General features: G+C 47.2%; 3 protein-coding genes, 1 long non-coding RNA gene and 2 other non-coding genes across 6 annotated transcripts; 3 read left to right on the top strand and 3 right to left on the bottom strand.

Annotated features, from left to right (window-relative positions):
- Positions 1-11,555: 11,555 nt before the first annotated feature.
- On the bottom strand, positions 11,556-12,778 carry LOC119368506 (auxin-induced protein X10A-like). The gene has a single exon (XM_037633745.1). The coding sequence runs from the start codon at positions 12,709-12,711 to the stop codon at positions 12,286-12,288; it is 426 nt and encodes a 141-aa protein (XP_037489642.1). The 5' UTR covers positions 12,712-12,778; the 3' UTR covers positions 11,556-12,285.
- A 5,294-nt stretch (positions 12,779-18,072) lies between these two features.
- On the top strand, positions 18,073-18,144 carry TRNAH-GUG. Its single transcript has one exon. It is a non-coding gene; the product is annotated as a tRNA-His (tRNA).
- Positions 18,145-42,836: 24,692 nt separating this feature from the next.
- On the bottom strand, positions 42,837-47,150 carry LOC119365939. The gene is made up of 4 exons (XR_005175828.1): positions 46,869-47,150; positions 44,364-44,441; positions 44,120-44,198; positions 42,837-43,308 (listed from the first exon to the last, which is right to left on the bottom strand). It is a non-coding gene; the product is annotated as an uncharacterized LOC119365939 (long non-coding RNA).
- LOC119365938 lies at positions 43,374-46,755 on the top strand. The gene is made up of 5 exons (XM_037631587.1): positions 43,374-44,012; positions 44,096-44,564; positions 45,427-45,494; positions 45,586-45,808; positions 45,923-46,755. The coding sequence occupies exons 1-5, from the start codon at positions 43,659-43,661 to the stop codon at positions 46,420-46,422; spliced, it is 1,614 nt and encodes a 537-aa protein (XP_037487484.1). The 5' UTR covers positions 43,374-43,658; the 3' UTR covers positions 46,423-46,755.
- A 5,206-nt stretch (positions 47,151-52,356) lies between the features above and the next one.
- On the bottom strand, positions 52,357-53,169 carry LOC119368505 (auxin-responsive protein SAUR21-like). Its single transcript, XM_037633744.1, has one exon. The coding sequence runs from the start codon at positions 53,073-53,075 to the stop codon at positions 52,701-52,703; it is 375 nt and encodes a 124-aa protein (XP_037489641.1). The 5' UTR covers positions 53,076-53,169; the 3' UTR covers positions 52,357-52,700.
- Positions 53,170-58,343: 5,174 nt separating this feature from the next.
- TRNAH-GUG lies at positions 58,344-58,415 on the top strand. The gene has a single exon. It is a non-coding gene; the product is annotated as a tRNA-His (tRNA).
- Positions 58,416-72,089: the final 13,674 nt, after the last annotated feature.

Genomic DNA, 72,089 nt, shown 5'->3' with positions numbered 1-72,089 from the left:
CTTAGAGCCTCCACCAGCCAAACATGCATGTAGTGATAGCTATTATTCATCATTATCCTATGGTGTGAATTTGCGAGTACATTCAATGTACTGACCTACATGGCTGCAACATCTCATGTTGCAGGATTTCTTACGATGAGTAAGTGATACGTTAGGGTTACGATTTCTACACTCAACCTTGTCGTTGCTGTTGATGGGAATCCACAACCTTGTTGTTTCTTCCACTTTATGGATTGAGGTAATAGTATTTATGTTACTTTTACATGTGGTTGCACTCTGTTATAAATCCTCGAGTACTGTGTGTGTCAGCATACCGATCGAGGGATGACACTTGAGCACAAAGACTTGATCCATTTGGGTCGGGTCGCTCCAGTAATACTGTTCTGGAAGTCGTGTTACTAGACCATGGTGAACCTACGAACTATGAGGTAGCAATGATGAGCCTAGATTCTGCGAAATGGCTTCAGGCCATGAAATCTGAGATGGGATCCATGTATGAGAACAAAGTGTGGACTTTGGTAGACTTGCCCGATGATCGGCAAGCCATAGAAAATAAATGGATCTTCAATAAGAAGACCGACGTAGATGGTAATGTCACTGTCTACAAAGCTTGACTTGTTGCGAATGGTTTTCGACAAGTTCAAGGAGTTGACTACGATGAGACTTTCTCACCCGTAGTGATGCTTAAGTCTGTCCGAATAATGTTAGCAATTGCCGCATTTTATGATTATGAAATTTGGCAGATGGATGTCAAAACTGCATTCCAGAATTAATTTCTGGAAGAAGAGTTGTATATGATGCAACCATAAGGTTTTGTCGGTCCAAAGGGTGCTAACAAAGTATGCAAGCTCTAGCGATCCATTTATGGACTGGTGCAAGCCTCTCGGAGTTGGAATATATGCTTTGATATAGTGATCAAAGCATTTGGTTTTATACAGCCTTTTGGAGAAGCCTGTATTTACAAGAAAGTGAGTGGGAGCTCTGTAGCATTTCTAATATTATATGTGGATGACATATTGTTGATTGGAAATGATATAGAATTTCTGCATAGCATAAAGGTATACCTGAATAAGAGTTTTTCCATGAAAGACCTCGCTGAAGATGCTTACATATTGGGCATCAAGATCTATAGAGATAGATCATGACACTTAATTGGACTTTCACAAAGCACATACCTTGATAAAGTTTTGAAGAAGTTCAAAGTGGATCAGTCAAAGAAAGGGTTCTTGCCTGTGTTACAAGGTGTGAAGTTGAGTCAGACTCAATGCCCGACCACTGCAGAAGATAGAAAGAAAATGAAAGTCATTCCCTATGCTTCAGCCATAGGTTCTATCATGTATGCAATGTTGTGTACCAGACCTGATGTGTGCCTTGCTATAAGCATAGCAGGGAGGTAAAAGTAATCCAGGAGTGGAGCACTGGACAGTGATACGTCTCCAACGTATCTATAGTTTATGAATCATTCATGCTATTATATTATCTGTTTTGGATGATTATGGGATTTATTATACACTTATATATTATTTTTGGGACTAACCTATTAACCAGAGGCTCAGCCCAAATTGCTGTTTTCTTGCCTATTTCAGTGTTTCGAAGAAAAGGAATATCAAATGGAGTCCAAACGGAATGAAACCTTCGGGAGAGTTATTTTTGGAACGGAAGCAATCCAGGAGACTTGGAGTAGACGTCAGGGAAGCTTCAAGGAAGCCACGAGGCAGGGAGGCGCGCCCTACCCTCCTAGGCGCACCCCCACCCTCGTGGGCCGCTCGTGGCTCCCCTGACCGACTTCTTTCGCCTATATATGTCCATATACCCTAAAACCTCTCAAGAGCACAATAGATCGAGAGTTCCGCCGTCGCAAGCCTCTGTAGCCACCAAAAACATCTCGGGAACCCGTTCCGGCACCCTGCCGGAGGGGGGATCCCTCACCGGTGGCCATCTTCATCATCCCGGCGCTCTCCATGATGAGGATGGAGTAGTTCACCCTCGGGGCTGAGGGTATGTACCAGTAGCTATGTGTTTGATCTCTCTCTCTCTCTCGTGTTCTTGATTTGGCACGATCTTGATGTACCGCGAGCTTTGCTATTATAGTTGGATCTTATGATGTTTCTCCCCCTCTACTCTCTTGTAATGAATTGAGTTTTCCCTTTCAACTTATCTTATCGGATTGAGTCTTTAAGGATTTGAGAACACTTGATGTATGTATTGCATGTGCTTATCTGTGGTGACAATGGGATATTCACATGATCTACTTGATGTATGTTTTGGTGATCAACTTGCTGGTTCAGTGACCTTGTGAACTTATGAACTTATGCATAGGTGTTGGCACACATTTTCGTCTTGACTCTTCGGTAGAAACTTTGGGGCACTCTTTGAAGTACTTTGTGTTGGTTGAATAGATGAATCTGAGATTGTGTGATGCGTATCGTATAATCATGCCCACGGATACTTGAGGTGACATTGGAGTATCTAGGTGACATTAGGGTTTTGGTTGATTTGTGTCTTAAGGTGTTATCCTAGTATGAACTCTATGATATATCGAACGGAAAGAATAGCTTCATGTTATTTTACTACGGACTCTTGAATAGATTGATCAGAAAGGATAACTTTGAGGTGGTTTCGTACCCTACCATAATCTCTTCGTTTGTTCTCCGCTATTAGTGACTTTGGAGTGACTCTTTGTTGCATGTTAAGGGATAGTTATATGATCCAGTTATGTTATTATTGTTGAGAGAACTTGCACTAGTGAAAGTATGAACCTTAGGCCTTGTTTCCTACCATTGCAATACCGTTTACGCTCACTTTTATCATTAGTTACCTTGCTGTTTTTATATTTCCAGATTAAAAATACTCATACCTACCATCCATATTGCACTTTTATCACCATCTCTTCACCGAACTAGTGCACCTATATAATTTACCATTGTATTGGGTGTGTTGCGACACAAGAGACTCTTTGTTATTTGGTTGCAGGGTTGTTTGAGAGAGACCATATTCATCCTACGCCTCCCACGGATTGATAAACCTTAGGTAATCCACTTGAGGGAAATTTGCTACTGTCCTACAAACCTCTGCACTTGGAGGCCCAACAACGTCTACAAGAAGAAGGTTGTGTAGTAGACATCAGACAGCGGTCAAAAATATCCTGAAATACCTGAAAAGGACTAAGGATATGTTTCTCGTTTATGGAGGTGAAAAAGAGCTCGTCGTAAACGGTTACGTCGATGCAAGCTTTGACACTGATCCGGATGACTCTAAGTCACAAACCGGATACGTATTTTTATTGAATGGAGGAGCTGTCAATTGGTGCAGTTTCAAGCAAAGCGTCGTGGCGGGATCTATGTGTGAAGCGGAGTACATTGCTGATTCAGATGCAACAAATGAAGGAGTCTGGATGAAGGAGTTCATATCCGATTTAGGTGTCATACCTATTGCATCGGGTCCAATGAAAATCTTTTGTGACAATATTGGTGAAATTGCCTTGGCAAAGGAATCCAGATTTCACAAGAGAACCAAGCACATCAAGAGACGCTTCAATTCCATTCATCATCAAGTATCAGAAGGGGACATAGAGATTTGCAAGATACATACGAATCTGAATGTTGCAGACCCGTTGACTAAGCCTCTTCCACGAGCAAAACATGATCAACACCAAAGCTCTGTGGGTGTTAGAATCATTACTATGTAATCTAGATTATTAACTCTAGTGCAAGTCGAAGACTGAAGTAAATATACCCTAGAGGAAATAATAAAGTTATTATTTGTTTCCTTATTTCATGATTAAAATGTTTATTATTCATGCTAGAATTGTATTAACCGGAAACTTAGTACATGTGTGAATACATAGACAAAACATATTGTCCCTAGTATAACTCTACTAGACTAGCTCGTTAATCAAAGATGGTTAAGTTTCCTAACCATAGACATGTGTTGTCATTTGATGAACGGGATCACATCATTAGGAGAATGATGTGGTGGACATGACCCATCCATTAGCTTAGCATTATGATTGTTACAGTTTCATTGCTACTGCTTTATTCATGACTTATACATGTTCCTCAGACTGTGAGATTATGCAACTCCCGAATACCAGAGGAAGACCTTGTGTGCTATCAAACATCACAACATAAATGGGTGATTATAAATATGCTCTACAGGTGTCTCCGAAGGTGTTTGTTGGGTTGGCATAGATCGAGATTAAGATTTGTCACTCCGTGTTTCGGAGAGGTATCTCTGGGCACTCTCAGTAATGCTCATCACTATAAGCCTTGCAAGCATAGTAAGTAATGAGTTAGTTGCGGGATGAAGTATTACGGAACGAGTAAAGAGACTTGCCGGTAACGAGATTGAACTAGGTATGATGATACCGACGATCGAATCTCGGGCAAGTAACATACCAATGACAAAGGGAACAATGTATGTTGTTATGCGGTTTGACCGATAAAGATCTTCATAGAATATGTAGGAGCCAATATGAACATCTAGGTTCCGCTATTGGTTATTGACCGGAGGTGTGTCTCGGTCATGTCTACATAGTTCTCAAACCCGTAAGGTCCGCACGCTTAACGTTCAATGATGATATGTATTAAGAGTTATGTGTTTTTGATGACACAAGTTTGTTTGGAGTCCTGGATGATATCACAGACGTGACGAGGAGTCTTGAAATGGTCGAGACATAAAGATTGATATATTGGACGGCTATATTCGGACATCGAAAGTGTTCCGGAGAAGTTTCAGATAAAACCGGAGTGCCGGAGGGTTACCGGAACTCCCCGGGGGAACTGATGGGCCTAGATGGGCCTTAGTGGAGAGAGAGGAGGGCCTCAGGAGGGCTAGCCGCGCCCCCCTTGAGTCCTAATAGGACAAGGGAAGGGGGGCGGCGCCCCCCTTTCCTACTCCCTCTCCCTCTCCTTTCTTCCCCCTCTCTCCCTCTTGGTGGAATCCTACTAGGACTAGTAGTCCTAGTAGGACTCCCCTTGTGGGGCACGCCCTAGGAGGGCCGGCTGGCCTCCCTCTTTCTCCTTTATATACGGGGAAGGGGAAAACCTAGAAGACACAGGTTTCTCTCCCAACCGTGTGTGGTGCCCCCTCCGCAGTTACACACCTCGATCATACCATCGTAGTGCTTAGGCAAAGCCCTGCGTCAGTAGCATCATCATCACCGTCGCCACGCCATCGTGCTGACGGAACTCACCCTCGTCCTCAAATGGATCAAGAGCACGAGGGACGTCATCGAGCTAAACGTGTGTTGAACGCGGAGGTGTCGTACGTTCAGTACTTGGATCGGTTGGATCGCGAAGACATTCTACATCAACCGCGTTATTGAAATGCTTCCGCTTTCGGTCTACGAGGGTACGTGGACACACTCTCCCCTCTCGTTGCTATGCATTACCTAGATAGATCTTGCGTGATCATAGGATTTTTTTGAAATTACCGCGTTACCTTACAAACAGTTCAAAGAATTTCACTAGAAGCGGAACTGCCCCAAATACTTGGCGGATAAGAAGGATGGCAAAGTGAACAAAGGTGTACTTGATATACATGTTATTGATGTGTACCTTACTAGTATTCTTCGTAGCCCCTGGGTATTTGATACTAGTTCAGTTGCTAAGATTAGTAACTCAAAACAAGAGTTGCAGAATAAACAGAGACTAGATAAGGGTGAGGTGACGATGTGTATTGGAAATGATTCCAAGGTTGATACGATAATGATCGCACACTCGCTCTACCTTAGGGATTAGTGTTGAACCTAAATAAATGTTATTTGGTGTTTTCGTTGAGCATGAATATGATTTGATCATGTTTATTGCAATACGGTTATTCAGTTAAGTCAGAGAATAATTGTTGTTCTCTTTACATGAATAAAACCTTCTATTGTCATACACCCAATGTAAATGGTTTATTAGGTCTCGATCATAGTGATACACATATTCATAATATTGATGCCAAAAGATGCAAAGATGATAATGGTAGTGCAACATACTTATGGCACTGTTGTTTAGGTCATATTAGTGTAAAGCGCATGCAGAAACTCCATGCATATGGACTTTTGGAATCACTTGATTATGAATCGTTTGATGCTTGTGAACCATGTCTCATGGGCAAGATGACTAAAACTCCGTTCTCCAGAACAATGGAGCGAGCTAATGACTTACTGGAAATAATACATACCAATTTATGCGGTCCAATGAGTGTTGAGGCACGCCGCATGTATCGTTATTTTCTGACCTTCACAAATGATTTGAGTAGGTATGGGTATATCTACTTGATGAAAGACAAGTCTAAAACATTTGTAAAGTTCAAAGAATTTCAGAGTAAAGTGGAGAATCATCGTAACAAGAAAATAAAGATTCTACAATCTGATCATGGAGGCGAATATTTGAGTTATGAGTTGGGCCTTCATTTAAAACAATGTGGAATTGTTTCAGAACTCACACCACCTCGAACACCACAGTGCAATGGTGTTTCCGAACATCGTAACCGCACTTTATTAGATATGGTGCATTCTATGATGTCTCTTACCAATTTACCACTATCATTTTGGGGTTATGCATTAGAGACAGCCGTATTCATGTTAACTAGGGCACCATCTAAATCCGTTGATACGACACCATATTAACTGTGGTTTGGTAAGAAACCTAAGCTGTCATTTCTTAAAGTTTGGGGTTGTGACACTTATGCCAAAAAGGCTTCAGCCTGTTAAGCTCGAACCCAAATTGGAGAAGTGTGTCTTCATAGGATACCCTAAGGAAACAATTGGGTACACCTTCTACTACAAATCCGAAGGCAAGATATTTGTTGCTAAGAATGGATCCTTTCTAGAGAAGGAGTTTCTCTCAAAAGAAGTGAGTGGGAGGAAAGTAGAACTAGATGATGTAGTTGTACCTTCTCTCGAATTGGAAAGTGTCACATCAGAGAAATTCGTTCCCATGATGCCTACACAATTAGAGAGGAAGCAAATGATAATGATCATGAAACTTTAGATCAAGTTGCTACTGAACCTCGTAGGTCAACCAGAGCAAGATCCGCACCAGAGTGGTACGGTAATCCTATCCTAGAAGTCATGTTACTAGACCAAGGCGAACCTATGAACTATAAAGAAGCTATGATGAGCCTAGATTTCAATAAATGCCTCCAGGACATGAAATTTGAGATAGGATCCATGTATGAGAACAAAGTGTGCACTTTGGTGGACATGCCCGATGATCGGCAAGCCATAGAAAATAAATGGGTCTTCAAGAAGAAGACTGACGCTGATGGTAATGTTACTGTCTACAAAGCTCGACTTGTCACAAAAGGTTTTCAACAAGTTCAAGGAGTTGAAGACTATAAGACTTTCTCGCCCGTAGCGATGCTTAAGTTAGTCTGAATCATGTTAGCAATTTCCGCAGTTTATGATTATGAAATCTGGCAAATAGATGTCAAAACTGCATTCCTTAATGATATCGTAAAGAAGAGTTGTATATGATGCAACCAGAAGGTTTTGTCAATCCTAAAGGTGCTAACAGAAGTGTGCAAGCTCCAGCAATTCATCTATGGACTGGTGCAAGCATCTCGGAGTTGAAATATACGCTTTGATGAGGTGATCAAAGCATACGATTTTTTGCAGACTTACGATGAAGCCTGTATTTACAAGAAAGTGAGTGGAAGCTCTATAGCATTTCTGATATTTTATGTGGATGACATATTGTTGATTGGAAATGATATAGAATTTCTGGATAGCATAAAAGGATACTCAAATAAGGATTTTTCCATGAAAGACCTCGGTTAAGCTGCTTACATATTGGGTATCAAGATCTATAGGGATAGATCAAGATTCTTAATAGGACTTCCACAAAGTACATACCTTGGCAAAGTTTTGAAGAAGTCCAAAATGGAGCAGTCAAAGAAAGGGTTCGTTTTCCTGTGTTGCAAGGTGTGAAGTTGAGTAAGACTCAAAGCCCGACCACGGCAGAAGATAGAGTGAGAATGAAAGTCATTCCCTATGCCTCGGCCATAGGTTCTATAAAGTATGCCATGTTGTGTAGCAGACCTATTGTGTGCCTTGCCATGAGTTTGACAAGGGGGTACAGTATTGATCCAGGAGTGAACCACTAGACATCGGTCAAAATTATCCTTAGGTACCTAGAGAGGACTAAGGATATGTTTCTCGATTGTGGAGATGATAAAGAGTTCGTCATAAAGAGTTATGTTGATGCAAGCTTTAACACCAATCTGGATGACTCCGAGTCTCATTCTGGATGCGTATTGAAAGTGAAAGAAATTAGCTAGAGTAGCTTCATGCAGAGCATTGTAGACATAGAAATTTGCAAAATACATACGGATCTGAATGTGGCAAACCCGTTGACTAAAGCCTCTCTCACAAGCAAAACATGATCACACCTTAGTACTCTTTGGGTGTTAATCACATGGTGATGTGAACTAGATTATTGACTCTAGTAAACTCTTTGGGTTTTAGTCACATGGAGATATGAACTATGGATATTGATCACATGGCGATGTGAACTAGATTATTGACTCTAGTGCAAGTGGGGACTGAAGGAATTATGCCCTAGAGGCAATAATAAAGTTTTTATTTTATATTTCCTTATTCATGATAAAAGGTTTGTTATTCATGCTAGAATTGTATTGATCGGAAACCTAAATACATGTGTGAATACATAAACAAATGATGTGTCCCTAGTGAGCCTCTACTAGACTAGCTCGTTGATCAAAGATGGTTAAGGTATCCTAACCATGGACATGTGTTGTGATTTGATAATGGGATCACATCATTAGGAGAATGATGTGATGGACAAGACCCATAGCTTATGATCGTTAGGTTTGTTGTTATTGCTTTCTTCATGTCAAATACATATTCCTTCGACTATGAGATTATGCAACTCCCGAATACGGGGGGAATACCTTGTGTGCTATCAAATGTCACAACATAACTGGGTGATCATAGAGATGCTCTTCAGGTATCTCTAAAGGTGTTAGTTGAGTTGGCATAGATCGAGATTAAGATTTGTCACTCCGAGTATTGGAGAGGTATCTCTGGGCCCTCTCGGTAATACACATCATAATCTTGCAACCAAATGGCTAAGGAGTTAGTTACGAGGTCATGTATTACGGAACAAGTAAAGAGACTTGCCGGTAATGAGATTGAACTAGGTATAGAGATACCGACGATCGAATCTCGGGCAAGTAACATACCGATGGACAAAGGGAATTACGTGTGTTGTCATAACGGTTCGACCGATAAAGATGTTCGTAGAATATGTAGGAGCCAATATGGGCATCCAGGTTCTGCTATTGGTTATTGACCGGAGAGATGTCTTGGTCATGTCTACATAGTTCTTGAACCCGTAGGGTCTACACGGTTAACATTCGTTGATGATATAGTGTTATATGAGTTATATGGTTTGGTGACCGAATGTTGTTCGGAGTCCCAGATGAGATCACATACATGACGAGGAGTCTCAAAATTTTCGAGAGGTAAAGATTGATATATAGGACGATGGTATTCAGACACCGGAAGGGATTCAGGATGCACCGGGTAGCCATCAGGTCACCGGAAGGGGTTCCTAACAACCCCCGGTAGGTATATGGGCTTATTGGGCCAAGGGAGTGACAGACCAGCCCACAGGGGGCTGGTGCGGCCCTTTCCCTGGCCGGCCAGCCCTAGGGAAGGAAAGGGGGGAGGGCTAGCCCCTCCTGCCTTTCCCTCTCACGGGAGAAAGGAAAGGGGGGGCACCTCCCTCCCCTGCCTTTCTCCCGCACCTATATAAGGAAAGGGGGCGCCACTTGAGGAGGACCCCAAGTAGGATTCGGCCTACTTGGAGCGCCCTCCTGGCTGCTCCCTCTACCCCCAACTATATATATGTGGGAGGGGGCGCCTAGCAAGAACACAACATTGTCTTAGCCGTGTGCGGCGCCCCCTCCATGGTTTACACCCCCGGTCATATTATCGTAGTGCTTAGGCGAAGCCCTGCAGAGATCACTTCACCATCACCGCCACCACACCGTCATGCTGTCGGAACTCATCCACTACCTCGCCATCTTGTTGGATCATGAAGGCGCGGACGTCACCGAGCTGAACGTGTGCTGGACGCGGAGGTGTCGTACGTTCGGTACTAGATCGGTTGTATCGTGAAGAAAGTTCGACTACATCAACCGCGTTGTGAAACGCTTTCGCTACGGTCTATGAGGGTATGTAGATACACTCTTCCCCCTCGTTGCTATGCATCTCCATGGATAGATCTTGCGTGTGCATAGATTTTTTTGCTTTCCATGCAACGTTCCCCAACCACAAACTCCAGAACTGACACCCCACACGATTATGACGTCGAAGGAGGAAATCAGAACTGTCAGCCTCCAACCATAAACCAAGCATAAGATGGGCCATCTTCCAGCTGGAGGGTGGGCCTCTCTATCCGGAAACATAAAATACTTATTGAAGAAATGGATATAAATATAGACGTAGTTTAGTTGTAAATCTGCAACAAGTAATTTCTGATGAAAGTAGTATTACATTTAGAAACAGAGATGCTCCAGTCATACTAGTGTGACACTTGTGAGCCTTGAAGCTAAATATATTGACCGATTGACCATAGCCACGCTTTGACGAGGTCAAGAGTTTTGAAAAACGCACGTCCACTGTAACACGTGAAAATGGCTGGCTAGCGGATATCAAGTGTTTTGAATTAAGGATTTGTCATACTTGGTGTAGTTATTAGCACGAGCGAATCCGGACTTAAAATTATCCGGTGTCCATATAGAAGAACACATGCCTACATATCAAATAAATGGCCTGCACACTAATCTAATAAGTAAGTGCAAATTGCACCCGGTGCGAGTGACACCGGGTAGCTGTACGTAGCTCCGCACCTGGTTATTAGTGTACCCCACTAGTGTGTTTTTGAGGTTTTTTCTTATGGTACAAAGATAGATGCTTATATACACTTATCCCTGTGAACGCACGAACGCACGATATATCAATATGAGTAACTATGAGAGATTGAGCCGGCAGATAGAGACACGTTGCTTCCCATGAAAGGATAATCGTTAAATTTTGAAATAAATCTAGAAAAATGCAAACATACACGTCATGTCCACGGCTTTAAACCGGGTGGTATGTTCGAGAACGACAACAAGGAACATGGTCAATTGAGTTATGCCCGGTTATCTTCAAGGTTTTGATAGCATGGTGAATGCAGTATTTCCGTATATTGGTCACTTGACACAGTATTATTACAAGCTTTTGAATGGTACTACCAGTAATATCGTTACAAGGTTTTTTAAAGCGAGACCATGACTTTCCATTTCATTAACCAAACCAATGTCTCTATGTTAAGCTAAAGGTAATGATTAATTTTTGAAAAGACAAGTGGTAACTAATAATAGAAATCAGGAGAGAGCTCTCTTTATATAAAAAATGATTAATTTTCGCAAAAAAAGGCTAGTGGTGACGTCAAGACAAGTTTGGCCATCAACATGATGAACGCATGAATGAATCACAAACGACGACCAACTGCATGTACAACAAGAACAATCAATTACCTCACAAAAAATCAAGAACAATCAATCAATCTTTATTCTCCCTCTGTTCAGTTTTGTAAGTGCGTTTAAGATAACTAAAATTAAACTGTTTAAAATGATGTCTTAAATGTCTAAAACGTCTTACAAAAATAAACGGAGGGACTAGTTTACTCGTATGCGTGGGCAAGGAGTTGCATAGACGAGTAGAATACTTACAGAGAAAACAATCCCAAACAATTGTCGCCTTCTTTGATCCGGGATCGTTCGTTCAAAAAGCAAATAGAGGTGGGTCCCATGGGGTCCACGAAAGCACATGGGGTGGTGCATGGCGGAAGGATGATGCAGTCCTTGGCGGCGACATCTTCCGCGCGGCTCGCACGCCCGCCTCTGCGGAGGCCGCTCCTAAACGCCCCGCAAGTTCGCCGCCGGATCCGCAGCAGCTGCTCGCTCCGTTGCGAGGACCGCCAGCAAGGCGGTGGCGCAGACGCCACGCAACCGCACGCGCGGCGCCCTCGCCCGTTCACGGTGGTCGTGGGGCACCGCCATTACGCCGGGCTTTGGAGCACCGATATGTCATCGCTTGTTGCGTGCGCGGGCTCGGCCAGTCAGTCTTGTAGGCTGCGGCAGGCATGCGAGATGTTTTCACCTTTTCGGCGTGGAACAAAACAGCTGCCGTCGTCGCCGGAACCAAATCACCGCGGGTAGCTTCGATGCATGGGAACACAGCGTACTGAAGGGCCTACGCACGCGGCTTCGATCGAGCGATCACCACACGAGCTTCTCCACCGCCATCCCCTGTAGCAGCGGCCGCGCCGCGACTTCGCGGCTGGTGACGACCGGCATGCGGCAGCAGACCGAGCGGCTGCGGCGGAGGAGGCGGTCCTCGGAGGACACGAAGCGGAGGACGTCGAGGAAGCGGTCCTCGTCGCAGCAGGGGAGCGCGACGGGGCCGGGGGTGGACGGGAAGCCGTACTCCTCCTCCGACTGCAGGAGCAGCTCCCGGAACACGGGGTGGTTGAGGTGCGCCGCGCGCACCAAGAACCGCCGCGACGCGCCGCCCACGCACACCGCGACGTGCCCCGACGGCACCGGCGCCGGCGCCGCCGTTGGCGCCGCTGCGGCACGGGACCGCCACCGCCTTAGCGTCTGCTGGAGGCGGACGATGCTATGGATCTTGCCGCATTTGGCCATCGCTCCCTTCTCGCCGGCTGAGGGTGCTCTGCTTTCCGTATGTCGAGGGCGCGGCCGGAAGGTGTTGGCCTGAGGATGCTCTGCTTTCCGAGGGGAGCGCGGCGTGGTTCCAGTTTTTATAGGGCGGATGGTAGGGTGTTGGGTTCGTCCAGTTGGCCGATGTGACATTATTCTGCTGCTTTACATTTATTTTCTTGAGTTATGATGATGAATTTCTTCCTATGTTTGGTTTATCGCATGTGCAAAAGATTAGAATCTAAATCAAGAGCATGTGCTAAGAAATGTTGTGCCTGGCAACATTTCCTCCTCGTGGAAACCATTTGCCTCATTCCCATCTTCCGGTATATTTATTTTGTGTGTGTGTATGACATGCAGCATGAGTCGCTCTGCAGATGCTTGAAACACCCGTGTTTGCTAAATGTTACCCGCCTGAATTTTTTTTCACGCATCAGTTGATTTTGGCTCATGCGCGCCTGAAGACGGGGACGGCGTGAGGAGCACCTGCCACAGCGAGGCCGAGCCATGCACGAGCGAGAGCGAGTCCGAAACATGAAGGAGTGGGTCAGGAGGCGAGGGGTCGCCGGAGTTTCTGTAGGTTTGGGAGTTTAGAGGGATGGTCGCGGCGGTAGCAAGCAAAGGCGGTTGGGGGAAGTTGGGGAGAGGGCGGGGCGGCGAGGCGGCTCGTTGTAGCGCCTACCGGCTGCAGGAAGTAGGCAACTGGGGCGGGGTAGATGGGCTGTTACTGGAGAAAGATAAACCTTGCACGATATGTTTTCGGTCATTAGATGAAGATCTAATGTTCCTGATAAAAGAATGACTAATGCTAATGAAACTTTAAGGCAAACCACATATAGTCAATCCTTGAAACCCTAGATACATATTCCGCGTATACTTTGCGCAAAACACGGTTTGTACACACAAAAACGGTACTAAAATGATCGCCACAAAAGAGACATTCTATTTTTTGGGGCGTAGTTCATTTTAACTGGTGCTTCTAAATTGTACAAAATTAGCGGTCTAAAATACCTATTCGGCCGATCGACTAGAAATTCGGCCGGTCACGTGCACACGCGCCACGTGCCATGGGCCCCACACTGTAGAAACTGTGATATCCTTCCTTGTCTTTCTTCCAAATCTCATCGAACGGCCCTATGCGAGCGCATCCAATGGTGTGCGTGCGACCGGCCGAACTGTTGCACTGGTCGGCCGTCGCCTAGGGCATACCAAAGTGGAAAGCAAGCCACCGCCGTGCCGCCACACAGCTGGCGGTCGCCGCGGGGCAAAGGCATTTCCAAGTCAAACTGACTGTTCAACTCCACATGTAAGGAGAGTTGTGAGGTAAGGGCATCTTCAGCCGTTGGCCCCCAAGGGGGCGTCTAAAAGCGCCGCCTGGGGGTGAGCCGGCGCAAAAAATGGTCCTGGGGGCGATTCGGTCCCCAGCCGTCGGCCCCCAGGCGCGTATAAAAAAAAAGAACGGCCGTTCGGCGAAGTTATGATAGAAAGTAGTTAAATTTCGGCTAAACATGGCAAATTTCGAAATTCACGCATTTTCGTTACATTAACCTAATCTAAAAAAGAAAGGGGCTGAAGTCGTCGCCGCCATCGTCGTCGTCGGCCTTCTCCTCCTTGACGCGGGCGCCCCTGCTGGACCCGGCGTCACCATGGCGGGCTGGCGGCGGCGCGTCATCGTCGCCGTCGTCGTCGTCGCTGTCGCGTAGGACGACGACCCCGTCTTCATCACGGCCGCGTCGGCGCTCCTCGAAGTGGCGCAGGGCGGCGCGCTGGTGCTCCTTCACCTTCTCCCGGCGCGCCTTCTCCATCGCAATGGAGTCCTGGCGCGCCCATTCTAGGGCCGCGTCATCGTCGTCGAACTCCGCCTTCACCGGCGCCAGCCCCGGCTCCGTCTTGGGCTTGACGAAGCGCGGAGGAGCCGACGAGGAGGAGGCGCGCCGGCCGCCCTCGTTGATGACGATGCCGGCGCTGCGAGCGCGCCGGCCGAGCGGCGACTCCGCCGCGGGCTCGGCCTTGACGCCGAGCAGGGCCGGAGTGCCGGAGGAGTGCGATGAGGATCGGGAGGAGGAAGAGGAGGAGGAGGACCCGAACCTCCTTGGCGCCCATGGCCCGACGCGTCGGTGCTGCGCCGGGGGGTACGACAACGGCGGGTCGTTGCCGCCCTCGAGGTACGTGAGCACGCCCTCGAGTGTGCGGCCGGGGACGCCCCAATAGAGGTGGCGCCCCTCGCTGTTCTGCCGGCCGCCGACCACCGGTGCGCCATTGGTGGACGCCAATCGCTGCTGCTGGCCGCGCTCGAAATACGCCGCCCAGGCCGCGTGGTTGTCGGCGGCGTACTGGGGGAGGGAGAGTTGGGCGTCGGTGAGGGACGCGCGCACGATCTCGACCTCCTCGGCGAAGTACTTCGGCTTCGCCACGGCGTCGGGCAACGGGGGAATGGGCACTCCCCCGACGCTGAGTCTCCACCCCGTCGCCCCGGCGCGCATGTCCGGCGGCGCCGGGATGTTCGCCTGGAACAGGAGCCAGGACTCCTGTTCGCGGAGCGAACGGCGGCTGAAGCCGTTGGCCGCCGCCTCGTCTCCGGGGAAGCGTTCTGCCATGGCGACGGCGGGGCTGGGCGGGGCTGGGCGGCGGCGCTCGGGAGAGGCCGGGAGAGGGAGGGGCTTGACGGCGGCGGGGGCGGGGCTGGTGTGGGCACAGACGAGTGCAGGGCGCCGGCTTTTATAGCCGGGCCGCGCCCGTGTGTACGCGTGCGAGGGAGGAGAGGCGTCGGCGCGCCGCCCCGTGAAGCGCCGCCCGTGAGGAATCAATGGCAAGGCTGACCAGCGGCAGCCTTGCCATTGATCCCCGCGGGAACCGAGGCCGTTGGGAGGAGACGAGGCGGCGAGTCACTGACGCGGCTGGCCCGCGTCTTTTTCGCGCCAAAACAGCTCGCCCCGGCGCCCCCGGGCGCCCCCCAGCGCGTCGGGGTTGGGCTGGGTCCGCCAGCGCTGTTTTCGCCCAAGCCGGCAAAAATCGGGCTTCTGGGGCACAACTGGGCCGTTTTTTCGGCGCCGGCGCGAAAAAATCGTCTGGGGAGACCTTCCTGGTGGCGCGGCTGGAGATGCCCTAAAGCTAAGCGGTTTGCTATCCGGCGACGAGGCGCTGTGTGCTCGTCCATGTGACCCGGCGCTGTCTGCAGCAGGGCGGGGCGGGTAGTCTATCTTCGTCTGATCCTCCGCACTGTTTATGCTGCGCGCGCGATAGATACGTACGTATACGGTATATCCTTGCAGGAGTTGTAGCTTTCCGTCATCATCCAGGCCACGTACGAACGCGTCCACTGGTGCTAGCTTGCACTCTTGCAGTGACAGTTGGCACTGGTAGCTATGGTCGATTCTCCTGGCATTGCCCAACCCCAATCCTGCCGTGATATCGGTTAACTACTGTCCTTGAAACGCACGAGCCTTCAGTCGTGTATATTTGGCCGGACCACCACCAAATGTCCTGGCGGTAGCACCGGGTGACCGTGTCCGTGAGCGCCTCGTCGCGTCGTTGCCGGTGAAACGGTCGCCGGCGCCCGCACACTCCGCCACCCGATACACCACACTATTCGGTACGAATATGACGCGGCGCCTGCCTCTGCCCAAGCGCAGTCGGACGCCCTGCCCCGGCGCCCGGCACATGGTCGGACGGATCGAGCGGGCGGGCGTGCGTGATTCAGGGTGACGCCCTCGTGCCCCAGCACCACCCATGTGCCGCCGCTAGCCGTGGTGGGCGCCTCGGGGCGGCGGAGGAAGGGCAATGTGTGCTTGCCAAGTCCACATCTCCCGTTGCCACTGCCACCCTACGACCAAACTTAACCGTTCCTCTGAGTCACCGAAACAGGGAAGCTGGTATATGCCTGTACTGTACTGCACACGTTTTCATCATCACATGATTAGTGAAGCCAACGGTCGCTTTCGCGTCGTGCACCAGATCGTACCCACCTCCATCTCGCGGATACCACCGCAACAGAGGAAAAGTTCACCCTTTTTTTTGCATAACTGAATCTGCAGCCATTGTGTTGTCCTGTACGTACACGAATACTCTACATATAAAGCAGCGCAGTGGCACCCGATCATTAATTCAACAGCTAGCTTGGTACGTGCGTGCGTGGACGCGTCGATCGGGACAACATCTCAGTTACCGGCCGTGGACATACGTACGCGCGTGTCAAGCGCGAACATACTCGTGTTGGTAGACGCCACACACGGTTCCAAATTCGAACGGCCCAACGATTCGGCTGTGCCTCACGGAGTCACTTCAGTACAGCAGACAGTCATTTCTCCGGACACGGCCCGAGACGAACATTTCCACCAGTTGGTTGGTGCACCGATAAACAATTTCTGGATGGAGCGAGAAGAAGAAGACGACCATCACCAGCGTGTCAAGCTGCAGCTGGACGCACACCGATTGAAGGAAAGCGACTGACAACCTCAGCTCAGCCCACGGTTCACGAGTCTTTCCGGTCTCTCCTCCCCGGAGTTCCGGCGGGCGAGCCACATGCGTATGCATGCATGCATGCACGGCAGTCCGTCAAACCGGGGACGTGCAACCATGATTCCAGGAGGACTACCTGCTCTGCATGTGCATGTGCCGAGCCATGACATTGTCTTCAGATTTCTTTTTCTTTTTTGGTTAGCTGTTACGGCCCGGCCCGGCCCGGCCGGGGCTGGTTATTAGACGATGACTCCATTTCTTTCGCATCCTAACCAACTGCCTAGCGTCCTCCACTAGAGTTTTTTTTTTTGACAGAATCCCCCACTAGAGTTAGTGCTAAGCACTGTCGTCAACCAAGTGATGATGATAAAGAGAGGTGCACGTACGGCCAGCGAACTAAAGGACCACGGCATGTAACGGAGCTAAACATATTAATACGAAACAGTTAGGTGTTTTCACGGGTGCATGTCTTCGTGTTGCAAATGATCAAAATCCTTTTGCTCTGCCTAAAAAAGAAATTCCTTTCGTCTGGAAAAACCTGAGAATATCAGTGGATTTATCTTCTAGTGTATCCATCAATTCTAGAGTGTGCTCAGAATGCTCGCTCTTGGGTGTTTTCCGCGCTCGTGTGTGCATCAACATTGAATCCCCTATAGAAGATGTTACAATAACCGCTCATAGGGTAAATTTGACTGAATGTGCAGCTTGGAGTACGGCCATTTTTTCTTAAATGCTTTTCACCCATAAATTTTCTTCTTCTTTCAGTCGAGGCGTACAAAAACAACTACGTACAGCTTGGTAAAAGCCAAGCAGGAACCGAACGGAGTGACATCAGATAGCTTACTACTATTAGACCTTAAAGCTAAAATTTTATAAATAGACAAAAAGGTGGCTGTAGTTTAGTGGTGAGAATTCCACGTTGTGGCCGTGGAGACCTGGGCTCGAATCCCAGCAGCCACACTATACTTTTTTTTTGAAGAAAATGGAAAAGAACTGATATTTCTGTCTTAACAACAACCTCTGCTGTTCTGTCCGATTTATACGACACGTGACCTACAGAAGAGATGGGCCAAAAGAGAGAGAATCAAAATTTGACGTGTCTGCCACCGCATCAGCATATTTGTCATGTCCACTTCTTTTTTTGCCTCTTGTCTGAAGGGTCATTTTCTCAGATCAGGCCTGTGATTCAGCCAACATTGCCGGCTACAGATCAAACAAAAAGGAGATATATCCTGCAGGCATAAAATACTTTACTAGTACACACATTTTGGTTTACATCTGCTTCCAAACTTCATTTTCTCATATCATTACCCATGGATCTGACATAAAGCGCCGAAACAATAAGAAAAGAGGATAAAGAACCGGGAGTGCGTGCAACAAAAAGCTGGGGCAGGGCCCTTTGCTGTCTGCATCTTTTTTATGTTTCTGCCAGCGAATCATGGAAAAAAGGAACAAAAACAGAAACAAATAGAGGTAATATCATCATAAGTCACAGAACTTGCGCTCAACCTTCAATTTGACGCTAAAGTTTAAAAATACGGATTTGTGGTCATTTAACTTGTGTTCTTGTACAAATACAGTAACTTTGCTCGTATTCAGACGTATCCCGCGCTTATGTGACACCACATGACGACGATGTGGCTATGGCCCACTGTCAGTGACTAGAACTACTCTGTATGATGTGCGCATTTTTTTGTGCATAATCACCCTTTGTATTTAATTAAACATAAACCATCAATAACACATGTGGGTCCACACATTTTTTCATAATCACCCTCACTCTATATTTAATTAAGCAGAAGCCCCTCAATAACACGAGTGTGTCCTACTTATCGGGTGGTGGGAGGAATGAAGATAAAAACATGGCGTTGGGGGATTCGAAATCCCGACCTCGTATACAATGCACGCACTAGGAAACCACTACACCGACTACATACTCATAAATATTTAGAGATACAGTTGATTTTATATTGTACGTAGTTTTTTCTAGATTCCTTTTTTCTCTTGCCTTTTTTGGCCAAAAAATTGGCGTCAAAATTTATGATGTTTCTTTTTTCTTTTTTTGAGGGGAATATATATATATAATGTTTAACCCATAACGTACAAAACTTTTCTGTGAGCCATTTTTTTTTGTTCCCTGTTTTTCCAGAAGGGGTTGGAAAATCCGGGTTTCAAAATATCTCTACAATACCAGTTTTTTGCCTAGTTTTTGAAATGGATTTTGATTTCATTTTTTTAACATCTAAATATATTTAGTTTGATCCACCGCAAAAAAGAAATAGTTTGACAAGCAGTTTAAATAAGTTATCGGAAATTCGATCCGGGAGAGCACGAGTAGTTGTCATGGCAAAATTATAAAATTAAGTGTTCATTGTGGGCCCACCCCTAAATTACCCGTTAGACATATGGGCTTATTTATCGCCTTTTTGTGTATTGTTAAATAATATTTAGTTCAAGATGTTCAACTTGAATCGGCGGTGGTGTAATGGTTGTACGCCTACCTGTTTTAGTAACAAGTCTTGGGTTTGAACCTCATTGTCCCATTTTTTTTCATTATATTTGAGGCCTTTTGTGCACAATTAAATAAATTGCGAGTTTTTTTTATAAAAAAAATCATGCATGCTAGAGTCTCCCAACCCCGTGTGTACTTCAGCCATGGACAAGTGGGCCTCCGTCAAGCTGGAGCGCCATATGAGCAGGACATACGGCTAGATCACAAATTCGTATTTTCAAAGTTTTAGCATCAAACTGAACATCAGACGCAAGTTATATAACTGATGAGGATATGTACCTAGGGTAGGGTTATAGACCTATCTAGAATACCATGCCCAAGGACATCCTTAGACGAAGCTACCTTCCAGTCGACCAAGAGAGACTCCACTCGACCGGCTGGAAGACACTCGACAAACCTGAAGACACTCGACCATTAAGACCCACTCGACCATCAGGAGTTCAGGATCTACTCTGCATCCAAACGGTCTGTAATTAAGTAGTCTTAATGGTCATGATAACACTTTAAGTAGGGCGTTACCAGTAACTCCCGGCCTTAATGTACTTTAATCCTTTGCTACATGGGATGGCTGGGGTCCTGGCGTCCTCTATATAAGCCACCCCCTCCACTGGTAGAAGGGCTGGCATCCCTGTAACTCATATACACAGAAATCAGTTGACCGCCTCCGGGCTCCGAGACATAGGGATGTTACTTCCTCTGAGAAGGGCCTGAACTCGCTAAACACTCGTGTGTACAACTACTCCATAGCTAGGATCTTGCCTCTCCATACCTACATCCCATTCTACTATCACACTTAGAACCACGACAGTTGGCGCCCACCGTGGGGCAGGTGTCTTAGCGACTTTTTTGGAGAACTTGCAATTTGTCCGATCGCCTTCATCATGGTTTCCGGCGGAGCTCTGGTCGAGGGCCGCGAGATCCGTCTCGGTGCGCTCGCTTTCATCGCCGACGACTCCGCTTGGCTCCAGGAGGCACCACTCGACGTCGACGCGCTCCCCGTCCGCGGGGCGACGCACTTTCGGGCGTGTGTCCGCGGCGTCTTGCTGCGGCAGCCGTCAACCCCATACCGGTCGACTCCTGCGTCGTCCTTCCTCCCTGTCTCCCGCCAGCGCAAGCGCTCCGGTTGGTCGAGGCTCCAGCGATGGGTGAGACACGCAGTGGCTCGCCAATCGGCCGCCAATTGAGCCCGACGAATCTCTCTACGGCCTGTTCGACCTGTCGACTGGCTCCGTAGAGACTGCATCCGAGTGCGATAGTAGTGATCCAGCGGCGGAGGTCCTAATGGTCAACGGGCCTCGTAGTCCTCCCGGTTTCCCCCGCGACGACGGGATGGACGACGGGGGCGACCCCGCTCAAGCCCATGAAGAGTATCAGCCCGAGCCACTCACTTCTCAGCAGAGGGAAGAACTTCACCGCCGGAACATGGATGCCCTGCATACTCCCATTACAGGAGAAACTCCTGAGGCTCGTGCCCCGGGAGAGGCGCGTTTAGCCAACCTGGCTGAACGCACTCGACTGGAGAACCTCCAGCGAGCACTCGACGAGCATGCGCGTCAACGAGTGACCAACTCCAACCGACGTCAACTTTTTCCGCAACCGACTCAGGTATATCGAACCCCAATTCAGAATTGGCAGCTGCAGCCCGCATAGCGGAGTCAATTCAGCCCTCTCAGTCAGAGGCTGGAAGAGGCTTGATGCAGATTAGAGATTTGCTCCGGGCGGCAGGAGATCAGAATTCAGCTGTGTCACAGTCGCGTAACAGGATTCACAGTCGATTCGTCGCTGTGAATATTGTTCAATCGGCTCACAGTCCAAGGTCGCCTCCGAGGCACATGGGACGTGAAGGCCAGCGGGACCACTATGATGATCGATTTGATGGTGATGACGGGCGTCGAGTGCTCACTCCTCCTCCGAGAAGTGGGTCTAACGCCCATCGGCAGCAAGATGACAGACGTCAGCTCAGTGTTGGGCGGAGAGCTCCAGTCGACCCCAGAGAGCCAGGCTTTGACGCTAGATCCATCATCGTGCAAGGTTTGGTCGACCGAAACAGAGCTATTAGAGGTGGTCATGACAGAGATATGCCCACAAGCAGCCGAGTCCACGTTTCAGGTCCAGAATGTTTTAGCAGAGCGATCAGAGCCGCAGTGATACCTCCCGACTTCAGGTTGGCAACTGGGGTGAGTAAGTTCACCGGAGAGTCTAAGCCTGAAACTTGGCTCGAAGACTACCGAGTGGCTGTTCAGATTGGTGGCGGTAATGATGAGGTGGCCATGAAACATTTGCCACTTATGCTAGAGGGTTCGGCCAGGGCATGGTTGAATCAATTAGCTCCTAGCAGCATTTACACCTGGGAAGATCTTTCTCAAGTGTTCGTCAGGACGTTTGAGGGAACTTGCAAGCGACCTGCCGGATTGACTGAGCTGCAAGTTTGTGTTCAAAAGTCGAGTGAAACACTGAGGGATTACATCCAGAGGTGGATCACTTTGCATCATACTGTAGAGAATGTGTCAGACCATCAAGTTGTTTGCGCCTTCAAGGATGGCGTCAAGAACAGAGAGTTGAGCCTGAAATTTGGTCGAACTGGAGACATGACCCTGAGTCGGATGATGGAAATAGCCACCAAGTACGCCAACAGCGAAGAAGAGGACCGACTCCGGAGCGGCAAGTACAAGCCGAGTCAGTCGGATAAAGGGAACTCCAGTCGGAAGCAAAAGCGGAAAGCCGAGCCAGCAGCTCCTGGAGAGGCTCTGGCCGTGACTCAGGGCAAATTCAAAGGGAAGCCCAAAGGATCTTGGAACCCTAAGAAGGTAAAAGATAAGGAAGCTAAGGATGTGATGGATCTACTGTGTCATATCCACACGAAGAAAGACGAAGAGGGTAACTTCATCTACCCAAAGCATACCACTCGCCAGTGCCGGCTCTTAATCCAGCAGTTTCAAGGGAAACAACCGAAAGATAAAGAGAAGGAGTCGGACAAGGCTGAGGACAAGGAGGACAGTGATGGAGAGTACCCTCATGTCAACTCCACTCTGATGATTTTTGCTGATGTAGAGAGCAAAAGTCGACTGGAAGTGATCAACCGCGAGGTCAATATGGTCGCACCGATGACACCAAACTATCTGAGATGGTCGCAAAATCCCATTATTTTCGACCAGTCTGACCATCCTACTCACATTGCCACCCCTGGGAGGCAAGCGCTGGTGGTCGACCCGGTCGTCGAAGGCACTTGATTGACTAAGGTATTGATGGATGGCGGCAGCGGGTTGAATATACTGTATGCAGAGACGCTCAAGGGAATGGGCATTCCGATGTCCAGACTCAGTTCCAGCAACATGAGTTTTCACGGAGTCATCCCAGGAAAGAAGGTCGAGTCACTCGGCCAAATAGCTCTGGATGTGGTGTTCGGCGACTCGAAACATTTCCGCAAAGAGAAGCTGACATTTAAAGTCGTGGATTTCCAGAGCGCCTACCACGCCATTTTGGGAAGACCAGCCTACGCCCGCTTCATGGCTCGACCATGCTATGTGTACCTCAAGTTAAAGATGCCTGGCCCCAAAGGCGTGATCACCGTCACTGGCAACCGGAAGAAAGCGGAAGAGTGTTTTCAGAAAGGCTCAAAGATTGCGGATGACCAGATAACAGTGGTAGAGCTAGAGCGATACAAGAAGAATGCAGATCCGAGTGATTTACTGCGGGCCAAGAAGCCCGCCACAGAGTCAGCATTTCAGTCGTCCGGTGAGACGAAGCCAGTTCATATTCACCCGACTGACCCCAATGCAGCTCCGACCCATATTTCCACAACACTCGACTCTAAATAGGAAGAAGCGCTCATCCAGTTCCTCCGTGAGAACTGGGACATCTTCGCATGGAAGCCAGCTGACATGCCGGGTGTTCCCAGGGGACTGGCTGAGCATCGCCTTAGAGTCGATTCAAAGGCAAAACCTGTTAAGGAACATCTTCGACGGTCCGCCGTTCAGAAGAAAAAAGCCATTGGCGAGGAGGTGGCTCGACTCCTTGCAGCAGAGTTCATCCGAGAGATATACCACTCCGAGTGGCTCGCCAATGTCGTCATGGTTCCCAAAAAGGACAATTCCCTTCGTATGTGCATTGATTTCAAACATATCAATCGGTCCTGCCCGAAAGATCATTTTCCTCTCCCTCGCATCGACCAAATTGTCGACTCGACCGCAGGGTGCGAGAGATTGTCTTTTCTAGATGCTTATTCCGGGTATCATCAGATCCGTCTGTATGGGCCCGATGAAATCAAAACAGCTTTCATCACTCCATTCGGGTGCTTCTTCTATATCACCATGCCATTCGGCCTCAAGAATGCCGGAGCCACGTTCATGAGAATGATTCAAAAGTGTTTACTCACCCAAATCAGTCGGAATGTGGAAGCATACATGGATGATATCGTGGTCAAGTCGCGAAAGGGTTCCGACCTGTTAACTGACTTAGCTGAAACATTTGCCAATCTCAGGAGGTATGATATCAAGCTCAATCCATCAAAGTGCACATTCGGAGTACCTGGCGGAAAGTTATTCGGTTTTCTCGTTTCCGAACAAAGAATCGACGCTAACCCACAAAAAGTTGGTACCATACTCCGAATGAAGCGCCCAGTGCGTGTGCACGACGTCCAGAAGCTTACTGGATGCTTGGCCGCGTTAAGTCAATTCATCTCTCGCCTCGGTGAAAAGGCGTTGCCTCTTTACCGACTGATGAAGAAGGCAGACAAGTTCGAGTGGACTCCAGAAGCTGATGCAGCGTTTGCCGAGCTAAAAACTCTGCTCTCCACCTAGCCGGTGCTTGCTGCTCCAATCAGCAAAGAGCCTCTGTTGCTTTATATTGCAGCCACAGGACAAGTCGTCAGTACAGTACTTACGGTCGAGCGGGAAGAAGAAGGGAAAGCCTTCAAAGTTCAACGCCCAGTGTATTATCTCTCTGAAGTTTTGACCCCATCAAAGCAAAGATATCCTCATTATCAGAAGCTCGTTGTCGGTGTCAAAACCGGCGGATCTCGGGTAGGGGGTCCCGAACTGTGCGTCTTAGGATCAATGGTAACAGGAGACAAGGGACACGATGTTTTACCCAGGTTCGGGCCCTCTCGATGGAGGTAAAACCCTACGTCCTGCTGGATTAATATTGAAGGTATGGGTAGTACAAGAGTTGATCTACCACGAGATCAAGGAGGCTAAACCCTAGAAGCTAGCCTATGGTATGATTGTTGTTGTTGTATATCTGTCGACTAGCCTGGCCCTGGTTTATATAATGCACCAGAGGCCTAGGATAACAAGAGTCCTAGCCGAATACGCCGGTGGGGGAGGAGTCCTTGTCTTGATCGCCAAGTCTTGTGGAATCTTCCTTGTATGCGGCACCTATCCGGACTGGCCCATGAGTATGCGGCCCTGGGGGTCCTCGGCCCAATCTAACCGATTGGGGGACGACGTGGTGAGTACCCCCTAGTCCAGGACACCGTCACTCGTATATGGGATCTACATGACCATGAAGAAGGTTGCTCATTATTTCTCTGATCATGACATTACAATCGTCAGCGACGCACCATTGTCAGAAATTCTGCACAACAGAGATGCAACTGGTCGAGTGGCTAAATGGGCGATTGAACTCCTTCCCCTGGATATCAAATTCGAGGCAAAGAAAGCCATTAAGTCCCAGGCTATAGCAGATTTCCTTGCCGAGTGGATTGAGCAACAACAGCCGACTCAAATTCATAGGTCGGTTCAAGTTCCGGATGCGGTGTTCGCCGAACTATGTACGGAAACTGACCGAACCACCATGCAACCGCTATTAATGTGCCCACCATTTGATAGACCTGCGTACATATGATGGACAAACCAGAGTAATAATTCCTTGGGAAAAGTTAACCCAAGCAAGCAAAAAGAAATACTAGGATTAATAGCACCTGGTTTATTTGTTGTAGCAATCCGAAGGAAGGTGATTCCCAAAATTGGAACTCGATCCGCGCACCCATTGCCTGGTCGGCTAGTGACGCCGAAGTGTCCGGAGTAGGTTGATGAAGAGATGACGAAGCCCCCGGTCCAGCCGAGATGTCGAAGTAGGTCGGCGTGATGGACACCAGCTTGAAGAAGCAATAGTGCGGCCCTGCCGATGCAGGTCGTGACGTGGTCGATGCCGGCTTGATGAAGCGACCGTGCGGCGATGCCGGTATGCCCGCTCCGTGTAATCCGTGGGGTGGCGATGTTGGTGATGATTTATCCTTCGCGATGCCGGACTCTTGTTCGGCTTGCCGAGATGATGATCCGAAGAAGTTGAGCTCGGCTCAACAAAGTGACGACGTGTCTAGCGCAGGTCGGCAGCCCTGGAGCAATATTGCCGGACTGGTTTGACACCAGCATGATGTCGAAGATCATGTTCAAAAGATCTTAAAGTTAGTGGGATGTGTTCGGAAACAAAACACAATACACCATACAAAACTTCCTTAAAAAAGGATGTCCGAAATCCCGTTCATAAAAAAGACGAACTCGGGTCGGATTCGTTTTCGCGCAGAAAACAGGTCCGAAAAGTGATGCACTAATCGGAAGGTTCCCGGAGTTTGGACGGTCGGATCGAGCTGAAATTTTGAGGGGTGGTAGATATTGGAATTCCTCAGATGATCAACGGTTGGATCTTCCAAAGGAAGTCCGAGCTAGAAGCTGGACACCACGCCCTAAACTCATCTGGTTTCTCGTCCAGATTCAATGCGGCTCCGGTATATTGGAGATTGCCAGAGATTCCTCCATCGGAACTCGACGAAATTTTCCAGGGTTGTTGTAGACTCAATTCCGCATAATTCCACCGAAGCAATCGCCAAACCGACGCTCGAGGAGGCGCTGACGGCGGATTCAAGTTCGCTGTCCAGAAAAACAGTACGGTCGCCCGAGGGCAATGTTGACGTTGAGCCTCCGGGCTCCCTGGATGATTCCTCCATGATCTTGATAGAGATCGGAGTAGATGTTGATGAAGGCCCGCATCCGAACATGACGATCGGAGGTAGGGCGCCGTCCTTGGCCGAACCAAGGTGACCAGTCGAGCTGGTGACGAAGATGCCGAAGTCGCAGTTGATTTGCAGGCGAGCCATCGACCTTTTTGCCGAACACACAGCGGAACTCTCAATGAAAGCACCAATGTCGGTGTCAGAACCGGCGGATCTCGGGTAGGGGGTCCCGAACTGTGCGTCTTAGGATCAACTGTAACAGGAGACAAGGGACACGATGTTTTACCCAGGTTCGGGCCCTCTCGATGGAGGTAAAACCCTACGTCCTGCTGGATTAATATTGAAGGTATGGGTAGTACAAGAGTTGATCTACCACGAGATCAAGGAGGCTAAACCCTAGAAGCTAGCCTATGGTATGATTGTTGTTGTTGTATATCTGTCGACTAGCCTGGCCCTGGTTTATATAATGCACCAGAGGCCTAGGATAACAAGAGTTCTAGCCGAATACGCCGGTGGGGGAGGAGTCCTTGTCTTGATCGCCAAGTCTTGTGGAATCTTCCTTGTATGCGGCACCTGTCCGGACTGGCCCATGAGTATGCGGCCCTGGGGGTCCTCGGCCCAATCTAACCGATTGGGGGACGACGTGGTGAGTACCCCCTAGTCCAGGACACCGTCAGTAGCCCCCTGAACCGGTCTTCAAGTTAGGGGCGCTCCTCGATTCTTCCGAACTGTTCTTCATCTTCGGTTGCCGGTCTTGAAAACTGGTTCAACAAATCTTCTCATCTTCGATCTTGAGGATCGCCGAAATGCATTCAGCGAGTTTATATGTCGGGTATCCGAGGAGCCCCTTTAAGTTTCTGGCCTTTATCAATGCCTTGTTATTTTTATGCCACACCTCGGGGTTGAAGTTGTTCCCGGGCGGCAGCGTCCTCTTGCGTCCGAGCTCCAACGCCGGACTGCATTCGAGGTATCCTTTTGCAGCCAAGCACCAACGCCGGACCGCTTCCCAGCTCTAACGCCGGAATGTATCCGAGCTCCAACGCCGGACTGTATCCGAGCTCCAACGCCGGACTATGTGTCCGAGCTCCAACGCCGGACTATGTATCCAAGCTCCAACGCCGGACTATGTGTCCGAGCTCCAACGCCGGACTATGTATCCGAGCTCCAACGCCGGACTGTATATCCGAGGTGTCGTAAATCACCTTGGTTCAAAGAAGTTTGAAGGAGTTTAGCCGAGCTTAATGCCGGAAATGCCCTCTATGGAGCCAGCCACTAGCGCCCGAGCTTTATGTCGGACTGCTTCCGAGGTGGTGCACCACCCCGAATGTGGGCCGATTTTTGTCAATATTTTTTATTGATGCAATTTATTCTCTGACGAGATATATAGCCAGTAGTCCTCAAGATGTGTATCGGTCTAAAACCTGAGATGCACATGAAGGACGACATAAGACCGCTGATCCCCATAGCCGCTGAGACTCGGGTTGATTTGCAAAATCGGTCTGAGGATCAAGTCCTAGCTCGGCAGAATACTTCGGGACACAAAAAGCGGCGTGCTCAGTCCTCAAGACTCAGGTTGGGTGCGGCCGACCAACCTGAGGATCAAAATCTCCTCGGAAAATGTATTGCATTTAAGATTTTCTGCATAGAACAAGCAATGCAGTAGCCCCCGAGACACTGGTCGGGTGGCAACACTAGATCAGGGGATTGATGTGCCCCTTTAATATTTGTAAATAATAAGCCCGAAGCCCAGTAGCCCCCGAGCCTTAATGCGGGCACGGGAGGCCGAATTAAGGATCGATACCCATAATAAAGTCACAAATTATGTGTAATGACTCAATGTATCCGAGTACTTTATGTCATAAATGCTCGGATCCGCATTGTACAAAACTTTGTTGACCGACCATCGACTTCAACCTCCTCGGCCAGTAGCCGAGGAGTGTTTGTCCTACTTTATAAAGCCTTTATGAGGGCAAAGATTTACGAGAAACAAGGCAATCTGGCCATGCGGTTGTATAAACAAAGGTACGCAGAGAGATATGTTATATTACTGTTTAATAGAAGAAATGTCTTCCAAAGAAAATAGTCCCGCTATCGGTTCCTTTCTTTGAGTTGTCATGCTAAGCATGATAATGAAACCTCAACTCCAATGTAAGAGCAAAAGATCAAGGATTTAGTTTGGGAGGCCAGTTAATAGCCCCCGGTAGTGTTCGGCGACAGTTGAGGTCAAGCCGTAAACACTTCGGCCAATGTTATGAATGGCCCGTCATTTAATATAGTCATCGGATCGCTGACTAGTTTACACCTATTGTGACAGTCAGTTTTCAGCTTTCTCCACTGAGGTGCTTGACCATGCGAGCTGGAAGCACAATCACAGTGGTTCTCCCTTTGCACACCTAGCCGAACAAAGCGGAACATAGGAGGCAACCGCGGGAGCCGGGCAACCCAACTATTGACCGAAGACACAATTCGAAACTGATGCATATATAGCAATATGCGAGAATGTTTTTGCCAAATCCCTAAAGGTGTCCGGTGTTGCACTGCGAGACTTGTGCTGAAAACGCATAAATAGTTTAAAAGTGCCAAAAGCTTGGAAGCCCAAAAAAACGTCAGTAAAAACATGACGTCCGAACAAGATCAAGTGTTCGGTGCCAATCCGAAAATTGGACTTTAGAAAAAAAAGTGCTTTTGCCGTGCTTTAACATGACACATCCTATCTCAAGACTTCAAGCGGGTCAGCCTACGGATTAGGCAAGTTTAGAAAACTAAACTCTAGCGATTTTGAGAGAGAAATTAGGCTCCTCGGCTAGTGACCGCACGCTCATGTCGAGAAAAGGAGTGATAAATAATAAAAACTTTGCAACGACTAAGAAGAAAAACACTTAGTATGAAATGGCTCAAATATACATAAGAGCCCCCAAGTGACTTGGGTAAAAGTTGACTATATAATGTAAGGTGACATGTAGAGTGCCTTCTAGCCGGATTGTAGATCGTTTGTCATAGCGGACCTTTTCGCTTCGACCTCAGGACCCAATAGTCCGGAGTGTGTCTGAATACCTTCGTGGTTATATAAGAACCGTGGTATGCATGGAGACAAGGCGTAGGGGTCATTAGTGTTGTATCAGACAAGTGCCCAACTAGTTATGTTATATTACATGGGTAGTAAGAAACATCTTCCAGGGAGAATAATTCCGTTAATGGTTCCTTTCGCTGGGATGCATGCCCTAAAGTGCATGTCAAAGCTGCTATGAAAGCAGAAAATCATCTGGGTGCAGACGGGTAAATAATTAAAAATCATCTTTTAGTTCACCGACCGAATATTCCCTTAAGAACGCTAGCTTTCGGCTTCACCCAGTCTGAGGTACACATCCGGCTGACCCGGCAGTAACAATCGCAGAGGTGCTTCCTTTACCACCTAGCCGAACAATCGGGAACGTAGGGGTAAGCACAGGAGCCAGGCAACCCAGCTTGGCCAAAACTTAAGTCATATCGATGCATATAATGGTGAATAAAAGGTACATGCGGAAGTGTGACACATGTGTTGGGCATAAAGCCCGTATTAATAAGCTTCTGTTAAAGAAGCCCCCAGGTATAATGAGCGCGGGTAGCACGTCAAGTATGTGCAAACAAAGTTTGGACAAGGAAAAAAATTTACAAGCAACTTTTTTTCCAACAAAGTATAATGCTTGGTCGAACCGAACACAAGTTAGAAATTTAAAACTTTGAGCATGAAGGCAACTTAGCTGGTTAATGTGTTCGGTATTGACGACACGGTCCGAGCTTGATGCGAGACAAGGTTCCATCCCCCAAGCCGGTCCCGAGGTGGCGGAGCAAAGAGCTCGGCACTCCAAAGTGGTGACATAGCAATACAGGACGGCAGAGTGATGCCAAAGTCCCTGGCATGGGGTAATGAAGTGTTGATGAAGCCCCCCGTCCAGCCGAGGTGACGTCAAAGGATATAGTCCGGCTGGATCATTTTCCTATGCGCAAAATATAGTGCAAACCAGAGATGATAGTAATAAAAAAACCGTTGCATAATAAATAATTTATGCAAAGTGAGTAATAAAAGAAATATGGCCTGGCGCCGAAGTCAATGTCGATGCAGGGCGGCGGCGTGATGTGGTAAAGGCATGGCAAGGCCTGAATTCATAGGTCGGTTCGAGTTCCGGATGCGGCGTTCGCCGGACTATGTACGGAAACTGACCGAACCACCATGCAACCGCTGTTAATGTGGCCACCATTTGATAAACCTGCGTACATATGATGGACAAACCATAGTAATAATTCCATGGGAAAAGTTAACCCAAGCAAGCAAAAAGAAATACTAGGATTAATAGCACCTGGTTTATTTGTTGTAGCAATCCGAAGGAAGGTGATTCCCAAAATTGGAACTCGATCCGCGCACCCATTGCCTGGTCGGCTAGTGACGCCGAAGTGTCCGGAGTAGGTTGATGAAGAGATGACGAAGCTCCCGGTCCAGCCGAGATGTCGAAGTAGGTCGGCGTGATGGACACCAGCTTGAAGAAGCAATAGTGCGGCCCTGCCGATGCAGGTCGTGACGTGGTCGATGCCGGCTTGATGAAGCGACCGTGCGGCGATGCCGGTATGCCCGCTCCATGTAATCCGTGGGGCGGCGATGTTGGTGATGATTTATCCTTCGCGATGCCGGACTCTTGTTCGGCTTGCCGAGATGATGATCCGAAGAAGTTGAGCTCGGCTCAACGAAGTGACGACGTGTCTAGCGCGGGTCGGCAGCCCTGGAGCAATATTGCCGGACTGGTTTGACACCAGCATGATGTCGAAGATCATGTTCAAAAGATCTTAAAGTTAGTATGATGTGTTCGGAAACAAAACACAATACCCCATACAAAACTTCCTTAAAAAAGGATGTCCGAAATCCCGTTCATAAAAAAGACGAATTCGGGTCGGATTCGTTTTCGCGCAGAAAACAGGTCCGGAAAGTGATGCACTAATCGGAAGGTTCCCGGAGTTTGGACGGTCGGATCGAGCTGAAATTTTGAGGGGTGATAGATATTGGAATTCCGCAGCTGATCAACGGTTGGATCTTCCAAAGGAAGTCCGAGCTAGAAGCTGGACACCACGCCCTAAACTCATCCGGTTTCTCGTCCAAATTCAATGCGGCTCCGGTATATTGGAGATTGCCAGAGATTTCTCCATCGGAACTCGACGAAATTTTTTAGGGTTGTTGTAGACTCAATTCCGCATAATTCCACCGAAGCAATCGTCAAACCGACGCTCGAGGAGGCGCTGACGGCGGATTCAAGTTCGCTGTCCAGAAAAACAGTACGGTCGCCCGAGGGCAATGTTGACGTTGAGCCCCCGGGCTCCCTGGATGATTCCTCCATGATCTTGATAGAGATCGGAGTAGATGTTGATGAAGGCCTTCATCCGAACATGACGATCGGAGGTAGGGCGCCGTCCTTGGTCGAACCAAGGTGACCAGTCGAGCTGGTGACGAAGATGCCGAAGTCGCAGTTGATCTGCAGGCGAGCCATCGACCTTTTTGCCGAACACACAGCGGAACTCTCAATGAAAGCACCAATGTCGGTGTCAGAACCGGCGGATCTCGGGTAGGGGGTCCCAAACTGTGCGTCTTAGGATCAACTATAACAGGAGACAAGGGACACGATGTTTTACCCAGGTTCGGGCCCTCTCGATGGAGTTAAAACCCTACGTCCTGCTGGATTAATATTGAAGGTATGGGTAGTACAAGAGTTGATCTACCACGAGATCAAGGAGGCTAAACCCTAGAAGCTAGCCTATGGTATGATTGTTGTTGTTGTATATCTGTCGACTAGCCTGGCCCTAGTTTATATAATGCACCAGAGGCCTAGGATAACAAGAGTCCTAGCCGAATACGCCGGTGGGGGAGGAGTCCTTGTCTTGATCGCCAAGTCTTGTGGAATCTTCCTTGTATGCGGCACCTGTCCGGACTGGCCCATGAGTATGCGGCCCTGGGGGTCCTCGGCCCAATCTAACCGATTGAGGGACGACGTGGTGAGTACCCCCTAGTCCAGGACACCGTCACTCGTATATGGGATCTACATGACCATGAAGAAGGTTGCTCATTATTTCTCTGATCATGACATTACAGTCGTCAGCGACGCACCATTGTCAGAAATTCTGCACAACAGAGATGCAACTGGTCGAGTGGCTAAATGGGCGATTGAACTCCTTCCCCTGGACATCAAATTCGAGGCAAATAAAGCCATTAAGTCCCAGGCTATAGCAGATTTCCTTGCCGAGTGGATTGAGCAACAACAGCCGACTCAAGTCCTCTCGGAGCATTGGACCATGTTCTTTGAGGGCTCTAAGATGTTAAATGGTTCTGGTGCTGGGGTCGTTTTGGTTTCTCCCTGAGGAGACAAGCTCAGATATGTGCTCCAGATCCACTTTGATTCCTCCAACAATGAAGCAGAATATGAAGCAGTCTTGTATGGATTACGCATGGCCATTTCACTCGGCATCCGTCACCTTATGGTCTATGGCGATTCAGATTTGGTGGTCAATCAAGTGATGAAGGAGTGAGACGTTAGAAGCCCAGACATGACTGGATACTGCAATGCGGTGAGGAAGCTCGAAAAGAAGTTCGAAGGGTTAGAGCTCCACCACATACCCCGACTGAAAAATCAAGCAGCTGACGATCTGGCGAAGATAGGATCCAAGAGAGAAGCTATCCCCAGTGATGTGTTTTTGGAACACATCCACACTCCGTCAGTCGTAGAAGATCCTTTTACCGATGAAGCCCCGCAACCTAAGAGTGTCATGGACCCGACTGAGGTTGAAGTCCCAGCGGTGGTCGACCTGATCATGGAAGTTCTAGTGATCACTCCAGATTGGACAGTACCATATATCGCGTATATCTTGAAGAAAGAGCTCCCGGAGGACGAGGAAGAGGCTCGACAGATCGTCCGCCGATCTAAAGCCTTTACCGTGATAAAGGGACAGTTGTACAGAGAAAGCGCGACTGGAGTTGGTCAGAAATGCATAACGCCAGAGGAAGGTCGAATAATCCTTGATGACATTCACTCGGGAACCTGTGGCCATCATGCGTCCTCTCTGACCATCGTGGCCAAAGCATACCGAGCCGGATTTTATTGGCCAAGAGCGAATGAAATGGCGAAGGAGATAGTCGACAAGTGCGAGGGATGCCAATTTTACTCCAATATGTCACACAAGCCCGCGTCAGCTTTGAAGACTATACCACTCGTCTGGCCCTTTGCAGTGTGGGGTTTGGATATGGTCGGTCCTTTGAGAACAGGCAGAAGCGGTTTTACCCATGTGCTGGTAGCAGTCAACAAGTTCACTAGGTGGATCGAAGCTAAACCCATCAAGAACCTCGATGCCGGTATTACTGTTAGCTTCATCAGAGAATTGATATTCAGATACGGGGTCCCGCACAGCATCATCACTGACAACGGGTCAAACTTTGATTCCAAAGAATTCAGAGCTTTTTGCACATCTCAAGGCACGCGAGTCGACTACGCTTCAGTCGCTCACCCACAGTTGAATGGACAAGCAGAACGAGCCAACGGTTTGATCCTCAAAGGGTTGAAACCCCGTTTGATGCGTGATCTTAAGCATGCGGCTAGCGCATGGGTCGAAGAACTTCCCTCAGTACTTTGGGGGTTAAGGACCACGCCCAACCGGTCGACTGGGAGAACTCCATTCTTCTTGGTCTACGGGGCTGAAGCGGTCTTGCCGAGTGACCTTCTCCATAATGCTCCCCGAGTCGAGCTCTACAATGAAGCAGAAGCAGAACAAGCGCGGCAGGATGCAGTCGACCTTTTAGAGGAAGAGAGGGAGATGGCTCTGATCAGATCGACCATTTACCAACAGGACTTGTGTCGCTTCCACGCCAAAAACATGAATAGTCGAGCCTTCCAGGAAGGAGATTTAGTTCTCCGAGTGGATCAGCAGAAACCACACAAGCTTGCTCCTTCTTGGGAAGGTCCCTTCATAGTCACCAAGGTTCTCCACAATGGAGCATACCGTCTTTACAATGTCGAGCATCAGATCGACGAGCCCCGAGCTTGGAACGCGGAACTTCTCCGTCCCTTTTACACCTAAGTATTCACTCGGACGAGTTGTAATAAAAGTACTTCTGTAGTATGTTTATTAAAGACGAAAGCTTTACAATCTTCCCTGTAATCGTTATTTCTTTTGTCCCCTCAAAACAATCCCCCAGTGGGTGGCTTGGCTGCGAATCCGATTCGCCCAAGTCTGTAAAAAAAATCCTAACCGAGTGGTGAGTCAGTCTCCCACACGAAGGCTTAGCTGCGAAATCCGTTTCGCCTAAGATAAATAAAATCCTACCGAGTGGTAAGCCAGCCTTCCACTCAGAGGCTTAGCTGCAGTCCAAGTACTCGCCTAAGATAAATAAAATCCTACCGAGTGGTAAGCCAGCCTTCCACTCGGAGGCTTAGCTGCAGTCCAAGTACTCGCCTAAGATAAATAAAATCCTAACGAGTGGTAAGTCAGCCTTCCACTCGGAGGCTTAGCTGCAGTTCAAGTACTCGCCTAAGATAAATAAAATCCTACCGAGTGGTAAGCCAGCCTTCCACTCAGAGGCTTAGCTGCAGTCCAAGAACTCGCCTAAGTACAAGTACAACATGCGTTCTGCAAGGAGGACGAGGTGCAGGTCGACTGCTACCCTCTCCTTCCTAGCTGCGCCACCAATTCAAAAATCCTACCGAGTGGGGAGCAGACCCCCCACTCGGGGGCTTAGCTGCAGCCCAGTGCTCGCCTAAGTATCTAAAATCCTACCGAGTGGAGAGCAGACCTCCCACTCGGGGGCTTAGCTGCAGCCCAGTGCTCGCCTAAGTATCTAAAATCCTACCGAGTGGAGAGCAAACCTCCCACTCGGGGGCTTAGCTGCAGCCCAGTGCTCGCCTAAGTATCTAAAATCCTACCGAGTGGAGAGCAAACCTCCCACTCGGGGGCTTAGCTGCAGCCCAGTGCTTGCCTAAGTATCTGAAATCCTACCGAGTGGAGAGCAGACCTCCCACTCGGGGACTTAGCTGCAGCCCAGTGCTCGCCTAAGTGTCTGAAATCCTACCGAGTGGAGAGCAGACTTCCCACTCGGGGGCTTAGCTGCAGCCCAGTGCTCGCCTAAGTGTCTGAAATCCTACCGAGTGGAGAGCAGACCTCTCACTCGGGGGCTTAGCTGCAGCCCAGTGCTCACCTAAGTATCTAAAATCCTACCGAGTGGAGGGCAAACCTCTCACTCGGGGACTTAGCTGCAGCCCAGTACTCGCCTAAGTGAATTAGGATGCAAGCCGATGGCAATAAGCGCTTTGCTTCAACCTGCAAAAGACGCCTCAAACCAAATGCAAGCATATTCAGCGATGAACCCAAGTTCGGATAACACCTAACGGAACCGAAAGTGCTCAGGCGCTAGGCCTGTTAAGGTTTGTCGGTTACAAAAACTCACTCGGCATACCGAGGCAAATTTAAAGTATCAAGCTCTGAAGTATTTTACCCCTCCTATGGAGGGCTGGAAGGTGCCACAAACTCGTCCAGATCAATTCCATCTGCAATCCGAGTGGCAGCGGCAATGAAAGTCTCCATGAAAGATCTGAAATAGTGCTTCTTGGTGTTGGCCACCCTAAGAGCCACCAGCTTGTCCTCTCGTGCATCCTTGCAATGAACGTGGACCAGAGACAGAGCCACATCCACGCCGCACCTGGCTGAAGACTTCTTCCACTCCTGCACTCGACTTGGGACCTCGTTCAGTCGAGTCATCAGAGACTCGAGGTCGTTCTGGAGTGTCTCTCTTGGCCAGAGTGTTGTGTCGATGCGGGAAGTTGCGACCTTCAGCCTTGCGAGATAATCGATGACGGCAGCAACACGAGATTCAAGTCGGAGCACGTTCATGGCGACTTCATCTTTCACAGGAGAGTTGATGGGGTCCAGGTTTACTTCCAGCCGACCAGTCTCCTCTTCAAAGTTCTCACAAAATTCTGCAAGCACAACCACCGAGTCAAGACAAACAGTCCGAGGACACAAGTAAAATATTTGTTTGATACAAAGGATTACCTTCAAGCATGAGGAACAACTTCTTGGTGAGTCCACCCAGATAAGCCTCTAGATCATTCTTCTTTCTCTTCAACTCACTAGCCTTGTCATTCAGGGTGGTCTTGTCGCTTTTCAGTCGAGTGACCTCCTGGTTGGCAGCATCAAGAGCAGCTTTCAGATTGGTGTTTTCTTCTTCAAGCTTAGTCATTGAAGCCAGCTTCTCATCCGCTAGCCTGGTCTTCTCTAAAGCAGTTTTTTGCATCTCAGCCAAGTCAAGCACTTGTTTCTTCAGGGCATCCCTCACTTTGCCTACAAAGTTACAGTGAGATTAGATTCGGAAACAAGTGAGAGGCAAAGGCAGTCGTCAAAGGCCTCACCAAGCATACCTTTAGCTTCCTCCTTCGCCTTCGTCAAGTTCTCTTGGGCCAATTTCAGATCGAGCTCGAGCTGAATGTGTTTGTTCTCCAACTCAGTATAACGAGCCGCAAGGTCACAGGATTTCTACGAAGAACCAATCGACAGATGTCAAAGACAATTCACTTCCGAGTGAGTAAGGAAAAATCATAGCGTTTCTAAGACTACGGCCGAATGCAAACATTCGACCATAGTCTCGGGGACTACACCCAGTGGGTGCACTCAGCGTGCCCCCACTAGTTTCATCAGTTAGGGTCGACCAGTCGACTGACAACAACAAAAAAAACGGAGGTGTTCTTCAGACTATAATCGACTGCAAGCAGTCGACCACAGTCTCGGGGACTACACCCAGTGGGTGCACTCAGCGTGCCCCCACCGGTCTATGAATCTATTCGACCTAGTCGAGTAAGGAAAAAATGTAAGACATAAAGACTATAGTCGACTGCCAGCAGTCGACCATAGCCTTGGGGACTACACCCAGTGGGTGCACTCAGCGTGCCCCCACTAGTCCAGAATTTCAATCAACACACCCAGTGGGTGTAGGACAAACTCTAAGAATTGCAGAAAGAAGAGTTTACAGGTATCATATCCTAACAGAACAGGCAGTGACCGACTGACCTGAACATTACTCTAAAGAGCCGAACTGGCGTCATAGGCTGCCTGGCTAGCTTCTCGTATCGCCTTCACTTGCTCCATCATGACCCCCGCTTGGCGTATCGCTTCTCTAGCAGCAATAGCTTGGTCTTCTGGAACAAGGTAGGTGGAGAAAAGTGAGGGTTGAGCAGCACTCGATGACGAAGGGCGAACACTCGTCAACGGCACCGCGAAGGTTACGGTGGGTCGAGTGACATTATCCCCCTCCACGACCAACGTCTCGGGTGCCGGCACATCCTGAGTCGCCTTGCCAGCAGATGTTTTCTTACTTCTCCTCAGTCGTGGTGGTTCTTCGTCGTCGTCGTCAGGAAGGTCAATAACAATGTTAGAGGAAAGTGCAGAAAGAATCAAAATTAGAGACAATAAGTCAGTCGACTAAAAACGACAGCACAAGAGTCATACCAGGTTTCGAGGTTGCAGCATCCTCCATCTCATGGTCTTCGGCCCTCGCCGAAGTGTCGGAAGTAGCAGCGCTGCAGTTCCAAAAGTCAGTCGATTGGCCCATGAGTCGACCAAGAACAAGTTCATGAAACAGGGAAAGCTCAAAACTACCATTACCCTGAGATAGTGGGGATCACCATCTTCATCTTCGGCAAGACCTTTGCAGGCTTCGACGGCGCCACTCGAGATTGCTTCGGAGCCTTCTCAGTCGGCGCCGGAGAAGTAGTCCGAGGGCGCTTGGTCGACTGGGAAGCGGTTGCGACCCCCTTACCCCGCTCAGTCGCAGGATCATGAGCAAGCTTCGAGCGTCTTTCCGAGCGGGGAGGTGCAACTTCCTCCTCCTCCTCCTCTTCTTCCTCCTCACCAGATTTTCATCACCCTCGTCGTCGTCGTCAGCATCCGAATCCCACTCCTCCGGGCTTTCGCCCCCGCTTCCTTCCTCCTCCCCAGTCGGCGTCTGCGCCCCATTGGGCATCGAGTACAATTCGGTGGTGGCATGTCAGACAACAAAACAAAGATCAATCGACCGATTCGCGGCAAAGCAGAATGGGTAAAGAAAGATCGCAATCGGGGATAAGTGGCCATACCGCGTCCGGCGTATAAGTACAGTCGAGTGGCAGGATCCTCCTAGCCCCTCGAGGGTTGTCCTTGTTCCCTGTGATGGCGGCCACCCACCTCTCCAGCATGGCATCGTCGACTGCTTCTGGATGGACCCGAGTGGTGTCTTCGGTACCGCAGTACAGCCACATCGGGTGGCCTCGGTACTGGAGCGGTTGGATACGCCGCCTAAGGAAGACTTCCAGAAGATCCATGCCCGTCACTCCGTCCCGAACGAGTTGGACCACGCGCTCCATCAACATTTTCACCTCGGCTTTCTCCTCAGGAAGCACCTTCAGAGAAGACGGTTTGTCCACTAGGTCCATGGAGAACGGAGGGAGACCAGTCGACTGCCCCGGCGTTGACTCGTCTTGGCAGTAGAACCAAGTCGACTGCCACCCTCTGACCGACTCAGGAAGGGTCATGGCCGGGAAAGTGCTCTTATTCCTCAACTGAATCCCAAGACCCCCGCACATCTGAATAACCTTGGTCCTCTCATCATCCGGACTCGCCTTTTTTACTGTCTGTGAGCGACAGGCGAATATGTGCTTGAAGAGACCCCAGTGCGGTCGACAGCCCAGGAAGTTCTCGCACATGGACACAAAGGTAGCAAGATAGGCGATGGAATTGGGATTGAAATGGTGGAGTTGCGCCCCAAAGAAATTCAGAAACCCACGGAAGAACACACTCGGCGGCAGAGAAAAACCACGATCTACGTGAGTGGCTAAGAGAACACACTCACCCTCCTGCGGCTGTGGTTGACACTCGGACCCCGGGAGCCTCGCTGACCCGTGGGGGATCAGTCCCTCATTAGCCAGGTCGTTGAGATTTTTCTCTGTGATGGTCGAGCGGATCCAATCCCCTTGGACCCAACCCTTCGGCAGGCGGGACCTCGACGAAGATCCGCCCCGACTGGACGGTCTCCCCTTCGCTTGCCCCGTCGCCGTCGCCTTCTTCGCGCGCTCTAGGGCCGCCGTCTTCTCCTTCACCATTGTCACCGGCGAAGCGCGCAAGAGGTGGAGAGGCGGAGCCGGGAGCAGGCGCAGCAGGCGGAGGCAGAGAGGGAAGAAAGAAGAATGGGAGTGCACTGTTCAAAAAACCCTCCCCCGGCGCTTTATATAAGGACATTTCCGAGTGGCTGACGGGTGGGTCCGAGCGATCCTGTCACATCCCGAAACAGTCGCGCACGCACGATACGTGGCGAAAAAGGCGGCGCGGAAATCTAGGCGTCCACGCCTTATCCCGTCCGATTGCCGCGGGCCGCCCCGCTTCGCGCGCTTCCCAAATTTCGGATCCCGCAAAATCTGCTAGCAGCAGATCAGACTGTCAGACAATATCTTTCCCGCGATCCGTCGCTCGGGAGTTCCCCAGAGTTCAAAAGTTCACTCGACAGAAGATAAGAATGGATCAAGGCGACTGAAGTAAAAGTTGACGCCAACACCGAAAGAAAAATCGCCAATCCAAGATACGACACAATCAAAGCGCAAGAAATGAGTCGGAGAAAATCATCAACTCCTTCCTCACTCGAACCTCGATCCATTCGGGGGCTAATGATGAGGATATGTACCTAGGATAGGGTCATAGACCTATCTAGGATACCATGCCCAAGGACATCCTTAGACGAAGCTACCTTCCAGTCGACCAAGAGAGACTCCACTCGATCGGCTGGAAGACACTCGACAAACCTGAAGACACTCGACCATCAAGACCCACTCGACCATCAGGAGTTCAGGATCTACTCTGCATCCAAACGGTCTGTAATTAAGTAGTCTTAATGGTCATGATAACACTTTAAGTAGGGCGTTACCAGTAACTCCCGGCCTTAATGTACTTTAATCCTCTGCTACATGGGATGGCTGGGGTCCTGGCGTCCTCTATATAAGCCACCCCCTCCACTGGTAGAAGGGCTGGCACCCCTGTAACTCATATACACAGAAATCAGTCGACCGCCTCCGGGCTCCGAGACGTAGGGCTGTTACTTCCTCTGAGAAGGGCCTGAACTCGCTAAACACTCGTGTGTACAACTACTCCATAGCTAGGATCTTGCCTCTCCATACCTACCCCCCATTCTACTGTCAGACTTAGAACCACGACAATGACTCCGGGTGGTCTTACCTCAAACAAATACTACTACTAATACTATATTTTATTGATTGAAAAATGAACAAATACATTTTTAATTACACTAAGGGCAGAGTGTCATTTATCTAGATGCATCTCTTGTTGTGTCGCATTTACAAGCATAGCATCCACAATATCTGAACTATTAGTTTTGACACGTACTCCACCCTTCCTAAATATAGGTATTTTTAGAGATTTCAATATGGACTATATATGAAGCAAAATGAGTGAATCTATCATGGACTTGTTCTGTTGCGCCCAGGCTGCTCAGGTAATCGTAGCAGTGTGATGCACGGACCAAAATGGTCCTGAGATGGTATGCAGTAAATAAAACTCTAACAACATGTTAGAATTCCTGTAAGTTTTTTTCTGACAGTAAATTTTGTTTGTGGACGAGTTAAAAAAAACCTTTGGTCTGTTAATTAAGAAGAGACTTTCACCCGGGAAAAAAAAGACTTGGCATAAAACCTTGCCACATTACTTCTTATTGATCGTTGCACATAATTACCCATCTAACCTACCCTGCTTGTAATTAAAAACATTGTTGACGATCTCACACTCGGTCCAAAACACATGCATGATAATGCCCTGGCAGAATGTGGCGGCTGCCTGGAATATCTCACATCTCGGTAAATATGAGCCTCTTTGAAATATATTTTAGGTGGGGATCCTGCTCCCCCACCCCCTCCCGCGCATGCATGGTTAAAATTTGCCAATATATATGTGCATATTTGTGGCCTTAATTCCTCTAAGGTAGATTTTATAAACATATTCCAATATAAATTACTGGTCAAAGTTATATGTCAGAGACAATGTTGATATTCAAGATTACCGCTATTATATGGCACCTTGGAGGCTTGGACAATGTGATTCGACCTCAAAATCTTGGTCTAAGCCCTGGTCCAACATACCCCTTGTTGATGGAGTATATCAGTCCTGTGCATGATCTTTAGATGTGAAGGCCGGAGAAGATATTCTCTTCCATTTTGTAAGAAATTGCAGTCGCCACCAATTCTAAGACAAGGGATGTGCTCCAGCGTCAATGCAATTTGCTACCGCGTCGGTCCGCCCACTCTACTACAGGCGCATAGCCTTTGCCCGTCCTTCCAATCGCTGGAAAAGAAGCCGTCCATCATGTTAATTTTCCTCCCAAAAGTCATAAACGTACCAACTCATTTCCCCATGTGGATTTACGAGTGGTTGACTTCCGTTGCTCAACTTTTCAATTGTCAAGTCATTTTGTTGTGAGCAACCCTTGTGGGGTGTAGTTGAACAATGCATGCTATGAGCTAGAAGGTACATTTTTCATGATGATGCAAGTCTTTAACTAGCTTCTTGTTCGACAGAAATTTCAAAATGATTTAAGCGTGCGTGTATATCCATATTCTCCTCCCCTTTAGTACTTTTTTACGAGTCTTCACATAACAGGGAGGTCCTGATCTTATCCGATCTCACATTAGTTTAGTGTGTGGGAACGGAACAAAAGTTAATGTGGCAAAGAGATTTACATGATTTGATGCATGTATCTAGGCTTACAATCAAGCCAATAATAAGCTAAGGTTCCATACGGCACCAAGACTGGAGCTTAATTTATCCGGTGCTTCCCTAGATGCTCTACGTGTCAGCTGTCAAGTACACACGGCAATACGCAGTTGAGGTCATCGTCGTTTGCTTACTTAACTAATCGGCGTATGCAGGTAGTGGGTGGCCCGTGAGTGAAGTGCAAATGATGAATCCATGTAATACATGCATGCATATGCTTGTCGTGGTGTGGCATATGGGAGCATGTGGCTGACTCCGCAACAATGTCATGTGGTACCACATTTGCATATGACTTCCACCGAAAAACAATTAAACAAGCAAGGATTTGCATACGACTTGAACTTGTTTGGATACATTGGATTAGCCAAACTAGTTTTCCGTGAGCTCATATAACCGCCCAACAAACTAAAACCATGTTTGGGGCCTTCAACAAAAGCGTGGATATCTAAAATTATGTTTCCACAAAGCCAGGAAACTGCGTTTTATCAAAAACGACTAATACTCGTTTTTGAGAAAACAAGATTACAGAAAACTCTCGGTAACAAACTTTTTTCTCTCCGCTCCTCCCTCAACAAACTTATTGGCGCCATTTCTTCCCTCCCGCAGCCACTTCCACGCGCCATTTTTTCCATCGCTTCTATATAAACTGGACGGTGGTAGAACAAACCTCGGCAAAACAGATCTGGAAACCTAGTTCAATGGCTAGCCGCTAACACCTGTTGTGATCACCGATTCCCTGGCCGCCGGCGCTAGGCTGGGAACACCGATTATTGGCAGTTGGCCGCTGCTGGGAAGACAAGGGATCTCTTCCTGAACTTGTTTTCATCAGCAGCATTCAATTTGCAGATTCGTCATCCTACAGGTAACTTCCATAATCATGAACTGATCAACATACTAAAATTTGTAGCGAGAAGGTTCATGCTTTAAGTACATGAGTGCAACTACGAAACTGAAATTGCAAATCTGTACCATCTGTGTGTTTACTTGAGTTATGAATAGCCAATTATTCCTATAGATTAGACACATATATAAATTGGCAGGTTCTTGTTTTTACTACAGTATAGGCCATCCTTGTAGATGCAATGCCCTTCATGATAATTTCCTTAGATCATAATTAGTGCCAAAGGTAACAAAGATTGCAGTATTCGCGTAACCTACATGATTTAACTAGTAATCATTTTATTGCTTTATTTCCCTTTAGGAAATATGGATGACCAAATCAAAAGTATTAAGAAGGAAAAGACCGATAAGCAGGTCACAAAGCGCCACACATGGAAATCTTCAGAGGACAAAATATTGCTGAACATACTAAAAGATCAAACTATAAATGGAGGGAAGGAAGGAACAGGATACACAAAAAAAGCATGGCGTGAAATCCTAGAACAGTTCAATGAGTCAAAGGTAGACAAACTTGAGTTGCAACAAATAAAAAATCGTCATAAGTACTACAGGAGTTGTTATGCTACCATGGACAGACTTCTAAAACACACAGGATTTGGTTGGGATGACGATGACAAAATGATCAAAGCTCCAGAAGAAAAATGGGCGGAACTCATTTTGGTAAGTTTAAGCATATTAATTTTTATGTAATTGCCATATCATACACTTGACCAGTACACTAACAACGAACTTACAAACTGCAGAAGGATAAGAATATTCAAGAATACCGTGATAAAGTGTGGCCTAGTTGGATAGGCCTGCAAGACATATGTGCGAGCTCTACTGCATCCGGACTAGGTGCTGTATCTAGCAAAGGGAAAGGTGAAACAATTAAAGCACATATTGATCTGAATGAGGTAGTACAAGTAGAATCTGATGAAATAAATGATTCCACTATTGATTGTCCTAAGAAGCCTAATAGCAATAAGGCAGAGAAAAAGAAGAAGTGCAATGCAAGTGGATCACAAGAACCTTCAAAGGGGCATAAGCGATCAGCTGATGATGCTATAAACGCAATTGATCGCCTAGCGGACGCATCACTCATCATCGCTGAATCAAAGAAAAATGCAGCACAACAGATAGAAGCTTACTCAGTCAAAGCATGTATGAAGATATTAAATAGCATGCCTGGACTTGAGGCAAATAAAAAATTGAAAGCTGCAGAAGCATTTGAACATGCCAATAAAAGGGCAATTTTCGTGGAGATGGATGAAGAGACTCGGTCTCTTTGGGTTGACAATGCGTAGTTCTTTTTCTTGTAGCGTACCTTTGAGTGTTGAGATTAAGTCATATGTGCAATTTTTCATTAATCCTTCTATAATTTTGTTTTCAAACAATCAATGTCAGTTGGAAATTTATATATTTGTTTGGTTGGTGCTGCTTGTTAATCATATGATCCAATTATAAATTCCTACCCTTGATATTTGGAGTTATATATATGTATGTTCTTCAGATCAATAAAGAACCCAAAATATAAAATTGATGGCATACATTTCATTTATGCTGATTAGTTTCACACAACAATGATGCAATGTCATTCTTTCGCTCATTACATGATTCTTATCCCGCCATTTAACAGAAAGTGTATCTATCAGCTAAAGGACAGTGATGGAAGATATGGCAAATGAAGAATATTCTGATTCTGAGCAGATGGTTATTCATAATATTTCTGTAGTGTCACTTTTTCAATATGTGATGTTCGGAAGACTATTCAAAACACCACGTAATACTTCCAAATTAACTGGTGCTCAGAAAACTAAAGAGTGGTTAGAAGGGCATCCAGTTAGATTTTATGAACAACTTCGCGTTGATAAGCACACCTTCTGCTTACTGCGAGATGCATTGTGCGAGAGGAATTTACTTAAGGATACAAAGCGGATGGATGTGAATGAACAACTAGTGATATTTCTACATACAATTGGGCACAATGTTAGGAATCGTGTTCTCCAGGATAGATTTCAACATTCAGGGGAAACAATTAGTCGACACTTCAAGAGAGTTTTAAAAGCCATAAATGGTTTGCGTGATGCTTGCATAACTGATCCGGCTAATGAAGTTCCAACAAAAATATTGGGCGATGAAAGGTACTACCCATACTTCAAGGTATATATCGTATCTCAAGAACATGTTCCTTTTTCATATGACTTGCATCAAAGTTTAAACCTTACATTCTAATTTACAATTTTACCAACAGAACTGCATAGGAGCAATTGATGGGACACATATTAATGCAAAAATCAAGCTTGATAAGCAAACTCCATACAGAAACGGGCATGGTTATCCCTCTCAAAATGTAATGGCAGTAGTGTCATTTGACATGACATTTTTATATGTGGCTGCTGGATGGGAAGGTTCTGCATCGGATCAGGCCGTTTTACGGTGGGCTGTTACAGATGGTGGCTTTGTTGTTCCAGAAGGTAAAAAATTAAATACATGAATTTTACATGCATGCAAGTAAAAATTATCTTCATTGTCTCAAACATATGATTATATCATAGAAATTTGAGTGTGATATCAAACTTTACATGTAGGTAAATTTTATCTCGTTGACTCGGGCTACGCAAATACTCCAAGATTTATTGCCCCCTACCGTGGAGATCGCTATCACATTGGTTCTTTTCGTGGAACTAATCGTCGGTATAGTAGTGAGAAGGATCTGTTCAACCATCTACATGCACAACTACGGAATGTTGTAGAACGCACTTTTGGTGTTCTAAAAGCTCGATTTCCAATATTAACAAGGAATGGAGGAATCCCTTATCCTTACAAAAAACAGGTCCAAATTGTTATGGCTTGTTGCATCATCCATAACTTCATAAGGAAGGTTGATAGGGATGATGAGTTGTTTCAGCTTTATGAACAAGAGGGAACAGAAGGAAATGTTGACACATGTGACCAACAAGTTCGAGGGCAAGCAAATGTACAAGAAGATGATCGAGTTGCTGGTGAGCGATTACGTGCAGGCATCGCTCAACAGTTGTGGGCTTATCATCAACGGCGTACCACACAGGAAGAAGAAGATGATGATTAAGAACTGCAATATTTATTTTGATCTTTATTTCATATACACGGCATATTTATCATTATATCTTTTCATTCCTTGGTAGGTCCAGGAACTTTCTATTCTCTTTAGATTCAAGCACACTCTCTCTATCTCTACAGCTAGAGATGATCGCACTGCTGAATAATATTTCTTGCCACGCTTTTCACCTAATGAAGCAGTCAGTAAAAGCTCTCTATGCCTTTTGTAGTTTGTGAGATGGATGAACTAAATAGACAGGACTAAGCTACTAACCTTGTAAGGTAGTAACAATCTGAAAAATGAACTTGTAAGTCTGAACTAAATAGCTACTCTGTGCACATAAATTCTGGTGAGATCAATCGGCTAGCCTATATGAACCTGAACATGCCAAGATAATAGATCTTTCATAGGCAAGCAGGTACCTTTTTGGCTCTGTGAAGTGAAGTAGTACTCACATTTCTGCGGTTGAAGAATTGGAGCACCTTCTTGAGAGCGTGGATGTACTTGTCTGATGGCAGGCCATGGAGTAGGCTGATGATGGTAGAGACATCGACGAGGACGAAGGCGCCAAGGACGGCGCAGAGCATCCACCAGGAGCTTGCGCTTGACGACGACGCAGGCGAGACCGATGTCCCTGTCCTTATTTTGGGCTCCGGCGGGCTGACTACCAAAGCCGTACAAAGCCTATGCAGGAACGGACGAAGTGGAGATAGAGGCGGCAACCTAGGCATCGAGGGAAATCGACCGCCAGCGGCGCGCGTGCGCCATGTCGTCCATGGCAGAGGGGAGGCGAGCTGTGGCTTCTACGAGTTGGGGACGAGCAGTGATTAACTGGACACGGAGAGGGCGAGCCGCCGAGAAGTGGTGGTGTTGGCAGGAGGCAAAGGCGACGACGAATCGGAGATTTGGAGGCTGCCGTCCGGCCAAATTGGGGAAAGTGACGAGCGCTTTGGGAAGGCCACGAGCTCAGGGGTAGGAGAACGGATATATTTTTTTCTAGAGGCGAGGGAATAGTCAAAGGCGAACCAGGCTCCAAACAAGGATATGCGTACGCTGGTTTCACACCTTCCATAACCCAAACAAAGATTTGCTTAAATTGATTATGCACCGAAAAATAAGTAATACCGGTTTACCAAAAAATCTGCTTAAAACCTGCTTTCCTAAAACTCGGCGCTAATATTCTCTATCCAAACAACCACGAAAGGCAGTTTGATGATGCTGTATCACCTTCACTTTCAGATGAGCTGGGTAGCATACACGATGCGACGATCGAGCAGCTAGAAGAGCTTGGGCGGTTTAATCCGAAGAGCATGGGTTTGTGAGTGACGCGCCAATCATGAGAAGGAGCAGTACTTGTACTTGTACTTGATAGTCACGTACCTACGGTCAGTACAACCAAGGCAGTTGATATATACTGTAGCACTTTCATTTTCAGATGACCTGGGTAGCCAGCAAGAACATACATGTCGACCGGGCAGTTAGCTGTACTAGCCGTGATCTAAACGCTCTTACATTTTACGGAGGGAGTAGAAGCTTGGGCAATCTAATCCGGACGAAGAAGATGGGTTGAGTTGGTGGCGTGCACGGGGCGACGCCAATCATGACAATGAGCAAGGAGCAAGGAGCAGTACTTGTACTCGACACTCACGGTTAGTACAAACTTTATAGACGTCCGGAAGGACCGATGCGGCGATGCCGATGCGGATGTGCATGCACCCGGCCGGCCGGTCACGCGTGTACATATGTATACTGCCGGTATCCTACACTGTACACGTCTACAGTAAGAGTAAGACGGCCGTCTCCCTCTCGAACGCATTGTTCACGCACATGCACAGCAGCGGTGAGATCGTGATCTCGACAGCAGATGGGACGCCGGACGCACGGACTTGGGTTGGAACAGTCGATCAGTCCACGGGACGCCGTGATCATCGCCCCCGCCACGGGATTCCCCGCATGTGCAGGCGACGGCCCTGCGCCGTGACACGTACATACCTGCCCGCCGGTCGACCGGTCGAGGCCGCGATACACTACTCTACCTTTTCAGCTGAGATCGCTGGATGCGGCGCAAAATTTTAATCGAAGCGGATATATACGGTCGGGAGATGATGGCCGGTGAGTTTCAGCTGACTCGGCGACTGCGACTGAAGTCGCGTTTGTCTTCTGACACGCCTGTTCTTTTGTCCTGTTTTTACCACTCACCATGCACGCGCACGAAGGAGCGAGGGGGGAGGGAGACAGGGAGCCGCGTAAGTTTCAGAATCGTCAGACAGACCCTGCGTGGTTTCAGCCGAGCTCTTTGTCCCGTTCTGTCTGATAGAAAATGCATTCAAGATTGGACTGAGAATCAGCAGCAATATCTGCATGCAGAGGCATGTGAAAACAACAAAAACCCACGAACATTTTTGTGTGTTACGGTTGCCTCACTACGTGGCGCCGCCGCGTTTGCTCGATCGATAACAAAATATTGCCGGTGTGTGGATCTGAACCTTATTCGGCCAGTCAAGTCACCTGGTCGCCCTACATGAGAGGAGAAGAGGTTCAGATTCTGCCATACATGCTCGCCGTTGGATGTCTTGTTTTACTTGCCATGATCACGTGCAGGAGTTCCTAATCAACAGGTAGTGTTTGCTTTTGTTCGGAATTGCCCACATGAGACTGCCAGAAGACCTGTCCACCTGTCCAACGCTCGCCGCCGGCAACGTGGCGCGGCCGTGCAAGCAAACCTTGCAGCAGATAATTATAACGCTATCGGCGTGGTCGCATGGATAGCAAGCGAGTGGAATTAAGAATTTGTCACCTCATTGAACCAACAGCTACACGTCCTTGCGAACCAACCATTCCTATGGTTATGGTTGGATGGTTAGAGGAATGGTATCCCTGCCTATCAGAATTCTAGTCTCAGAATTAATAACATTGGCGCTCGCATTTTTCTGAATTTATTTCAGGTCATGTGGTGATGTGCGGTCAGTGAGAGAAGATATTTCCGTCCACTACGAAGACGTTGGTAGTGACTTCATCAATCTGAAGATAATACGTCGGATCAGTCTCTCAGAGGTACTCATAGGGATAGGATGTGCGTGCGTTCTTTTGTATGGGTGATTGTAAGCTTGTATGTATGACCGACTTCGATTGATACACATCATTTACCACTCAAAGAGTAAAACCGTTAAATTCTAAAATAAATCTAGAATAGCATTCGTACTAATAATACTAAATCTAGAAATTAAATCTGGATGGGTACGAATGTACAATTGCACAACAACGAACCTAACTAATTGAGCTACACTCGGTTAGAGTATCTTTAAGGTTTTGATACCATGGTGGATTTTTTTTTTTGAAAAGAAGGATAACCCCGGTCTCTACATTAATCGATGCATGCAGTCATATTATTAAATAAAAACGTAACAAAATCTCAAGGTCCTGCAAAACTCATAGTCCGAGCTTAAAACGAAACATAACGGGAAAAGTGCCACATTCGGCGATAAAAAATAGACTATGATACCTACACACCTAGTCTATTATTAGCTTGTCACCCAAATCGGCTGAAGATAGTCCATGCAACCATCTTCCAACGGTTGCACCCAATATCCAAAAACTCTCTGAAGTCTGCATGATTGAGTAATGACCACATACGGATCCAAGCTGTAGCTTTGTAAATAACCTGCTAAACATTAGTGAAGTTTGTTCCATTAAAAATCAAACCATTCCTAGTATTCCGTATAGCCCAAAATAAAGCACATATCCCTGTCCGAATATGTTTAGCTACGTGACTGTCTACGCCATTAAGCTACGTCCCAAATAACGTGTTTATACTCGTTGGAGGGTGTACGTTAAAAGCAATATGTATTGATCGCCATAATAATTTTGCAAGTGGACACTCAAAAAAGAGGTGTTAAATTGATTCATTTTGATCACAAAAGCAGCATCTAGAATTACCAAACCAATTCCTTTTTGCCAGATTATCTTCGGTGAGAAAAACTTTTTGGTGAACAAACCACATAAAGATTTTAATTCAAAGTGGAACTTTAATCTTTCAAAAGTGCAATGACCTCGACAATGGCCTGGTATCAATTAAGTCCATATAACATAGATTTCACTGAGAAGACTCCCGTCGAAGTTAAGTTCCAGCGAATTGTATCAGCCTAATCTGATAATTGAATGTCCATCAACCTACGGACCAATTGCAACCAAGCATCCCAACGTTCTCCTACTAGGGATCTCCTAAAATGGATATTAAGCGGTATCGAATTTAATATTGTGGAAACATAATCCTCCTTACGTTGCACAATACTATAAAAGGAAGGGCCTTGCACAGCCAGAGGCGTATCCCCTAGACATGCATCCTCCCAGAATCTAGTATTGGTACCATTGCCAACTAGAAACTTCCCCGGTCGGAAGAAAGTTACCTTTGTCTTCATTAACCCCTTTCAAAAGGGTGAGTCTGTTGGCCTAGCGGTTACCTATCCCAAAGTCCCAGAGTGAAGGTACTTATTCCGCAATATTTGTACCCACATACCCTCGGTCTCATCAGATAGTCTGTATAGTCATTTGCTAAGTAGACATCTATTCTTTACTTCTAGATTTCCGACCCCTAACCCACCATGTTTCTTTGGTCTACAAATAATAGCCCATCTAGCCAATCTGTATTTCTATTTGGCCTCATCACTTTGCCAAAAAAAACTGGGATCGATAGAAGTCTAGTCTTTTCTGTATCCCTACGGTACTTGAAAGAAGGATAAGAGGAACATCGGCAGACTTGTCAAAACCGAATTGATCAAGTCCAGCCGGCCTCCGTACGACATTAGCTTGCCCTTCCAGCAACTTAGTCTTTTTTAAATCTATTTTCTATACATTTCTATTCTTTATTTGTTAAATGCTTATGGTGAATTGGGATTCCTAGATAACTAAAGGGTAGAGATCCCATTTCACAACCGAACAATTGTGTGTATTCGTCTTGTTCCTCTTTCACTCTCCCAAAGCATAACAATTTGCTTTTGTTGAAGTTGATTTTTAGTCCAGACAATTTCTCGAATAGGTATAACACAAGCTTCATATTCCTAGCTTTTGCAAGATCATGTTCCATGAAAATAATAGTGTCATCCGCATATTGTAGAACGGAAACGCCCCCCTCTACAAGGTGGGGAACGAGTCCTCCTACTTGGCCACTTTCTTTTGCCCGACCAATAAGAGCCAACATATCCACTACAATGTTGAACAGCACAGGAGACATGAAGTCCCCCTATCGTAACCCCTTATGTGTCTGGAAGAAATGTCCAGTGTTATTATTGATTTTTATCCCGACACTGTCTTTCTGTATGAATGAATCCACCTAGGATCTCCAAGATTCATTGAACCCCTTTATACGTAAGGCTTGCTGGAGGAAGGACCATTTGACCTTATCATATGTTTTCTTAAAATCCACTTTGAAGGTAATCGCAGCGCCATTTGCCACACTTTTTTCTTTTGTGAATATCGGGACATGCTTTTGGATGGCGCTGCGAGTCAGGCTAATGCATTTCTTTAGGAGAGTGCTTGACTTTCGATTTTATTAACGGAACCAATGTATTTATCTTACAGTTTCGAAAGAAAAATGCCTTTATCTTACAAGGCTTGGGCTAATGATTAATCGGTTTGTCTAATTTACATCTAGATGTATTTTAAGGATGTCACATCTAAGCTCCCACAAATATATAATGCAGCAACAAGAAATAAAAAAACTTAAAAAAATAGACCACAAAAAGAGTGGACATCAGTTTAGATGTGACATAACTATGTCACATCTAGATGTGTCCTAGGCATACCCATGATTAATTTTTGCAAAAAAGGGCTAATGATTAATGGCCAAGACAGGTCTCGCCACATCGGCGAAAACTTGCATGAATCACAAACGACGACAAATTGCATGTACAGCAAGAACAATCAATCAAATCTTTATTAATTAATTTACTCCTATGCCTCGGCAAGGATTTGCACAGGCGAGTTGAGTGGTCGTTACAGAGAAAAAGAACCCAAAAAATCGTCGCCTTCCTCAATCAATCAGTTACTAGCATGTAACATCACTTCCCCATCACGCACTGTACTACGCAGCTCCAGTACGCGCCCGATCGCCGGCCGGCAATACGCTGGGCACGGCACGGGAGCACGCCGCCACGCTGGCCCGAACGGTCTTGATGGCCTTCGTCTTTTTCCCGCGTCCGGAGTGCTGAGTCTGTCACCAGTTGCTGCTCTGGCACCCAGAAATTGGGCGCTGCGTTGCTGGATCGTTCGGTGCCGCCGCGCGGGCGCGCTCACAGGAAGGCCACCGCCTGCAGCAGCGGCCGCGAGTCGCCGCGGCGGCGGCAGAAGGAGGAGCGGCGCGGCTCCGTGGAGTCGGACGAGGAAGAGACGCGGCGGAGGACGTCGCGGAGGCGGTCCTCGTCGCAGGGGAGTGCGACAGGGCCGGAGGCGCCGGACGGGAAGCCGTACTCCTCCTCCGCCTGCCTGAGCAGCTCCAGGAACGCGGGGTGGCTGAGGTGCGCCAGCCGCACCATGAACCGCGCGCCGTCCGCGCAGACCGCGACGTGCCCCGCCGGCACCGGGGTGGAGGTGGAGCGGCGGGCGCGCCACCGGCGCACGGCGCGGCGCAGCCAGGCGACCGACGGGATCGTGATGAGGTTACACATGCTGCGTTGCCTTGCCTGGCTCCGACGAGCGACCGGAGGAGTCGTTGGTTCGCTTGCTGCTCCTGCTAGCTCTCAGCTGGTTGGGAGGCTTGGTTGCGAGCTGCAGGAAGTGGGTGGTGGAGTTGAAGAGCGGGACGGGGAGGGCTATATATACCGGCACTGGGAAGGCCGCTGGGGCTTTGGGGTCGGTGCAAACTGAAGGGATAGCATTTTTGCCACGATGAGCGCTAGTAGTTTTTGTGTCGCTGCGCGCGACACGACACCGGGACGAGATCGGCATCCAGTACCAACCTGGGGCAGTCCGTGCAACCCAACCCAGCGCACCGCAGCTTGCACGCGTTGGCTCCTGCCCCCGATCACGCAAGACATTAGTATTATCTTTTGGCGCACCGAGCACAAAAGGCTCCCCCTAATTCCTAGGATTAATCAGCCATGCTGAGTTTTTTTTTACATCAGTACAGACACAAGTGCTCATATACACGCGCATACACTTATCCCTATGAACCACACACGCACACCCTAACCATATGAGCACCTCCGAGAGACTGAGCCGGCATATCATCTTAAGATTTACGAAGCAACCGTAAGCGCCTCGTCGTCGACGGAAACGTCTCCTCCCACTGAAAGCGCATCGCCGAAAATCCTGAAATAAATCCTGGAATAATGCGAGCACCAGGATTTGAATCCTGGTGGGTTGGGGATATCACTGTCCACCTAACCATCTCAACCACAGGTTGGTTCGCCAGCCATGCTGAGTTCGTTCCCAAACGATTGATGTGCATATGTTGCGCATCAAAATGGAGCACGTTGTTCTTGTGCCATGCGAGGTCATAAATGGTTTTCTGTAATGAAACTACATGATTTTCTTTCCTTGCCTTAGTATATTTTCACAATGAAGCGTTCGAATACCGTCCACGCTGCTTAGAACGGCTTAAGTCAACCATCTGGTTTAAAACATACTAGCAAACTCCCAATTTTATTGGAGAAAGCAGAGGCGATTGCTCTATTCACTTTTGTGTCTTTCCTGTTTGCATTTGGTTTTCGTTCTATTTTACTCAATTAACCGAGAGATGTATGGTTTTTTAATCCGGTTTCCCTCACTAATGGGGTCAACCCCTTCTTCTTAGAGCAATTGCGAGAGTTCCCCGCCCTATTGACGAGGTACTGTAAAAGAAAATTATATTGCACAAATAACGATGGGATACCATGCGTAATAATAGGATATGTCATAGTCACCCATGATACATTAGAGTCGAACCAAGAACAAACAAGAGTGAATGGACAATACACGAGTGAATAGCCAAAAACTAGCAAAAATAGGACACAAGCTCTATCCACTGAAACTGAATCCATCGGTGCGGTAAAGGATAGAGCAGAAACAAATCCTCCATTTTCCCTGCCTTGCGACCGCTTACCCTAGAACTATCACTTCTAATTTTTTTGCCGAAACCTACCTAAATTCACTTCATCTTTTGCTAAATATGTCGGTTTGAGTTAGGTAGTGATTCAGGGTGGTCCCACATCAATGCGGCGAGACGGCGCCCACCTGATGGCCGTTAGTGACGGCGGGGTCTCTTAGTCGCTCGATCGGTTGTTGTCTGGCCAAAGGCCGGCCATCTCACCCTCTCCTATCTCGCATGTCTGCCTCTCTCTGTCCTAGGCAACGACAGCCACATGGCGACTGTCAATCTCAAGTACCAACAAAGATGGCAATGTGGTGGGCGGTAGAGATAGTGGCGACGATGGTGACGACGAGTTCTCGGAGATCTATCTTAACACAATTTGCTTTTAGCTACATGTCAACACAAGTAGCAGTATAATTCCCCTTGTAAGATTCAAGATCATAGTATTTCATAGTACACCGAGTTGATATATCAAACATATAGGTACTACAAACTAAACAAGTGAGTTGAATCATCCATACACAACAGAAAAACATCAGTGACAAGATTCGACCAGTATTATACATTTCAAATTGTTGTACGAGAACAAACAATTATGAACAAAAACATACAAGTACATAAAAAAAATTACAAAAATCTTTGGATAGAAAAGTCCACTGATGTTGTTGATATCCTAGATGTACTTCAAGAGATGCGAAGAATGACAAATCTTATCGTATATTAGGCTACCCCACATGACCAACAAGAATAGGTATACGGTTTTGATATACAATGGCGTTACACGCAGATACAGATATCCAAATCTTGAACAAGTTTAAAACGCTATTGTACACAAATAGATTTTTGAATTTTGGCACAGCTGTGCGGCCCTTAATTCGTGTGCCCCCGCCTGCATGTCACAAAACCCCCTTCCTCCTACCCAACTCCATCACACGGATACCAGCACGACAGAGGAAACATAGGAAAAGTTCACTTGCAACACTGAACCGTCAGCCCTTGTTTAGTCGCACCGTATATGCCCAGTACTGGAGTATATAACAGCGGCAGCAAATCATTGATTCAACAGCTTGGTGCGTACCTTCCTCAATTTGTTTTCTTACTTCCTCCAAAAAAAGGGCTTGGTGCGTACTTGGGCGCGTCGATCGGGACAATATCTGGAGTTCCAGGCATGGACGTACGTGCGTGTCGAGTATAAAAGCTCACCCGTGTTGCTAGACGCAACACACCATACCATATCCGAACGACCAACGATTTGGCAGTGCTCTCGTACTACGAATACAAGAGGGTAGTACTCCGTACCACATTCCTTTTTCAGACCCCGAGACATTTCCACGAGCTAGTACTCATCAGCATTGCATGGAGCGATCAATCAAAGAAGGCGAGAAGCGTGTCAAGTTGCGGCCAGCTCCCCCGATCTTTTATTCCAGTGACGACCAAGCGCATGCATGCATGCAGCTGGACGCACACCGATTGGAGGAAAGCGACTGAGCAGCGCAGCTCCGCCATCAGTCCAGGGGACAGTCCCTTCACTTCTTTCCGGCGGGCGAGCCACATGCGTATGCATACATGCATGCATGCGGCGGCGCACGGAACGTGCGATCATAATTCCAGGAGGACTACTGATCTGCGTGTGCATGTGCCGGGCGATGACACCGTCTACTGGTTCCGTCAGTTTTCTCGTTACTGTAAACGTATGGGCAGGCCTCCTTGTTTTGTTTTAGATACTCTAGAGGAGATGGTGCTCAACTCGTCAACCACACTACACGGCGTACGAACCTAAAAAATTGCGCGCAGCGTTCCTTTTCAGGCTGGATTTCTATCTAGTTTATGGCTGCAACGGTGACGGGACTGACTGAGGCAAACTGGACGAGACAGTATTTCTCGTTTTCTTTATTCTTCTCGTTGTTTAGCAACCCCATCAGCGGGCCATCGTTGGATGCTGCAGGACATGCACGGCCGGTTGCAAGCTCGCACTTATGATTGGCTCTCTTTGTTTAGCTTGCTAACCAACTGTCTAGCGTTCTTAACCCCACTTAACTAGTGTTAGCAGTATCGTCAACCAAGTGATGATAAAGAGAGGTGCACGTATGGCCAGCGAACCAAATGACCACGACGTGTAATAGCATCTACAATCAGGACTTCAAATCCCCTCAAACGCCCACAGACACGTCTGTACAGTGATCGGTCACGCCTCAAATAATCCATTCCACAACCGGACAACTCAAATTAGAAACCGCATATCAAAACTGTGACATGCAACGTAAACCTTAATCTTAAGCGGAGCTCGTCCGACTCCGCCGCGGCCATGTCCGGCGGTCGGCAGCGCTCTCCAGAGTGTTGGTCCGGTCACCGACAATGTAGAGCCGGGCATGGGACACGATCCGATTCACGGGACTTAAGGCGTCCCCGTGTCCCATGCCCTACTCTTTCTCGTCGGTGCCCAGAACCTTGACAGCGCCGATGGACGTCAAATCGATGATGGATCCGTCCTAGGATGACCCGGTGACATCCACCATGACGCGGTTGCGGTGCCCGAACTGGTGCACATACGGGGCGCCGGAGAATACGACCCCGCCTCGCCAACGTCCACCATTGTGAGGGCTGTCGTGCCATGTTTGCGTCGAAGGACACCCGTGGTGTGTCCTCATGCTCGGCGCGCCAATGGAGGGACTGTGCGTCCGTCACCGCATTCGGACGCCAGACGGGCCGCACCGCCTCCAGTGAGGCAACGATGTCACATCTGGCGGCAAATCCATGCGTCATTTAGGCGGAAGAAATCGATTCCCGATGGAAGGACTCCGAAGTCTGCGGCGGAGCACTAGCCGGATGGTCATCTCTGCCTCTGGGCCGCGTGGGATGAGTTCGGAGTCGACGGATCTGAATGTGTAAGACTCAGATCCGCTGCCCGTCATGCCGGAGAAGGCTGGAGATCGCTGGACGGGAACTTGGGTGACAGACGGGAGTAGAGTGAAGTGACTAGGGTTTAGTCCGGAAAACGGATGTGAAGAAATATATGTGGGGACGGACGGGCCAGCACGGGCCAGGTTTGGTGTTTCAAATGATCAAATCCTACTGCTCTGCACAAACTTAACGATATCCGTGGATTTATCCCCGATGTCCATCAATTCTCGGGTATGTTGCTCGCACCGTGGTGTTCTGTGTGTCTGTGTGCGCGTACACTCGCTGGTAGAGCTGTGCTACACAAACGACACACTCTGGACGATTTGCAGACGATAAAGGGCATCCAGCCGTTGAATCCTCCCGTCGTCCACAGTTCGGCTGGTATCTGTCGTCCGTAGAGTAATTTCGTCGCTGGTATGTGCATCATTATTGAATCCTCCACAAAAGAGACTACAATAAATAATCCTTCATAGGGTTTCCTTTGTGCTCTGCATCGTTAGACTTCCCCGGCCGCTGCTTTGGTGTGGCCCGAGCGCTATGAATAGTTCTTACGTTTTGTTGTCTCGTTTTTCAAAAGGAAATGAGGCGGAGACGATCCCTTTTCATCAAAAAATAATCGCTCAAAGGGCAAATTTTTGACCTTATGAGTAGCTTTGGAGTGCAGCCAGTTTTGTTTTAAATAATTTTCTTCCTTCTTTTCCTTCGCGGCATGCAAAAACAACAATGTACAGCTTGGTATAAGCCGAGAAGGACGAACAGAGCGACATTAGATAGCTTATTACAGCTAGAAGCTCTTGTTTTTTTGATAAAGAGACTCTTTCCATCAGTTTAATTTAATAAAAAACCACAGAGTTTTACAAACTACTACAGGAAAGAGAGAACTACTCATATGATAACCTAAGACTCATAATTAGAACAGGCTAATTAGAGTCTTATAATTGAAATTTAACAAATGGACAAACATGTGGCTGTAGTTTAGTGGTGAGAATTCCACGTTGTGGCCGTGGAGACCTGGGCTCGAATCCCAGCAGCCACAGTACAATTTTTGGTGTCCAGTTTGCAGGAGATGTTCAAAAGGACGAGAATCAAAATTTGACGTCCACATAGCAGACAACGCATCAGTATACTTGTCACGTCCAGTTCCTTTTTTGCCTCTTGTCTGAAGGATCTTTCTCTCTCTCTCTCTAATCAGGCCAGTGATTCAGCGAACATTGCCGGTACACATATATGGTTTATACAGTACCAATAGTTAGCATATGCTTCCAAGTTCCAAACTTTATTTTCTGATATTATTATCCATGGATCTGACATAAAGCGCCGAAGGAATAAGAAAAGGAGAGCGAGAGTGGCCTTTACGATCTGCATCTTTTTCATGTTTGTGCCAACGAAGCAGGGAGAAAGGGACAGAGACAGAAACAAATATATTTGGTTCACTAAAAAATAAACAAATAGTGCATTTCTAATTACTCTATAATGTGTGCGGGTGCATGCATGGAAAAGCTGAGTACCTGCTTTAGGAATCCGGACAGAGTGTCATTTTGTCTAGATGCACTTCAGAGGAACTGGGCTGTTTTAAAAAATGATATTATCCATGCAGTGAAAGAGTTCTTCCGGACAGGAATAATGCCACTCGGCGTTAATGAAACAGTCATCGTTCTTATTCCAAAAGTGTCCGACCCCCAACGTTTAACGGAATTTAGGCCCATCAGCTTGTGCAACGTTGTGTACAAAATTGTAGCCAAATGTCTAGCCAACAGGTTACGACCTATCCTTGATGAAATCATCTCACCTTACCAGAGTGCGTTTGTACCGGGACGGCTCATCACTGATAATGCACTGCTGGCCTTTGAGTGTATGCACTTCATCCAACAGGAAAAGAACCAGGATAATAGCTTCTGTGCTTATAAACTTGATTTATCTAAAGCATATGATCGTGTGGATTGGGACTTCTTGAAGCAAACGATGGAAAAGTTAGGCTTTGCTCGCCAATGGATACAGTGGATTATGACTTGTGTTACCTCGGTGAGATACTCAGTTAAATTTAATGGAGCCATCTTGAATTCGTTTGCACCGTCGCGTGGGCTTCGGCAAGGTGATCCCCTTTCTCCGTTCTTATTCTTATTTGTGGCTGATGGTTTGTCGGCGATCCTCAAAAATGGGGTGGATACAGGTGCGCTTGAGCCAGTAAAAATATGTAGAGGTGCTCCTGGGATCTCCCATCTTCTCTTCGCAGATGATACACTGTTGTTCTTCAAGGCGAATCATGAACAGGCCAGTTTTGTTAAAGAGGCCATTGCTAGTTATGCACTAGCAACTGGACAACACATAAACCCCCAGAAATGCTCTATTCAATTTGGAGAGAGCTGCCCAGAAGCTATACAGCAGGAGGTTAGACATGTTCTGGATGTTATTCAAACTGATTTTGAGTCCAAGTACCTAGGACTGCCCACCCCTGATGGAAGGATGCATAAAGGAAAATTTCAAAATTTGCAAGAAAGGCTCACTCAACAAATTTTAATATGGGGTGACACCATCACTCAAGCTGGGAAGGAGGTTTTTATCAAGTCGATCGTGCAAGCAATACCCACATATATCATGGGAGTGTTTAAACTTCCAGCATCGGTGTGTGAGGATCTCTCGAGGCTAGTACGAAATTTTTGGTGGGGCTCAAAAGAAGGGAAGAGGAAGGTGCACTGGATGTCGTGGGACAAGACCATTGAGCCCAAGTGTAGAGGGGGAATGGGTTTCCGTGATTTTTGTTTGTTTAATCAGGCCTTGCTAGCGAGGCAAGCATGGAGGCTCCTCACACGGCCCGAGTCTTTGTGTGCTCGGGTACTCAAAGCAAAATATTATCCTAATGGTGCTTTGGAAGATACAGTTTATTCAGGTAATGCTTCTTCGACATGGCACGCGATCCACTACGGCCTCGAGCTGCTCAAGAAAGGCTTGATATGGCGCGTTGGGAATGGGGAGCATATCCGCATCTGGAGGGACCCTTGGCTCCTCTGACCAGTGTCTTACAGGCCGGTGACACCAAGGGGTACATGTCGTCTACGGCGTGTGTCAGAGCTCCTGGCTGACGATGGGAGACGGAATGGGGAGCTACTGCAGCGCCACTTCCTTCCCATGGATGTATCCACTATCATGCAAATCAAACCATCGGCGCGCCGCATCGACGATGTTCTTGCCTGGGCGCCTGACCCCAAGGGAGTCTTCACCGTTCGGAGTGCTTACCGCCTTGCTCTCGACGAGCGAATCAGCACATCTTTGTGCGCCACGAGCAGGGCACCGGACGGCACACGTGCTGTCTGGGAAGCATTGTGGGGGTGCCCTGCCCCTCCTAAAATACGCGTATTTGCATGGAGGCTTGTTACAAACTCGCTTGCTACCTTGGAAAATAAAGCTAAAAGGAACATTGTGAAATCTGATATATGTGCGCTTTGTGGTGTGGAACGTGAGGCCACTTTCCACGTCTTCTGCAGATGCCCAATGGCCCAGGGCCTATGGCACGCGATGAGCAAGCACTTGTGCATGCCGCGGCTGGAAGACATCAAGCACAGTGGACCGGAATGGCTACTGCACCTCCTCAATCAGTGCAATGATGATGAACGACTACCAGTCCTCATGACACTCTGGAGAACGTGGCATGTCCACAATGAGATATCCCACAACAAGCCAGCTCCTCCTATCGCTGTATCACGGAGGTTCTTGAATGGCTACATTGATTATTATTGTGCATTAAGCAGCATCCGGAAGCAAGTATTGAGAAGGGCAAGATGGTGATCACCAAGGAGCAAGACGGCCGGTGCCGCGCTAGCAGGCCACAACCAGCACACTCTGTTGACGCACCTGCACGCTGGAGCCGGCCGCCGGAAGGATGGAACAAGCTAAACATTGATGGGGCTTTCCATGTGGAGGATGGAACTGGTGGAGCTGGAATGATATTACGTAGTTCTGAGGGCAACATAATTTTTTCATCTTGCCGATTCCTGCACACCTGCTGCAGCGCGCTCGAAGCTGAAGTCGCTGCCTGTGCAGAAGGCTTCGCTCTTGCTCTGGAGTGGAGTAAGGAGCCGTTCATCCTTGAATCAGACTGCTCCGTTGCTGTCAACATGCTAAAGGATGGGGAACCAAACAGCAGTGCTATACACACGACACGAGCCAGACGATTCATGCACGATACTCAAATCCAGCCGGACATGCACAGGACTCAGAAAGGCACTGGCCGCTGGATTAGCACGTCGTGCAAAGATCGTGCAGCAGTATCGTGTGGGTAGTAGTTTCGGGAACCAAATAGGTCCCTGATGGCAGCCATGGTGGAGGAAGCAAAACTACTACTGAAATCTAGACGTGAAGTTGTGTTGTCACATGTGAGACGAGGCCAAAATCCTGTAGCTCACACCCTTGCTCAGATGGGCAGGGTTTCTTCTTGCACTGCCGTCTGGCTCCGTCACGGACCAGATGAAATTAGCCAGTTGTGCCAGTTAGATTGTAATGAACCTCCTTGATTAATGAAAGGTTACTTTTTCCGCAAAAAAAAAGATGCACTTCTTGATGTATCGCATTTCAAGCTTAGCCTCCGGATATAATATCTAAACGATTAGTTTTTACACGTAGCAATGTAGTACGAGTTCGTCCTTGTGTAATGCCAGATTGCCACTAATACATGTATCTCATTTCCGCAACCTGCGGCGCGTCGTGACGAGGCGTGGCATGGCGAGGCGGAGGAGCGCGCGTGGATGTCCCTCTTGTTCTCATCCTCATACATGTAGGGAAAGAACCTCTTGTTAGAATAGAGTTCGTAGAGATAGCTGTTTAAACTGTTTTCTGATTCTATCTCTTCTTCTGTTCTAGTCTTTCTCCTCAAGTCATATATCTCTCGATGTACTCTGGAAGAATCCTAGCGATATTCCAAACCTTGTAAGCCACGTCAGTCCTTCCATAAATATACATGCGGCCCGAGCAAAGGGTTCAACGCTTCCTAACAAATCTTACATGGTCATCAGAGCCCTTCCTCTCGTACGTCTAGCTTTCCCGAAAAGATCGATCTAGTTGATCGAGAGAGAAACCTGAACCTATCCAGAGAGAGGCATCAAGAGAGAGATCATGTGAGGCACCAACGCCAGCACCGCTGCTTCCACCATCGCCGCCACCAGTAGCGCCCTGATCGGTTCCACCATGAGTTCCCTGTCCACCCAAACCGCACCATCCACCTATGCATCTTCCTCCACCTTCAGCAACGCCTCCTCTCTCGGGTCTCCTCCATCTGAGAAGCTTACAAGGACGAACTTCCTTCTCTGGAAGGCCATCGTGCTACCCCAAATAAAGGGATCATAGATGGAACACTTCCTGGACGCCGCAAGCCCGGCGCCCCCTCCTACCATCACCATCACCAAAGAGGGGAAAGAGGAGCAAGTCTTCAACTACGCCCGTTCGATCTGGTACGCCCAGCAGCAACAGGTACAAGGATACCTTATGGGGTCTCTGTCACGTGAGATTCTTGCGCAGGTAGCTACTCTTCAGACGCCGGCCGAGGTGTGGAGTGCCATCCACGCCTCCTTCGCTGCCCAGACGCAAGCACAAATCGTCAACACCCGCATCACCCTCGCCAATCTGCACAAAGGGAACATGGGCATGCCTGAGTATCTGGCGAAGATCAAGGCCTTCGCCGATGAGATCGCCTGCACTGGTGATCCCCTCTCTGAAGGAGAGCTAACTTCCTATGTGCTCAAAGGGCTGGACATCGAGCATAACCCGGTGATCTCAGCCCTGGCTGCATGTATCGAGCCGGTGACTGTACAGGAACTCTACAACCAGTTGCTAAGCTTTGAAGCTCGTATGAATCTGCTACAAGGTAACAATCTCCGTCAGTCACCAGTCAATTCCCTCACACGTGGTCGCGGCACTGGAGGCCGAGGCCGCGGTCACCGCGGTCACCAGGGACGTGGACGCGGCAACAGCAACAACAGCGGGTAACAACAACAACGTCCAAAACCCTAGTCAAATTCGGATTGGTTTTGTCCGAACTTTCCAAAACTGTTCGGTTTAAACTGGCTGCACCTTGCGAGTAATTTTTGAGGTGGTAAACGATCTCGGTTGAAAACGAGCCTAAAAGCAATCTTGACCGTTTCGACGAGACGAACAACTTTCATGTTGAACATTTTTTGATCATAGGTAATCTTGAGGTTCAAATCGGTCACGCAAAACAGGCTATTATTCGCGCTACCCAACAGACAGGGTGTCTGGTGGGGCGCACCAGTTTTTGCCTCCTGACAGGGTTGTATTCCGATGGCTCTAACTTTTGCATATGAACTCGGATTTGGACGATTTTTATATCAAAATCGATCGTATCGACGAGACGAGACAATCTCTGTAGATCATTTTTCCATTTGAGGTCATCTTCGGGGCTTAATCGGCCAAACTGTACTCTAAATAAAAGATCTTAGTACTTCGATCATAGTTTCAGCCTTCAAGATGAAATCGGACGGCGATGACCCAAACTTCAAAGATGTTCATATCAACAATACGGAAATCTTTCATGAAGATCACTTCTCCATTTGAGGCCATCTTAAATAAGTTATTGGCCGTGCCAAAATCTGGTGTCAACACATGTCCCCCTGTTTTTCGGCAAAGCTTGTGTGCCGAAAAATAACTTGCACATAGCTTGCTCTAAGGACGATGTCAACACTCCATCGGCCATTTTGCATATGCTTAGGATGATAAGTTTATATCGGACATTGTTGGTGTGAATATTTCGATGCAAGTTTGGGTGAAACTTTCCCAACTTCAATAACAATCCGGTGATAAGGTTCCATAGATCAAAACCATCCTCCAAACCATGTTGTTCACCCTTTCTCTAGGATTTTGCAGATAATTAAGAATGAACTTCCTTCAATCCTTACTTCGCCTGCATAAAAATTTCATTCGTGGCCGAAGCGGTGGGCTTCGGTTCGTCCTTACCTATGTTGACAAAACCTAGCATCGGCTATTGATAGAAATACAATACACCATGGTTAACATAGTAGCCGGATGCTTGCTGTGCCAACTCTTTCAAATTGTCATGTCTAGATATATGAACAATTTTAAAGCAACTCAAGGTAAATTTTGCATCTAGACATTCCCCAAGATAAACTATAAGTGATTCGTCAAAACATTGATAACCCTTGGATATTTGTTGCACTACTCATAACGAATCACCAAAAGCCTCAATATGTTTAGCACATATGGAAAAAGTTCCAAACCGAATAACATTGCGTATTCGTCTTTGATTATTGTGCAATAAATATTTTAAGAGGCATGAGGCTTCACAGAACATCACTATATGGAGATATATAAACAACACCAACACTGTGGCCATTGTTATGAATTCAACAATCAAAACATAATCTCCATAGTACTTGTCTCGCTCTCCAATCAAACTAAGGACGATGTTAGAATACTACACCGGCCATGCATTGACATACTCTTAGGACGATAAGTAAATATCGGCCATTACCATGTAAACTTCATTCAAAGCACATATAGCCGAAACAAACAAACGAAATGTCAAATCAAGTATTTCGGCCCTTTGGATCAGCAACAAACTTGTAGCTAACCAAATGTATAGTGACTTGGTAATACCCTTTCATGATGTAAAAAATTATTGTTGGAAATATGCCCTAGAGGCAATAATAAATTAGTTATTATTATTATATTTCCTTGTTCATGATAATCGTTTATTATCCATGCTATAATTGTATTGATAGGAAACTCAGATACATGTGTGGGTACATAGACAACACCATGTCCCTAGTAAGCCTCTAATTGACTAGCTCGTTGATCAATAGATGGTTACGATTTCCTAGCCATGGACATTGGATGTCGTTGATAACGGGATCACATCATTAGGAGAATGATGTGATGGACAAGACCCAATCCTAAGCCTAGCACAAAGATCGTGTAGTTTGTATGCTAAAGCTTTTCTAATGTCAAGTATCATTTCCTTAGACCATGAGATTGTGCAACTCCCGGATATCGTAGGAATGCTTTGGGTGTACCAAACGTCACAACGTAATTGGGTGTCTATAAAGGTGCACTACGGGTATCTCCGAAAGTGTCTATTGGGTTGGCACGAATCGAGACTGGGATTTGTCACTCCGTGTGACGGAGAGGTATCTCTCGGCCCACTCGGTAGGACATCATCATAATGTGCACAATGTGACCAAGGGGTTGATCACGGGATGATGTGTTACGGAACGAGTAAAGATACTTGCGGTAACGAGATTGAACAAGGTATCGGCATACCGACGATCGAATCGCGGGGAAATACAATATCGATAGACAAAGGGAATTGTATACGGGATTGATCGAATCCTTGACATCGTGGTTCATCCGATGATATCATCGTGGAACATGTGGGAGCCAATATGGGTATCCAGATCCTGCTGTTGGTTATTGTCCGAAGAACGTCTCGGTCATGTCTACATGGTTCCCGAACCCGTAGGGTCTACACACTTAAGGTTCGATGACGCTAGGGTTATAGGTAATAGATATACGTGGTTACCGAATGTTGTTCGGAGTCCCGGATGATATCCCGGACGTCACAGGAGTTCCAGAATGGTCCGGAGGTAAAGATTTATATATGGGAAGTTCTGTTTTGGTCACCGGAAAAGTTTTGGGTGTTATCGGTAACGTACCGGGACCACCGGGAGGGTCCCGAGGGTCCACCAAGTGGGGCCACCGGCCCCAGAGGGCAGCATGGGCCAAGTGTGGGAGGGGACCAGCCCCAGGGGGCTGGTGCCCCCCCCCCACAAGGGCCCAAGGCGCCTAGGGTTTGGGGAGGGGGCGCACCCACCTTACTTGGGGGGCAAGTTTCCCCTCTCCCCCCCCCTTGGCCGACACCCAGATGGGGATTGGGGCTGCCGCCACCCCTAGGGAGGGAACCCTAGGTGGGGGCGCAGCCCTCCCTCTCCCCCTATATATAGTGGAGGCAAAGGGGCAGCCCAACACACGAAGTTCTTCTCCTGTTGGCGCAACCCTACCTCTCTTTCTCCTCCTCTCCCGCGGTGCTTGGCGAAGCCCTGCAGGATTGCCACGCTCCTCCACCACCACCACGCTGTTGTGCTGCTGCTGGACAGAGTCTTCCCCAACCTCTCCCTCTCTCCTTGCTAGATCAAGGCATGGGAGACATCACCGGGCTGTACGTGTGTTGAACGCGGAGGTGCCGTCCGTTCGACACTAGGATCTCCGGTGATTTGGATCACGACGAGTACGACTCCTTCAACCCCGTTCTCTTGAACGCTTCCGCTTAGCGATCTACAAGGGTATGTAGATGCACTCTCCTTCCCCTCGTTGCTAGTTTCTCCATAGATAGATCTTGGTGACTCGTAGGAAAATTTTGAATTTCTGCTACGTTCCCCAACAGTGGCATCATGAGCTAGGTCTATTGCATAGTTTCTATGCACGAGTAGAACACAAAGTAGTTGTGGGCGTTGATTTTGTTCAATATGCTTACCGTTACTAGTCCAATCTTGTTTCGACGGTATTGTGGGATGAAGCGGCCCGGACCGACCTTACACGTACACTTACGTGAGACAGGTTCCACCGACTGACATGCACTTGTTGCATAAGGTGGCTAGCGGGTGCCAGTCTCTCCTACTTTAGTCGAATCGGATTCGATGAAAAGGGTCCTTATGAAGGGTAAATAGCAATTGACATATCACGTTGTGGTTTTTGCGCAGGTAAGAAACGTTCTTGCTAGAAACCCATAGCAGCCACGTAAAACATGCAAACAACAATTAGAGGACGTCTAACTTGTTTTTGCAGGGTATGCTATGTGATGTGATATGGCCAAGAAGAATGTGATGAATGAGATTGATCATGTTCTTGTAATAGGAATCACGACTTGCATGTCGATGAGTATGACAACCGACACGAGCCATAGGAGTTGTCTTTATTTATTATATGACCTGCGTGTCATTGAACAACGCCATGTAATTACTTTACTTTATTACTAACCGGTAGCCATAGTAGTAGAAGTAATAAGTTGGCGAGACAACTTCATGGAGACACGATGATGGAGATCATGGTGTCATGCCGGTGACAATGATGGTCATGGAGCCCCGAAGATGGAGATCAAAAGGAGCAAAATGATATTGGCCATATCATGTCACTTTTTGATTGCATGTGATGTTTATCATGTTTATACATCTTATTTGCTTAGAACGACGGTAGTAAATAAGATGATACCTCATTAAAATTTCAAGAAAGTGTTCCCCCTAACTGTGCACCGTTGTGAAAGTTCGTTGTTTCGAAGCACCACGTGATGATCGGGTGTGATAGATTCTAATGTTCACATACAACGGGTGTAAGCCAGATTTACACACGCGAAACACTTAGGTTGACTTGACGAGCCTAGCATGTACAAACATGGCCTCGGAACACAAGAGACCGAAAGGTAGAGCATGAGTCGTATGGTAGATACGATCAACATTAAGATGTTCACCAATGATGACTAGTCCGTCTCACGTGATGATCGGACATGGCCTAGTTGACTCGGATCATGTAATCACTTAGATGACTAGAGGGATGTCTATCTGAGTGGGAGTTCATAAGATGAACTTAATTATCATGAACATAGTCAAAAGGTTTTTGCAAATTATGTCGTTGCATACGCTTTAGCTCTACTATTTTAGATATGTTCCTAGAGAAAATTTAGTTGAAAGTTGATAGTAGCAATTATGCGGACTGGGTCCGTAAACTGAGGACTGTCCTCATTGCTTCGTAGAAGGCTTATGTCCTTAATGCACCGCTCGGTGTGCTGAACCTCGAACATCGTCTGTGGATGTTGCGAGCATTTGACATACACGTTTTGATAACTACGTGATAGTTCAGTTAAACGGTTTAGAGATGAGGCACCAAAGACGATTTTGAAACGTCGCAGAACATGTGAGATGTCTCGAGGGCTGAAATTGGGATTTCAGGCTCGTGCCCATGTCAAGAGCTATAAAACCTCCGACGATTTTCTTAGCCTGCAAACTAAGGGAGAAAAGCTCAATCGTTGAGCTTGTGCTCAGATTGTCTGAGTACAACAATCACTTGAATCAAGTGGGAGTTGATCTTCCAGATGAGATAGTGATGTTTCTCCAAAGTCATTGCCACCAAGCTGCTAGAGCTTCGTGATGAACTATAACATATCAGGGATAGATATGATGATCCTTGAGATATTCGCGATGTTTGACACCGCGAAAGTAGAAATCAAGAAGGAGCGCCAATTGTTGAAGGTTGGTAAAACCACTAGTTTCAAGAAGGGCAAGGGCAAGAAGGGATACTTCATGAAACAGAAAAACAGTTGCTGCTCTAGTGAAAACACAAGGTTGAACCCAAACCCGAGACTAAGTGCTTCTGTAATGAGAGGAACGGACACTAAAGCAGAACCACCCTAGATACTTAGTAGATAAGAAGGCAGGCAAGGTCGACGGAAGTATATTGGATATACATTATGTTAATGTGTACTTTACTAGTACTCCTAGTAGCACCAGGGTATTAGATACCGGTTCGGTTGCTAAGTGTTAGTAACTCGAAATAAAAGCTACGGAATAAACGGAGACTAGCTAAAGGTGAGCTAACGATGTGTGTTGGAAGTGTTTCCAAGGTTGATGTGATCAAGCATCGCACGCTCCCTCTACCATCGAGATTTGGTGTTTGCGTTGAGCATAGACATGATTGGATTATGTCTATCGCAATACGATTATTAATTTAAGGAGAATAATGGTTACTCTGTTTATTTGAATAATACCTTCAATGGTCTGGCACCTAAAAGAATGGTTTATTGAATCTCGATCGTAGTGATACACATTTTCATACCAAAAGATATAAGATAGTAATGATAGTACCACTTACTTGTGGCACTGCCATGTAAGTCATATTGGTGTAAAACGCATGAAGAAGCTCCATGTTGATGGATCTTTGGACTCACTCGTTTTTGAAAAGTTTGAGACATGCGAACCATGTCTATTGGTGTATACGCATGAAGAAACTCCATGCAGATGGATCATTTGGACTCACTTGATTTTGAATCACTTGAGATATGCAAATCATACCATATGAGCAAGATGACTGAAGAGCCTCGTTTTTAGTAAGATGGAACAAGATAGCAACTTGTTGGAAGTAACACATTTTGATGTGTGCAGTCCAATGAGTGCTGAGGCATGTAGTGAATATCGTTATGTTCTTACTTCACAGATGATTCGAGCAGATGTTGAATATATTTACTTGATGAAACACAAGTCTGAATTATTGAATGGTTCAAGTAATTTCAGAGTGAAGTTGAAGATCATTGTGACAAGAGGATAAAATGTCTATGATATGATCATAGAGATGAGTATCTGAGTTACGAGCTTTGGCACGCAATTAAGACATTGTGGAAATTGTTTCACAATTAATACCGCCTGGAACACCATAGTGTGATGGTGTGTCCGAACATCATAGTTGCACCCTGTTGGATATGGTGCGTACCATGATGTCTCTTATCGAATTACCACTATCGTTCATGGGTTAGGCATTGGAGACAACCGCACTCACTTTAATAGGGCACCACGTAATTCCGTTGAGATGACACCATGAGAACTATGGTTTAGAGAAACCTAAGTTGTCGTTTCTTGAAAGTTTGGGGCTGCGACGCTTATGTGAAAAGTTTCAACGTGATAAGCTCAAACCCAAAGCGGATAAAATGCATCTTCATAGGACATCCAAAAATAGTTGGGTATACCTCCTATCTCAGATCTGGAAGCAAGAGTAATTGTTTCTCGAAACGGGTCCTTTCTCGAGGAAAAGTTTCTCTCGAAAGAATTGAGTGGGAGGATGGTGGAGACTTGATGAGGTTATTGAACCATCACTTCAACTAGTGTGTAGCAGGGAACAGGAAGTTGTTCCTGTGGTACCTACACCAATTGAAGTAGAAGCTTATGATAGTGATCATTAAACTTCGGATCAAGTCACTACCGAAACTCGTAGGTAGACAAGGAAGCGTACTACTTCAGAGTGGTGCGGTAATCATGTCTTGGAGGTCATGTTGCTAGACAACAATGAACCTATGAGCTATGGAGAAGCGATGGTGGGTCCGGATTCCGATGAATGGCTCGAGGCCATAAAATCCGAGAGAGGATCCATGTATGAAAACAAAGTGTAGACTTTTGGCAGAAATACTTGACGGTCGTAAGGCTGTTGGGTACAGATGGATTTTAAAAGGAAGACAGACAATGATGGTAAGTATCACCATTAAGAAAGCTCGACTTGTCATTAAGATGTTTTCCGACAAGTTCGAGTTGACAACGATGAGATTTTCTCACTCGTAGCGATGCTAAGAGTCTGTTGGAATTATGTTAGCAATTACTGCATGATTTATGAAATCTTGCAGATAGGATGTCAAAACATTGTTTCCTCGACGATATCCTTGAGGAAAGGTTGTATGTGATACAACCAGAAGGTTTTGTCAATCCTGAAAGACGCTAACAAGTATGCAAAGCTCCAGCAATCCTTCTAAGGACTGGAGTAAGCATCTCGGAGTTGGAATATACGCTTTGATGAGATGATCAAAGATCTTGGGTTTATACAAAGTTTATGAGAAACTTGTATTTCCAAAGAAGTGAGTGGGAGCACTATAGCATTTCTGATGAGTATATGTTATTGACATATTGTTGATCAGAAATGATGTAGAATTTCTGGAAAGCATATAGGGTTATTTGAAAAGTGTTTTTTAATGGAAAACCTGGATTAAGCTACTTGAACATTGAGCATCAAGATCTATAAGGATAGATCAAAATGCTTAATAGTACTTTCAAATGAACACATACCTTGACATGATCTTGAAGGTGTTCAAGATGGATCAGTCAAAGAAGGAGTTCTTGCCTGAGTTGTAAGGTATGAAGTTAAGAGTTAAAGCTCGACCACGGCAGAAGAGAGAGAAAGGACGAAGATCGTCCCCTATGCTTCAGACGTAGGCTCAACAGTATGCTATGCTGTGTACTGCACCGGAAGTTTGCCTTGCCATGAGTCAGTCAAGGGGTACAAGAATGATCCAGGAATGGATTATTGGACAGCGGTCAAAATTGTCCTTGGAGTAAATAAGGACATGTTTCTTGATTATGGAGGTGATAAAGAGTTCGGCGTAAAGGGTTACGTCAATGCAAGCTTTAACACCTATCCGAATAACTCTAAGTAGCAAACCGGATACGTATAGTGGAGCAAACAATTGGAATAGCTCCAAGTGGAGCATGGAAGAAACATTTACAATATGACCTAGAGGATCTGAATGTTGCAGACCCGTTGACTAAAACCTCTCTCACAAGCAAAACATGATCAAACCCTAGAACTCATTGAGTCTTAATCACATGGTGATGTGAACTAGTTTAGTGACACTAGTAAACTCTTTGGATGTTGGTCACATGGCGATGTGACCAATCAGTGTTAATCACATGGCGATGTGAACTAGATTATTAACTCTAGTGCAAGTGGGAGACTGTTGGAAATATGTCCTAGAGGCAATAATAAATTAGTTATTATTATTATATTTCCTTGTTCATGATAATCGTTTATTATCCATGCTATAATTGTATTGATAGGAAACTCAGATACATGTGTGGGTACATAGACAACACCATGTCCCTAGTAAGCCTCTAATTGACTAGCTCGTTGATCAATAGATGGTTACGGTTTCCTGACCATGGACATT

Source organism: Triticum dicoccoides, chromosome 2B (genome assembly GCF_002162155.2).
Source record: "Triticum dicoccoides isolate Atlit2015 ecotype Zavitan chromosome 2B, WEW_v2.0, whole genome shotgun sequence".
In the NCBI taxonomy this organism is placed as follows: domain Eukaryota; kingdom Viridiplantae; phylum Streptophyta; class Magnoliopsida; order Poales; family Poaceae; genus Triticum; species Triticum dicoccoides.
The sequence above is the reverse complement of the archived record's forward strand: the minus strand, read 5'-3'. Positions and strand labels throughout refer to the sequence as shown.

Excerpts from the sequence above, each read along its gene's own strand:
- LOC119368506 (XM_037633745.1), bottom strand. The coding sequence starts at position 12,711 with ATGGCCAAATGCGGCAAGATCCATAGCATCGTCCGCCTCCAGCAGACG.
- LOC119365938 (XM_037631587.1), top strand. The coding sequence starts at position 43,659 with ATGGATGACCAAATCAAAAGTATTAAGAAGGAAAAGACCGATAAGCAG. Across the intron at positions 44,565-45,426 it reads GAAAGCTGCAGAAGCATTTG|TAACTGATCCGGCTAATGAA; the intron begins AACATGCCAATA and ends GTGATGCTTGCA. Across the intron at positions 45,809-45,922 it reads TGGCTTTGTTGTTCCAGAAG|GTAAATTTTATCTCGTTGAC; the intron begins GTAAAAAATTAA and ends CTTTACATGTAG.
- LOC119368505 (XM_037633744.1), bottom strand. The coding sequence starts at position 53,075 with ATGTGTAACCTCATCACGATCCCGTCGGTCGCCTGGCTGCGCCGCGCC.